A 72,089-nucleotide genomic window follows, 5' to 3' on the forward strand; every position below is an offset into this window, starting at 1 on the left:
ATAAAGCTTATAAAACTAAAATATTTTAGTCATTTCTTCCTCTAAAAAAAATAAAATAATTTAAAGTTTTGCATAGGATTGTCCAAGTTATAAAAGATTTTCTATTGTGAAGATGGATGAATAATTCTTACAAGAAGAAAGATGAACATGTTTCTCCATTTAATGAATGTTACCAAACATTAAGAGATTTTGTTCATATCCTCTTTAATTCTTAACTACTATGGATGTTGATAATCACATAACTACTAGGGAGAGGTTTGTAGGACCACTGTTTTGATTTCAAATTGTGAACTCGTTCGTCTTTTTTTTTTTCTTTTAGTTTTCAATTTCTGATGTGTTTTACATAACTTGACATGGTGATAGAAAAATAACGTAAAGCACCTTTTCAATTATTGCTTTCCTAAATAAACCTAACATAATTTATGCAAAGAGGAATGAAATCCATAAAAAATTACAACAATGTGTCCTAAATTTGTTTGAAAGTCCAAATTCTTGAAATTTCTACATTTTTATGTTGTCTGAGGAGACATAGGCCAAAGTAATGTGTAAGATTTAAGGCGATCCCACAGTCAGTGAAGCCATACAACAAAAAGTTCCCTATCAAGATATCGAACCATTGAAATTTAATAATTAAAGGTCTGAATTTTCTGAATATGAATTTGTTTGTTAATTTGCACATAGATATTAAGGGTATACTATGATACAATAGACTAGTAACACTGATAGTGAATGCAGTGAATTAAGTTTTTAGCCCGTATAAAGTTTCTTTCATCCGCATCTATTTGAGTTACAGATTTATAGTATGGTGAGAGCTGGAAAGTCTATTATCCATGTTGGTTGAATTTCTTCATTGTAATTCAGCTTTTGTTTCATGTTCATTTTCATTTTCATGGTAAATTTACTAAAAGAGTTTAAGAGTTAACTTGAAATATTCTGATATTGCATGAAAAACGAGTAGTAGATGGAATTGTTGGAAGAGCAAAATGGTACTTTAGTATTATACGGACAACCTCATTTGTCTGTGTTAAATTATATTCCCCTTGCAAACATGAAGCATTAAGTTAGGTTCCATAAGTGGGAATCGTATTTGGCAGAATACGATTTGGAGGTAGTCCATATCATACTAAATTACTAGCAAAATCTCTGGTGAGACAGACAGTCATGATCAAAAACACTGATGTTATTGTTCTGTTATTCTGTATACTTTGCATGTGCAGCTAGTAACATAAAAAAAAGGTTGTCGTGCATGATTCTCAGTCGGATAAAGACCACTTCATGGCCATTGTACATCCATGGAAAGTTAGTGTGCCAGTTTACCCAGAAATACAAAAAAAAATCCATGTTTCAAGCTCATTAAATGGAATGGACATTTCCACTACTTTCATTAAAGATCATTTTTAAAATCTACACCATTGACAAATATCCCCTGCAATTCCACACGTCTATGTGCGTTCATTTTTAGGTAAATATAGAGTTTCTAATTTCCGAGCAGTGCGTTGCGTGCAAAACACACCTGCGCCATGTTGTAACGTCGTCGTTCAGCTCGTGCTGTCGTCTGCACTTCACGTTGGCTGCATTTGGTGTTAGGACGTGTCTGTGTTTGCTATGAGATAATGGACTGGAAAAGATACGTAACTACTAGAACAGGAAATGGCCATTACCGCTAAGCAAGCATTGAATCAGTGCTTTACCACAGTTTTCTCTGCTGAGTTAACATTACAAATAAGATTTTTTGTTCCTTTTGCTGAAACAGTTTCCATCTTGTGAGTTACAAGAGCAGAGCAGCCCGAATTTTATAGCTGGTCAGTGTTGTGGATATCACAGTGGAAAATAAAGATTTCACCATTATGCACAAATATGAGTACCAGATGCTCCAATATGATATTTCTCAATGTACCCACGAATGAAAAAAAAACATATGTCACATCAACGTAACAGTTGATACCTCATTTATTTAATGATGGATTTGGTTCATTTTACTTCACTTTCCTTCCACTTTTAGCTAATTGCAACATTAGGATGAGTGGCGATATGATGAAATTGAGGAAGGGACATCCATAGAGACCACCAATGAACAGGCCAGGATTCAAATTTGGGACCCCTGGCATCGTAACATGCCATGAGGTCTGCCACAGAGGTCGGCAGGTACCACTTTTATGCTTTCCAGTTTGTCAATAAATCATTTTGTGTTGCACATGCTGTATTTCAATTATTCTGCTTAATCAGAGTTGGCAAAATTTTTTAAGTAACACATCACAAAATTCATGATTTTGTCACAAGGAAAGAAGGAAGTGTATCAAAACCAAATCTGCATGGAATTGAAACTGTACTATCTGATACCTCATTTATTTAATAAAATATGGGCAAAATGACATGTCACTTCACAGAGTTTGCTTTTTCAAAGAATCCAAGACATTTTTTCACTGCACAAAGGCATCACACTGATTTTCCATGCAACAATCCTGCTCTAGGAACAAGAGCTGGAATATTCCATAATCAGTACATGTATTTTACTCCAAAATAATGTAGGAGAAAAACAAGCAAACTGTTTTATTTGCAAATATATGAATTAGAAACAAATTAGTCAGATATTTCATACAGAAGTCACATGTCACCATGGAATTGTCCATTACTGACATTCAAAATGAGTTATATGTCATTTGAAACACAACATAACAAAATAAAACGTAACTACTATGGTACATCTGTCAGACTGCTATTGGAAGTACAATTCAATGTAGAATTCAATAAGATTTGAAAAATACAGTAAAAGATAAAATCAGTGAAGCTCAGAGATGGTCCATAGTGGTAAAGGATTAACACAAATAATATCGACAGTTAAAAGGTAATGGATATCTATGCCATGAAATAGTTTCATGGCAATACCTTTGTAGGTGGAAATGATTACCTAGCTTTCAGAGGCTTTTATTTAGTAATGTATCAGAAATCAAAGTTTCCTATGGACATCTCAAACACGTTGTTTATTTTGCTAAGCAGCTCACAAATGAGAGGTGTAGCCAGCCCTCTATTAATGTTGGGGGTAAACCAACCAAAACATACTTGAAGCATACTTGAAGATAGGGTAGCAAATGCATTTGGGCTACAAAGAGTAACAAACTATATGCTTCTGCGTTGCACAGCTACAATTTTTTTTGTTTTTCTGATATCTATTAAATTGCTTCTTTGAGCTACATAGCTCATTTGTAACTACTGTTTAAATAAAGAAAAAAAATCAAGTTTTTTACAACTTGAAACAAAACAAATTCACATTGGTGATATATATGAAAAGTACCAGACAACTTAGGCAGAAAACACACACACAAAAAAATCCACAATGTGAGTACCAAAAGATATGAAAATACCCAGTGCAACATGTCTAGTTTACATCAAATTAAATTTTTCTTACAATGCCACTGTCAATCGATAATTTACTTCCTAGGCACATAATACAAAAGAAATTATTTGGAATAAGGATGACTGTATGTATGTTTTGGTTCCTGCAGGACAGCCCTTCTCCCTTTATTTATAGCCAAATACACTCTTCCTTTGAAAATTGTCATGTATAACATTAGCTTGCAGATGTTAGGAAGTGCTTCGGATCCCACTTTAAACTGTAGGTCCAGTCCTGATAAGCTTATCTGTGCACAAAGTTCTCTTAATAAATTAATCAAATCAATGCATCTATAAATATATTAATTAAATGTAGAAATAATGGAAACAGTTACATATAGCGAAAACACATTTCTTCAAATTTACAGGAGAAAAGACGGGAAAGTACTTACGGAATTGAGTTCCTGTAGATTTTTGGAAGCTGGGAATAGTGTTTTTTCCATTCGTGCAATTTATTCGGCCGGTAAATAATGTAATTTTCGACATTCATGTATTTCCGTTGCACGATAGCTCGTGCCACCATTACCGTCGACTACGTGAATCAAATGTTCCGTGCGTTCGATTATGTAATCCCCTGTTAGTGTAGCAACCACACGGTAGTTTACAAGATGACGTGTGAGCGTTTTTTTTTTTTTCATCTGCAGTGACCACTTCCCTTGGACCTTTCTTTCTTGCACCTTTTGCTTTCCAGGTACACCTTTTATCTGTCGTGGAGATGTTTTTGCTGGCATATATAAGTAGTGCTGCACCATGGTGGCACCGAAATGTCCCACGTGGGCATGCACATTCCATTTTCAAAATTTTTCCACTTCCATCGAAGTCCACCTACAGAAAGAAAATGTTTGTCAATAATAAACAATCTCTACAAAGTGAAGGAGTGCAAGTAATATAGACATTTTCACTTAATAGTATTTTCTTTGGCATACTTGCTACATTATTATAGAAATCAATGCATCTTTTACACAGCTATGTATAGGTGCAGATATAAACCTACACAAGTGAATATTTTGCAATCATACAACAATGGGCATGGAAGTATGGTTCAGTGGATGAGAAAAATGATATATTTTCTCAAAATGTTATTTATAGTTTCCTTTTGACCACAAGTCTGTGCAAAAACTGAGTAATTAAAGCACATGGTCGAAGTTCCTTTTGTTTTATTGCAATTTCATCATGTTACGAATGCAATTTTTACATGGTTCGATTTCGATTTACTTCTGTTAACACATACTACAGACTTTTAACGATTACTTAAGATTTTGTTCAATATATGCTTTCGTAGTTAGGTTAGGCAGGCCAGGTTCCATTCTCTTGGCATTAAAATAAAGCTCCTAAATGCATTATACTAAGGTTCAACATTAATTAATTCACAGTAGTCTACGATATTTGCAGTCTCAGGTCAACGGAAAATACATTGTCCATAGGAAGCGTGTATGCTTGCATAAGGTCATTTTTAAGTTGTTTTTTCCAACAAAAGTAACTTTTTTTTTTCTTCGAAATCCAAACAGTGCTAATTACTTTAAGGAAAGTTCAAAGTTTGTGTGACAATGATTGCCAAAATTCTACGGTAATTAGTCTTCTTGCTAGGAGAATTTGAAAAAAAAATATCATAAAACAAGCAAATTATTGCTGTAAAACAGTATGAAATCATGCATTTTGTTAGTTAAAATAAGGGTAAGAATTTACAATATATAGAAAGTCTTCAATTTCGTTAATTTTCGATATACTAACTAATTTTGGCCTCCTAATCACGAATCTGTTGTAAAAAACCGGGGGTCACGTCTGGAAATTGTACATTTTGATGAAAAATTGTTTGTTAGCACCAAAAACCATCCACGGGTAGCCCCACAAACCATTGACGATAGCCCCAAAAACCATCCATGGGTAGCCCCACAAACCATTCTCGTTAGCCCCAAAAAACATCCACGGGTAGCCCCACGAACCATTCACACGAGGTTAGGTTAGGCCTGTTAGGTTAGGTTCCATTAGCACTCATTTCACCCCTAAATTCATCGAAAAAATAGGGATCGTACTAGAATTGAACATCATAAATCATTTTCTTGTAAAACAACGGTGTGGTTGGACACAATGACAGGAGATTACATTTTTGTTCGTAAAACTACGCATATACACCTATATATAAAAAACATTCAATCTGCTTTTTTTCACATTTTCAGACGTGACCCCCGGTTTTTTTCAACAGATTCGTGATTAGGAGATCAAAATTAGTTAGGATACCGAAAATTAACAAAATTGGAGACTTTCTCTATATTGTAAATTCGCTCCAAAATAAGTGTGTAATTTGGAATTTACTACAAAATTTCTAAAATATGCCAATAATATAAGAAATCTGGGGAACATACAATAAGAAACTATACTGTAGAAACATTTTCTTCCAATCTTCAGAATTGAAAAGGAACATAATACACTCACGGAAACTGAGTAGTAGTTACCGAAATACATATAAACTCAAAACAATGGTTAGTATGCAACAATTCAGTCGTAGTCCTAGCAGTTTTCAAGCACTTTGGACAGGATGCCTCTTTCCCGGAAGAACTGTTCTTTTCTGTGGTCTAAATTCACATTAGCGTAAAATGTCTCTAGTGCATTAAGGGTGAACTTTTATCTTTCGCTCGCACACACACACATACATTTACATTATCTACTTACCTTCACTTTGTATGCCTTGTTCTTCATGCTAGCTTGAACTTCGCCTTCCATATGCAAGAATTCAGCATCGTAAGATAACGCTGTAACATGTTTGGATTCAACTGCATTTTCCGCACGTTCCACAAGTTTTGGTTCATCACCAAAGAATTCCACAATGCGATGGAATTTAATTGCCATCTCTTAACACCTTCTAAGCACGCAAACACAAACAACTCTTTGCAATACTGTTTTACTATCACGGCTTCCCTCTCTGATTTTGCCTAGCAACTAAATGTTTAGAAACAAAATGGATGCTTAGCAACGGATGTGACGTCACGACTTAACTCGCCCATAGATGTGCTTCACCTACGTCACAAACAGCTTCATTGTGGCTTCGAGCAGCCATGATTGAGACCAGTTCTTGTATGCATAGGGAATTATAGCCGGCGGGCAGGAGATACAAACACAGACGTTCGTGATTTGAAACAATCGTGCAGTTGGTGCAGGTGTAACGAACGCTACGTGGTGGATATTTCCTTACAAACGACAAATAAAATTGACCGCAAACATGGCGGCTGTGCGGATCTTGACGTCAAATGAAACCCGCCTATTAATATTGTGAGAACAATGTTGTACTTGTATCGCAATTGCATGTTCCCAAAAGTCTATTTACTTTAGATCACCTTAGACATGAGAATATTATAATCTCAGATTATCATGCTGGACATTCCACAGCTTCTTGGTTCGACAGTTAACAACAGAATTATTACTCACATAATATATATTAATAAAGAACAAGAAATTAAATGTTAACCTTTATTTACAAGAATAAATGTTTACTTGGAATATTCTACTCTTTTTAAGTTTTGAAAATAAAATGAAATGAAATTTTCCTTCCTTCCTTCCTTCTTTTCTCTATATCTCTTACTTCTATATTTTTCTTTTTCCGTTCTCTCTCTCCTCTCTCTCTCTTTCTCAACCTCTCTCTCCCTCCCTCCCTCCCTCTCTCTCCCTCCCTCCCTCCCTCTCTCTCTCGTTATCCCTCTCTCTTCCTCTCTCTCTTTCTCCACCTCTCTCTCTCTCTCTCTCTCTCTCGTTATCCCTCTCTCAGCCTGTTTCTTCCCCCCTCTCACTGCTTATTGTAGTCTTCTTTTCTCTCCCTTTAAAAACATATCTTTCTTGTGGTGACGACACGTCAAATTAACCTAGTAATCAATTGCTTCCGTGTTCGATCAGGCATCGCACTTTAAACTGTAGGTCCAGTCGGGAATATAGTGGAACCACAAGCAAAAAAACCTGCGCAGAAGCACATCGCGCCGGCGGGTGCGAGAAAGGGCAGGGGGGAGCAACATTCGCGCTGGCTCACGTCAGCGTTGCCAGGCCTATTGACTTCTCGGGAGAATTCCTTAATAAACTATTGCTATGGAACCTCCAACGGCCAGCTTAAAAACACGTTTCCTGCTCATCTTACTTGAACATGGAGGTGAGATGTGGAGTGGAACTCCACTCAGCCGTGAAAAGTGCTGTTTGAACTGTGAAATTATGTCAAACGCTACTCAATTGTGCTAGGACATTACTTTATTACTTTTACTACATTACTATTTTTAGATGGCTGTATTTTATCCCACCCTAAACTCTATTTCTATTTTAGTTATTTTACGTCGCTTTTGTGCCTCTACGGGTAAGTACGACAATATGGATGAATGAAAAACTGATGAAATGGATAATGTGACACAAACACAGTGAAACGTTCTTGCCTTACGAGGTAGAAACACGTTTGTAGGTGTGTGTGTGTATTTCTAGCAGATGGGGAGGATGGGTGGCACCCTAGCATAAGCGTTGCTATCTTGAATTATTGAGGAAGACACGCTGTCTAATTCACCAAATATATTTCACATACGTAATGCAATTTCTCATTATGGTGCAGGACGCGTGCCCACCCCTATCGATAACTGTACACCGAACACCAGGAGAAGGCAAATTGATTTGTTATTGTTAGCATTCGACTTGAAAGATTGTGGAAAATCGCCGACAACGAAAGGCGGCACGTTAGATTCATCTGTGAACACAACTTTCTACCATTTCCTATCATAAAAATTCCTCGCGATAATAGAGGCATCGCAAACCCCTTGTGCTGAGAAAGGGCAAATTTGAGGGTGTTTTCCACGCACCCTCTAACCGGAAAATGCGGAAGAGATGAAAGATGTTGGTCGGTTCCCTCGGGCGGTTTACTTTCTTTTGTTTGAAACATGTCCACTCCTGAAATGGAGATCTTCAGTATATTTTCGCCAAACACAGGGTGCTGGGTTTAGCACCATTGTTACAAAAAATATCTGTGACGTTTACACCGTAAACAATGCGCGCCACTCCCCTTGCCCCCCCCCCCAGTGCACACGATTATGCCGCCCCTCCGCCCCCAAGAACGTCGTTCATCCGCTACTAATAGATCATCGGATTTTGTAGCAGATCTTCTGGTTTCCCAAGGAACAATCTCCAGAATTTTTCAAATCTGACCTGGCAACACTGCCCCGAACACCGATAACGACAGGGAAGTTGCGCGAACGCTTTGGACGGAAGGGTTTTTTCCTTGTGGTCGAGCTATACCTGCTGTTCAGTGTTCAGTTACCTCCGCATCTGCGAGCCATCAAAAGAAAATTAGGCTTAACACTATTAAAGTTTGCAGATGCTAATATACAACACGCTTCAAACCGACTACTGACAACGCAGCACTTATCACTCAATCCCTGCTCGACATCACGTGACCCCGCTCGAGCGCCGCCCTAGCGGTAAGAAATAACAACATGTCATCACACAACGTGCGAAGAAAATTCTTGTAACATAAATGCAGCTCTTACTTGCTTAATGTTCTTTTTATCACGTATAACACGGGGCCTCTTTTATCTTGGCCACTCTGTAGAACTGAATCGCTTTGTCAAACAGCATCTTTTTGAAACCACTCAGTTCCTTACAAACTCTATTTTTAAACATTATAGGGAGCTTGCTCCCCTTGAAAAACGTAAAATCGTTTGAAGGGGACGAGTGGAAAAAAAGCTTTTTATTAATTTCGAAACCTTTTTTCTTTTTTCAACGGGAAGAGTAAAAACATTGCAAATCAGCTGTGTGAAGGACAGGCGTCAATGCTACAGCACGCACAATTAACTCTCTTGATCGTCCAGTTGTTTCGTCCTTTCCACAGCCCTGCCCCTCTCTGTGCGGGGGAGGGTAGCCGTTCGTCAGCTGTCACTGATCCCAGCAAGTGATAAGACAATCGTGTGCGCTCAAACTTCCAAGGGATACAACGATTAGGGCGAGCATATTACCAGCACCAAAGGGATTTTTTCGCTGTAGCGGGAAATTTTGCAGCAAAAATCCGTGGGAAAATGGGAAAAATAAGCTAATAATAAGCTACTTGACATGATCGAAGATAGTGCTGTATTTATGGTTTCAGACGAATTGAAGGTAAATTTGTGCGGGTTTTATGCAATCGCATTTAGTTCGCTTTTGAGAGTAGACAGTGACGTTCTGTGTCCTCGGCTCTTGAAGTAGCAGATTATGGGTAAAGCATCGCGCATCCTTACCCTGAGAAGGACAAATAGAAAGAGAAAAGAAGATGCAGAAAAGGGAACAGAAGAAGAGAGAGAAGGAAATAAAAATAGAGCGAGAAAGGAACAATGGAGGAAATATGGTTAAATATACAAGATAGGAAGAAAATATATAGTTAGAAAAACAGAAAAACAGAGAGCAGCAAAACGGAGGAAAAGAAAGAAATAGAGAAACAGGAAAAGATACAAATCTAAGCGACAGAAAAGATAAAAGAAAGAGTGGAAGAGACAAAAGGGTAGAGAGAAAGAAATAAAATGCGTAAATGTCTGTTATATCGGAGACACATTAAAATCGGATATTTTGTGTTTCGGATGGTTCGTACTTACCGATTATGTATTACGGAACATAGTTGAAGGTGCCATTGTGTTTTTACACGAAAATAACATCGATTTTTCACATTACGAGTAATTCTTTTGGTTCCTTTCTTCCGTGGCGGAACATACAATATGGCGAGCACAGCTGTGGATCATCGCGCGTCGTGCTTGTGTTTTGTCGATTTGCATTGGGTATGCAGTGTTTCAACCTTCTTAACCGAAAAATACCTACTTTCGTGTTCGTTATGTCATCACAAACCATTGACGGATAGCCCCAAAAATCATTCACGATAGACCCACGAACCATTGACGGATAGCCCCAAAAACCATTCACGATAGCCCCAAAAACCATTCACGGATAGCCCCAAAAACCATTCACGATAGCCCCACGGAACATTTCCGGCAAGGTTAAGTTAGGTTGAGTTAGGTTAGGCACGTTTGGAAACACTGGCGAGACCGCGTGACTTTCGACGCTCGCGCCATCTGCAGGTACATAATGGAAACAACGGCATAATGTTGTCGCTTTGCACAAAATGCAAGTTTATTATATCAAAAGTGCTTATTTCTTGTTGTGCAGCATTCTGCGGTGAGAAAATACCTCCACGAACTTTCAAAATGCTACAGAAACTCATTTCGGTAAGTAGTTTCTTCTGTAAAAATGAAGAAATGTGTCTCCGATATAACAGACATTTACCATAAAATGTACGTAGACAAGTAGAAAAACAGAAAAATGAGCGAGAGAAAGAGTGAATGAAAAGGAAAAACAGAAAAAGAGAAAGACGGGCAAAGTTAGAAAAGCAGGAAAGCCTAATATTTTTACCGTGCATGCTTATCTATCATAGTTAGCCAAAAAGGCGTATTTAAGTATTTTTGTGCACATCACTACACTATATTTTTTTTCAGCATTCAAAGTTAAGCTTAATTGTTTTTTGCTGCCCATGGCTATCATTCATCGTCTGCAAGAGCGACTAGTTTCGGACTTCTCGCGCATCTCACTATGCTCTATTTTTCAGAATTCGTGAATAATACAATTGGCGTACGCAGGTGCGGGGGCTGAAGGGGCTACAGCCCCCTCCGAAATTTTGAGGAAAGGATCATTCCCTGCCAAATCAACCGGGGTCTGAACCTTGACATCTAAGAAATTGATAATTTTTGGTACAGTGGTAGTACCAGTAAAGATGTCGAAAACTGCCAAATTTTGGATTTTTTTCCGCTCTTAGTTTTTAAGTTATTGACTTTCAAAAAAGCAAAAATCCCCAAATTTGATGACATTTTGAAATCTTTAAACAGCTGTAGATCAAAAACTATTTGACCTAGAGAGCTAAAACTGGTGTCATTCTCTTCTGCTTTTAATGATAATTAATTTGAAATGCAACATCAAAGTGGTATTTGAATTTTGTAATTTCCAAAAAACTTGAAAAGAAGTTTTTGTGAAAATTATAAAATAGACTAATATGAAGACTTCAACATCAACCAAGCAGCATATAATTTAGCAAATTTCGCACACATTACAATACAAAAATGTAACTTCCATAGGAACCCATTTCCATCCCATTATGAAATTTTGCATACAAATAGTCAATTGATGTCTTCAAATCATATTTTTTTTTCAAAAAAATTAAAAATGGTGTTTTTGAGTTTTTCACAAAAACTTCTTTTCAAGTTTTCTATGAATTACAAAATTCAAATACCACTCTGAGGTTGCATTTCAAATTAATTCTCATTAAAAGCAGAAGAGAATGAAATAAATATTAGCTCTCTAGGTCAAATAGTTTTTGATCTACAGCTGATTAAAGATTTCAAGATGTCATCAAATTTTGGGATTTTTGCTTTTTTGAAAGTCAATAACTCAAAAACTAAGAGCGGAAAAAATCTGAAATTTGGCAGTTTTTGTCCTCTTGAAAGGTGCAATGTATAATAAAAAAATCGAAAAATCTGAACCATTAAGATTGAAAAATAATTATTAACCGTTGATTTGGCATGGAATGAGCCAAAAGCAACATTTTCAAATAAAAGCAGTGAAGAACTTGGGGAAATGCAGAGTGGTAAATGCAAAACCTCCCTTAAAATTATTCCTGATTGCCACATTTGAAAGTAGAAAGTTCTAAACATACGAAATATCTTGTTTGTGTATATACTGTCCCCTAGAAAGCAGCTATGTGCAGTGGGATCCATGAGTATTACCGTGCAAATTGTCCATCACCATGTTCGTGCACTTTAATTGACCCAGTAAGAGCGCCAACTATTAAAAGGAAACTCAAAACAAGCTGTTGACAAATTCTGCACCAATATATATAAAAATCCATTGCTTAAAAACACACAGGATGTAAGAGAAAAATTAATGAAAATAGTAATGGACAGTTTGTCGAGCAATACTAGTGGATCCCACTGTACTATCGACATGTACAATTCCAGCATCTCCTGAAAAATATCCTGCGTAAGCCAGTGGATAATACTAATACTTCTTACTGTACACGAAGAATTTCAAGTTCTTGGTGCTTCATAGTATAATACGCTGGAAGTACTCTCCAGTGGCGTATTCTGAAAATTTCACCTGCTTTACCATAACAAATCTTATTTATTGTACAGTGTGATTCATAAGTATTACTCGGTAAATTGTCCATGACTATTTTCATTAATCTTTCTCTTACATCCTGTGTGTATTTTAGCGATGGTTTTTTGTGTATGCTTGTGCAGAAGTTGTCAACAGCAGTTTGTCTTGAGTTTTCTTTTAATTCTTAAACCTCTTATTGGGTCAAATAAAGTGCACGAACATGGTGATGGACAATTTGCACGGCAATACTCATGGATCCCACTGTACATATTTATTAAACATCCCGTCCAGATAAATTAGAAATAAAACACCAATGCAGACATGTAAGTAAGACAAACACAGAAGTTCGACGACTTCAAATTTTACGACAATTTTTATATTTTTCCTAAAATTTCCCTTTTACCCTCGTGTAGCACACTACCTCTGCCAAGCGCGGCACAGAAAGCAGAAAGGAACAAGCCTTTTTCTTCTGTCAACGATGTTTGCAGCGGTGGAAGTGACAAGCTACGTGTTTTAAAATAGTCAGTCGCTTCTGCTCCCTGGTCCACCTCGCGTACATCAGGAAACCCGGTCGTCAGAAGGGTGCGATGGCCTGGGCATGGATGTTTGTGAGTGTCCATTCATTAATTTCATCATATCATCACTCATCACCATCTTCGCAAATTAGCCAAAAGTGGCACAAAAGGCGAAGTAAAATAAAGCAAATCAATCAGTAGTTTGCATAATATATAATGAGCAATTAATTACCCATATATGGACTGTTTAAACGGTGACGTCCCTAGCAGCCGATGTCCCGGAAGTATGTTTTAAAAAAAACAACTTCAACCCGCTTTCTGCTATCCTTTTGCGTTGAGAATGTATTGGAAAGGGATAAATTTTGTTACGGTGACAGCAGTTAGAAAGCGAAATAGTGAAGTGTATCGCACATTAGTGTAAAGATTAGATTCTGGTGAATATCCTAGGTACTTTACTAATTACTTACAGATGAAGAGTTACTTAAGAAAAAAACGTAAGAAAATTGGGCATTTTGAAAGGAAATTCATGAAAAATTGAAGCACTCTGAACATTTGTGATTTTAGCCCATATTAAAAAAATGAAGATATATTACATGGTGAAAATTGATCGTAGGTTTTTATCTTATGATACGTCTTCCCTAGCCACTTATCCGTGAGGAATGAGTAAACTATCCACGTATTCTCCTGAATCTAATATTTACATTGATGTACGATACACATCATCTTTCTGATTCCTGACTGCTGTCACTGTAATAAAAGTGCCATCATTTTGAAATGTCGAAGCATAAATGCTTCGCCGCGTGAGAACTTGTTAGGAAACATACATTCGGGACACGGCCTCTGGTGACGTCACGAAGAGCCAGTAGATTAAAGCTAAATGCATAAAAATATAACAAAAAAAGTTGATTTCTGGTAACATGGAGAATGCACTTGTATTCTCAGATAAAACTAATCTATTTATTACACATAGCAAATATTCATAATTACGCATAACTGTGATTTGTGTTATTTTTTCAAGCTAAATCACTCTAAATCCCGCTTTAGACGGAAGCATTTCCTTTAACATTTTTACTAATTATAAATAGTGGGACACAGTTTCTGGCACATGAAAAATATATTTGGTTTCTAATGTAAAATTTTACGCTGAATTCAAACATGCACTCAGAATTTTTCTATCACCCACAGTTTTTGTACAATGGCATTTTTTAATAAGTATTACTTTTTCAGAATATTAGGTAATTTTTCTGCGATAACCAATGTATGTAAAACAATTTTCTAAATATTTCGAACAGAAGGTGGGTAGAAACAATTTAACCTTTACGAATGCACGATGACGCACGCAGGATTTCATTTCGGGCGAGGGCTGGACCACAGAGGAGGGGTGGGTGGGAGGAACCTCGTATTCGATGCGAATTCAATGGAAATGGCATAGCTTGAGCCACGAGATCGTTCATCGGAACTGTCATTTCTGTATCACAAAGATGAAAGGAACCAGTAGTAAATTCAAATATACAGTAAAGTACTCAAATTTACCATCTGCTATGAGGCCAATACCTGTACCACATCCCCTACACAGCTAACTGTAGAATATGAATGAAAACATGAGGCAGCTACCGAAATTCAAATGAAGAGCAAGATCATTCTACAGTGCGTCCATTTCGATCTTCAGCCGAGAGATCGGGAGAAGCGTGGCGGGTGGCGCTGACGGAGATGCCGACATTTGCGGCCTGTAATGCCCGCTTATTTTTACGGACATATCCAGACATTTATATAAATATTGCAAAACGAGCACTAACCTGTATTATAATTCATTATCTGTAATTCATCCAAGTTCTGCCCTTATATACACACAAAAATACGCTTTAGAAACGATGTTAAGAACCACAGATAATAAACATTTTAATCATAGTTTTGACCAGTAACGTCCTGCTTAAGTTTATATCCTTGAAAGAGTTTTGTGTCGATGGGGATCGTTTGGAGGTTTCGAATGTGCAACACTGTATCAAGATTACGCTGCAGACGAAACCGTTAAAAGTGAATGGCTTTCGTGAGCTTCCTTGCAATCCGAAATCTCCGAGCTTGAGTTTTTTGTTCCTTCGCGACTAGACGCAAGAGTGTTATTCTTGGGGCTGATAAGTTCTCGGCCCGACCCAGAAGGACTTTAGCTACAGGCACGAACGTTTCAGGCTAGAGTAAATGGTACTATTATCGTATGGGTGAAACACCTACAAATCATATATTTCGGACTTCTTTACATTGCTAACGTGTTGCGGAACATTTCTTAAGGCGAAATAATGCATTTCTAAGATAATGTTTATTTTCTCTATTTACGAGTACTTACTGTTACTTGTTGCTTCGAATCTGTAACACATTATGGCCGTGATAGCATACTGGTTTAGGGGGCGTTCTGAGAGTGTTTTGTCGATTTATGCAGTGGTGCAACCTCGTTCACCGGAAAATATCTACTTTCGTGGCCCTATTTGAAATTATGCTAATACGTCGCATTTACGTGTAGAACTTGTAAAATAACCTTGCGATTTACCACGTTCATTGTCCATACACAGCAATTCGGAACCATCTTTCTTTCGCAATTCGTTAATGCTCTTCCTTTACGCACAACACTCTTGCAACCTTGAATATTGACGTCAGACGAGGAATGCCTACGTGGTTAGGTTAGGCCTGTTAGGTTAGGTTCCATTAGCATAAATACAAAGAAAAAATAATATTTTCGCTAAGAGACGCGTTACCTTTGTATTGCCTAACATGAAAAAGGTCTCTCCTGTGACGTCAGAACACAATGTTGCTAGAGTGTTGTGCGATAAGTGACACCCATTCGGGTCGGAACCATCTTTCTTTCGAAATTTGTTAATGCTCTTCCTTTACGCACAACCATCTTGCAACCTTGAATATTGACGTCAGACGAGGAATGCATACGTGGTTAGGTTAGGCCTGTTGGGTTAGGTTCCATTAACATAGATACAAAGAAAAATTATTATTTTCGCTAAGAGACGCATTAGCTTGTATTGCCTAACATGAAAAAGATCTTTCCTGTGACGTCAGAACACAATGTTGCTACAGTGTTGTGCGATAAGTGACACCCATTCGGGTCGGAACCATCTTTCTTTCGTAATTCGTTAATTCTCTTCCTTTACGTACAACCATCTTGCAACCTTGAATATTGACGTCAGACGAGGAATGCCTACGTGGTTAGGTTAGGCCTGTTAGGTTAGGTTCCATTAGCATAAATACAAAGAAAAATTGTAAAAACAGCTCTCTCCTGTGACGTCCGAACACAATGTTGCTACAATGTTGTGCGATAAGTGACACCCATTCGGGAAAAATGGCTTGTTCCGAACTCGACAGGTGGTTCTAGTGAAAACACGGCGAGGCTGAAACACTGGCTACGGGGTTGCATCGTCTTAACACACGGAACATTGCACTCTCATGCAAAAAGCAAATGGCGGGAGCAGAAACAGCGTGTCGGACAGAGATTTTCGCAGAAAACAAAACGCATTCACATTAAAATGGATCAAATCTACATTCAGGAACTTCCAAAACGCTCAAGAAAATGATTTCCGTAAGTACTTTCTCCTGTAAATATGAAGGAATCTGTTTTACCCATACGATAATGTTACCGAGTAAATTTCTGTAATTTGGTTTTGCAGAATATTGTAGATGGTATTGTTGATTCACAGTTAACATTTTTTTCGGATGAGGCATGGTTTCACTTGCGTGGTCATGTTTGTTCACAGAACAATAGATACTGGAGCACTGAAAATCTCCAAATAATACACGAAGTTCAGTTACATGATGCAAAAATTGGTGTGTGGCGTGCTGTAAGTGCAAAAAGAAATAGGGCCTATATTTTTTGAAGACGCAATAAATTCAGAGAGGTACCGCACGCAAATACTCGCGCCGTTTTTTCAGTTGTTATCAGATAATTAGAGACAATATGGGTTTTTTCAACAAGATTCGGCCACAGCCCATACCGCCGCTGATTCTTTGGACGCTATAATGGAGGTGTTTGATGACAGAATAATTTCTAGAGGTTTATGGCCTTCACGTTCGCCACATCTTACCTTATGTGACTTTTATTTGTGGGAAACCTTAAAAAATAGAGTCTACCGAAATAATCCTCATAGCATCAACGAACTAAAAGACAATATAAGGGCTGAACTTGGAATAATTACGGAAGTACTTTTGCGTGTGTATCAAAATTTCATCAAACGATGCCAGGAATGTGTGAATGTAGGTGGACATCACTTTGAACAACTCTTATAACACAGGTTAGTGCTCCTTTTGCAATATTTATATAAATGTCTGCATATGTCCATAAAAATATGCGGGCATTACAGGCCGCAAATGTCGGCATTTCCGTCAGCGCCGCCCGCCACGTTTCTCCCGATCTCTCGGCTGAAGATCGAAATGGACGCACGGTACTTTCGAAGCCCCTTCTTGTGAACCACATCTGTTAACACAATGTGAATTACACATCCTTGTTCAGGATTTAAAATTGGGAAAGAGAACAGGCCGAACTTTTTGATTTAAAAGTAATTGCATTGTTAAAGGATTTGCAGCTCGGCTATACTAAATTTTGCTGTTTCTTGTGCGAATGGGACATCAGGGACAAGAATAATCATAGCAACGAGAAAGAAATGGCCACAGCTGAATCACATTCGCCAGGACAGAAAAATGTTGTAGCTATATCCTTTACTAGTCAACTCATATGTGATTCTTCTTTCTCTACACTTCATATCAAGTTAGGGTGGGCTTTTGAAAAACTTTGTTAAGACAATAGACAAAAATAGTGGTTCCATTATTTAAAGAAAAAATTTCCTTGTATAAGTACTCTAGAACCAAAGAAGGAATTTTTTGTGTGCTCCCAAATTAGAGCTTTGATAACGGATAAAAAAATTGAAGGTCTGTCAAGCGAAGTTGAAAGATTAGCATGGAGTTAATTTTAAAACGCTTGCAACAATGTAGGCCTTCAGCCCGTCGCCAAAGCACACGACGCACCAGCTCGGTCCCCTCGAAAGACCAAGACCGGGCGACGCTGCCTACAATTTCTCTTTAGTTTTAAATGCCTCGCCTAATTCTCAGTACCTTCGGGACATGAGAGTCCGCATCCCAGAGTTCGGGTAAGGGTCTGCTTCTAAACTTGAACTTACATAGTGAAATCTAAACTCTATTCTCATGCACGATAACCACTTTGATGCTTGACTTAACCATCATGACCGCACCCGCGTTCCACTGACCAGTGAGAACGCGCATGCGAGTCACCAGGGTAGCAGCACCTTGAGACTGACACACTTGTGGGTCAATAGGGCCCCCACTCCACTGACCAGTGAGGGCGGGACACCCCGTCAAACCAGGAGCTTACCAGTAAACCAAATTGATATATTGTATATACAGGTAATGGACAAAATAATATGAACACCAATGCAATTGCAGAAAACTTGTATTAGTAGAGGGTTGGGCCCCCTCTTGCCTGAATGACAGCTTGTATCCTACGAGGGATAGACAAATAAAGGTCCTGTACAGTGTGAACTGGAATACGTAGTCACTCCTCGCACAAAACAGTCTCAAGTTCCGAAAGTGTCATTGGAGGTGGAAACCGATTACGCACTTTGGCCTCCAAAATACCCCACAAAGGCTCAATGATGTTAAGATCGGGGGACTGTGGACACCAGATGAGATGTTCTACCTCATCACTGTGCTCATCAAACCATGCATCAACGCACCTAGCAGTGTGAATAGGGGCGTTATCATCTTGGAAGATGGGGCATGCATCGGGAAACAAAGTCTGAACCATGGGATGGAGGTGGTCACCCAGGATGGTGCAGTACTTCTCTGCGTTGATTCTCCCACGCAGGACGACAAGTGGGCCAACACCATTCCAAGATATAGCCCCCCAAACCATCACAGACCCCCCACCATGTTTCACGGTAGGCACTAAGCAGTCAATATCAAATGCTTCGACAGGAGTTCTCCACAGATAAACACGTCCTGTGGTCTGAAATAATGTGAAAGACGATTCGTCTGACCATATCACATGTTCCCATTGCTGCTGTGTCCAATTCTTGTGCTCTTGGCACCACCTTCTTCGTGTCACTGCATTACGTGGAGTCACCAACGGTTTGGGGATGGCAACTCTACGATGAATGTTCACAGAATGCAGCTGCCTTTGAATGGTTTTCGTTGATACAGGATCCTGGAGGTGATTGTTCATCTCTGCGGTTATCTGGGACAGTGTTGTCTTGTGCTTTTCGAGTCACTATTCGCTTCAATACACGTCGATCCCTGTTGGATAACTTTGTTTTTCGCCCACTATTCTCCTTTGCAGACGTTGTCTTTCCATGTTGTCTGTAGGCTGTCAGAACAGTTGACACTGTGCTCCGTGCTACACCAACAAGTGTAGCTGTTTTTGTCACAGATGCTCCAGCCAGGCGGGCTCCTATGATCATGCCTCTTTTGAAGTCTGAAAGGTCGGACATACCTGCATTTGACGGATAGCTGACTGCTCGCATGCAACTCTCACACCAGCTTCTGATAGACTGATATGTTTGCTTTCATCGCCACTAGATGGTTGAAATCTCTGCTGAGTGTTGTTCCTTTTCCACGACGGCGTATACAGGCCTTTGCAAACCAAGGTGTTCATATTATTTTGTCCATTACCTGTATATATATATAATCCTATTTTACTTTTCATAGAAACTACACTTTATCAATTACTGAATTTATTTACATCTTAATTCCCAAAGTAACCATCACCAAAAATAACACAACGAAGATTCTTATTTTTTTCATTAATTGAAGATTTTACAGGTCTCCAGCATAGTTGGAGTAAAAAGAAAATTATACAAACTTCTGGTCATGTTAAAATGCAAACAAAATTACTTAACAACTTCAGTTATCTGGTAAGAAGCTTGATACTAAATAACCATAAAGCCAAGAGCACTCTCTTTTCTACTACATATCCTAATCTATTCAAGATTTAATACAACAGTAACCTGGTTTCAACAACTGGGTGATAATTTCACATAAAAGGTCGAAGTTACAATTGTTATCCAAAATTTTACCACAACAAAATATATTAATATGTTATTAGTCATAAACTCTATATTCCTGCTTCTATAATCTTTTCACTCTTACATTATGTTCTTTGGAATTCAAGAGGGACTACCTTAAAAACATTCATAATACAATAACAGGGGAGCCATTCTCTACCCTTTATAAAAGCCACTTCGGTCACATACATTACAAATGTCCACGTGGAATTCTCTTAACATAATAGGGGAACAAATGTCTACCCTTTATAAACGCCGCCGGCTACTCATATCATAAAAGCAGAACAATATACCATCACTTAAAAAGAAAATATTCAAATATTCGGCCTATAACTTAATTTAGCAATCCCAATAATTTCTACAACCACCAACCAATAAATGAAACCATCACTTTATCCCAATGTCGCAAGTATTCAGACTCCGAACGGATATGTATTCTATATTCACAAAGATATTAAAGTACACCTTCTGACCAGAAGCGTGCTCTCGGATTAATGTTACCAAAGATTTCAAATTTATTTAATGAACTTCCTGACCAGGAAAGTTCCGAAAGATTATTTACTTGCACCTCCTGACCAGGAGAGTGTACTCGTTTTTTTTAAAAAGAAAATATATATTAATAGAACCTCCTGACCAGGAGAATTCCGAATGATTAAGAGTATATATATATATAAAAAATAACTCGACGAGAAGATTGTATAACTTAGATGAACCTAGTTTATTTATCCTGATTTAATAATCACACTGACCAGTGCAAACCCCAACTAAATTTATGACAGTTGTTGATTCTTAATTCTTTAGGTTATATATTTATATAAGAATTATATACAAGCACGCAAAATCCCCTTTAGAGACCGTAATGACCAACACTAGTCTCCAAAGGTAGCTTCTGGGAAACATCGGACATTGAGTAAGGGAGAGCTGACCAGCCACTCCGCACACAATGCCCGCATTCTCCCAGCTCTGGACCTTGACGCGCGAGGTGAATACCTTAAAAATCGGAAATGTAATAATGAATCTTTTGCCAGCGAAACGGCTGGTATTTATACTCGCGGGATTGCGCAATTCTATCCCTTGAACAAAAGATTTAGACATACTGAAAGTTATTTTTAGCCTAAACAATTACCCCGTTGAAAAATAGCGTAAGGAGAAACACAATGAAAGCTAAACTTACTTACAAAACCGCGCAGCGCCGAACGAAAAAGAACCCATTGTTGATAAGAAAGAAAAATAATGCAAGCTTCAACTTGCTTTGCGTTCTTTTTCGCTTGGCAGAAACTGCGATACAATTTTAACAAGAAACAAAATATGCATATAAAAAAGATTTGAACTCCTAAAGAATTTATACGAGGGCTGTCAAAAATAAAAATGAAGATCACGAAAATTTACTAAAATTTCTTGATCGTAACACTCTGTGTATAAACGTTTTAGGAAATTGTAAAGCTCCTATCTACCGTGAGATTGTAGGTGAACTGTTACAGTCTTGTGACAATCTTGATATCGAACACGGGGAGCGTTTCCACCAAGATATCTCTGTCATGGAAAGGAGATACCAGGGACAGTGGAGTGCAAGAATGCTTGCTTATTACTGTTGGATGCTGAAGAGGGATGCTCCAGTTGCAAAATACAGAAGGGAATTAACAACGCTCGCATTTTAGTTAAGTTGAATAGTGCCATGTATGTATGTATATGCACAAAAATGTTTCACACTTAACCTGGACATCACAAAAAAGCTATAGGTGATGGAGAAAAACTACTTATATATTTGAATTCACCGTGAAAATTTCTATTAAGATCAGCTATTTTTCCTCGTGTGCCACAAAAAAAGTTCAATTTTGTTCTCCACTGTTGGTCTTTTTAACTGTTACGGCGGCCGGAAGTGAAATGGGGAACGGGGATTGCTCCGCAGATCAACCAGGGGCCCGTCAAGTATCTGAGCGACGCTCGCTGAGCAAGATTTTCGCTCGTTGCAGACAGATCATTTACTTGACACTGTTTGCTCATTGATTAAAATATCAGTGCCTTTGAATAATCTGCGATCAGTGTGGCTGCGTTGAGTTGACAACATTTCGGTGTTTGAAAAAGCTGTTAATTATAGAAATAGAATAGTTGATGTGAACAAAATTGTCGAAATTCTCATTTTCACACCCTTGCACAACTTTCCAAAACTACGGTGTATATTTATATTTAATATTTAGAATAAACAACACTTTCATCTTAATACAATTAAAAAAGCTGGAATATTACATCACCTTTTGTTACTTGAACTTCCTCTCTAATTACGCTATGCTATATCGCAAGCCGTTCATCATAAATATTTCCTCATTGGTCGCCACTCCACTCGCGGCTCGCCATCCTCATACAGTTCTCCTCTTCTTCCCTTTGCCTCACGAGATCGAACCACAAAAACTCTATATTCTGTGGCTCGAACCTGTGGCGAGCAAGGTTCAAGTTCGCTCAGCGAAGTAGAGCAGCGCTCGCATAGAACGCCTATTTGGCCGTCAAGTAGCTGAGCGATCACGTTGCTCGCTGAGCGCTCAGATACTTGACGCGCCCCTGACAACAGCAGTGGAGCCAAGAGACACGACGCGGCGGGAAAAAGTACTACGCGAACCTCGTTCTACTGGCTGCTGCGTTTCTTATCGTGCTGAATTGGTCGCTTCCCCACTTTCCTTGCCAGCACTAGGATAGAGTAGAAAGGTCCTAAGCATAAATACTATGTAAATGTTTAAAAAAAAAACTTACAGTACTTTACAATTCATGTAACATTTCGGTTAGCTTTTGCGATTACAATGTGTAATATATACAGCACGAAAGGCGTGTCGAGTTACACCATCTATGGCGAGTGCACGGTGTCTACAATTGAAACAACTAAAATATTCTTCCAGGTTGTACAGTAAACGTTGTAAAGTATGTATTTAAGCAGCGCCATTGTTTTGTACCTAATAACATTTTATATGAAACGTTATTCCTCTCGGTTGAATAGTTATCGGCTTTTAAAAATGTGAAGTGAGATATTGTTTACATCTCACGCGGCCGCCATTACACTCGTGACCTAGAGGTCGCATCTGATTGGTTATGCTACGAAAAACGCTACGGAAATAGGACCAATCCTATCCTTGAGAAATGCCATAAGATTTCGCACTTTCCACGGTAGCATTTTGGTCATGGCACAAATGTTAAGAAAAATGCTAAGGAAAATGCTTTTGTCTAAAGGGGGCATAATAAGCTTTCAGGTTGAAGCAACACGGGAGTTTCATACTGGAGTGAAAGCAACAACAACACTGGCCCTATATACAAGGCTTGGATAAAAAGTAATGGCAACACTGCTGTCCCGTGAAAGGGGCGAGTCACAGCGCCACAACCGTTTCGTGGTTGATAAAGGAATGTCAGACGAGCAAGTATAGTGAGTGGGAGCGATTGTATGTTATTCAGTCAAAAACAGCAGTGCTCTGAAGCAGAGGACGAGAGTGCAAGCGCCCTAACAATATGTTTAGGCAAGAAGAACAACGTCTCTTAGGCAGGCGGTCAACGCAGCCTACTACTGCATCTTCTTGCAACACCTCTTCGTCTCGCATTAAGAAGGAAGCGACGGCACGTTCTGGCACGGTGTCCCGTCATCCTGCTTGACAATGCAACGTGTCACACTGCGAACACTGTGACGGCTCTCCTGCATAACCGGTAGTGGGAGGTACCGGAACATCCACCGTATTCACCGGTATGAGACCGTGTGATTACGACCTTTTTGACAAAATGAAGGAACCACTGGGCGGGAAGCACTACGACACGCGCGAAGCCAACATAACGTGCTATAGGGCGGTCACTGCGGGACATCGACAGAGATGGACGCGCTGACGGTGTACGACGCCTTCCATACGTGTGGCAGAAGGTCGTAGGGATGGGGGGCGATTACATTGAAGGAATGTAACACGTGCTCCTCTGCCAATACAAAAAGGTATTAACTGCGCATGCGCTACCAGCAGAACGAGGCGACACGATAATAAAGTCCTCCTTACCTTGACCTATTCTTATGAAACAGGTCGGTAGGTATACAAGGGCTTTCCGTGAGTAACTTAATTGATACCTTTCGAAAAAAAAATATACGAGTTATTAATTTCGAGGTGACACGATCCACGATATTGAGAAAACGACCCAGTCCGAGAGACACGGTCAGCTTGTAGTATTACTTTGATAAGGATGGTACTATTTGTTTCTAAAAGTTGGTTTCCAAGTAGCGTGTCGCTTGGGTCTGAAAGCTCTCTCACAGAATTATAAGGCTTTATCGAGAAATTTTGACTTCGGAAACTATACATAATCTCAAGTTTATTTCATTTTCATCTACATAAAGAAATATATCCCCTGATTTCCTCACGTTGATGGGTGGCCACCGGTGTCATACTAAAACTTGTTATGCTTCCCCCAGGAGACTAGAACCTGCACGCGTTCCGTTTGGAGTTCAAAGCTTTCTCCCACGCGCACGCATCGAGTGAATGGAAAACCATAAAACCAATGCTTACTCATGTCCCGAATCGAGATCCAGATATGCGTAACTGGAAACGTGGATCCGGATTGCGGGATACACATTTCCCAAATTGACATTACCCCATCACCTTGTAATCAAGGGGCTCAGAGTTTTATTTTCTGTAGGCCTACATATACGTATTCTAGAGCAGTCTGTATCTTATAACTGTAAATTCCGTCCCATAAAGTTTAGAAATTCAAAATAATAAATAAAACATGTAGTTCGACTTATATTAAATGTTAAATATATAGTCGAGCGACTACTTCGACTAATATTAAGCGAACGACTATTTTTTTCGACTAATTAGCCGACAGTGGAAATTAGGCTGTGTCCAAAAGGTACAAAGTACATACTTGAAGTACAGTCTTGGCGGAAGTGACGTCACCTAGTGCAGTTTGAAAGCCCCAAGCAAACGAGTGTACAAGACCAGAGGACGCAGCACACGAGCGGTGCACACTTGCGATCTGTGCTTGCTTTTCATTTGTTAAAAAAATGGACGTCTGAAGTCAATCAGCTGGTAGTTGTAGTTCTTCCATTGTGTGGAAATGTAAGTAAACAAGTTTTTAAAATACTATGTAATTTTATTTATTGGTTTTATTCATATATGCGCGGTTTCTTTCTTCTATAGTGAGAAGGTGTTTAAAAGTGAGAAAACAATTTCTTTTCCCGCGATCGTAAACCATGTTGCGGAATGTGTGAAAATTAATTTGAAAGAGCAAATTTCTTTCATATTTCTATAATTAATAACGTGCTGTGTTATATAAACTGCACGCCGAGTCATGTGTGTGTTGTTCACGGAAAACAAGAGTGGCACATACAGTCGATGTTTGATAATTTTAGTTTCGAAGCAACTTTTGTTGCATTCCTCACTTGTGTTGGCGCTGCAGTCGAAGTGCAGTTCGAAAGCTTTCCGCTTCCAGGCTTCAAGACCGCACTGCGAGTATGCTCTCGAAGTATGCTCGCTTCAAGTATGGTCTTGCAGCTTTCGGACACAGCCTTAGTCAATAGTGACCATCACTGGTCTACATGTCCCACCCTCGCCGCCTCGCACCACCCCCCTCCCAGTAAGTAGAACGTTCCATCTACGTCAGCAACCTTTTGACATGCACCTGCGCATGCAAAAGATCACTTCCCAAACCCTCCCTCCCGCTCGGCCACCCACCCAACCCGTGCCCGGGTCTTGTTTACCCATTATAGATGCAAGAAACACCTAATGCAAGCCCAGGAATAGTGTCCCACTCCGCTCCACCTCGCTCCACCCGCCCGACCCAAAACTCGTAGATGTTTCATCCTACGTCAGTGGTCTCTTCCCAAGAGAACACTACCCCGCCCACCCTCCGGAATTGGCAACAACCTGTGCAATGAGATCACAGCAGAACACACGAGAAAATTACACGGAAAATGATATCGGGACAGCAACAACGTCACCGTTGTAAATGTGGTCAAGGGGCCCAGTGGACAGAGCATGTCTGGTCTAGTCGCCATCTTGAAGTCCGCCATCTTGGATTCAGCTTATGTTCTTGAAATGGGAAAGGGGTCATGTGATACACGATTTCAGGATAGAATTGACTCAGAAACACGAAATAGAAGTTGTTTTCTATATAACTTCATTCTGAAGACAGTTAGTATTGACCGAAGTAGGATAGGGGGCGAGGGGAGGCAGTTCCCCCCACTCTTGCCGTTTTTGCTCCAGCACTATGCTAAACCTTATCTACAAACGGAAAGTAAACTTGCCCCCCTCCACAAAGTTTTGGAACCCAATTGACTCCACTGGGCGCTTGTGTAATTTATAATCAGAATCTACAATAAAATCATCCACATAGTTTACATAACACCGTGTTTCCAGGTAACAGATCCAACAATATTTTTAAAAATTGTAAACATGGCTGCAGCGTTATTTGTTAAATCTACTATGTATAAATTGTGCTCTTATATCAACAATTCTCTTTGTGTTCTGTGAATGTCGTTTATTGTTATTGTTGCATTTTGTTGCTTCAATAATTGAAATTCATATTGCGGAGAGCAAAGAGAATCACTATGCTGTGGGATAGCTAATTTGTCTACAGTTATCTTTGCAGTCGACTGTACAACACGATTTAATAAGACTGCTACAATGATGAGCAAAAACAACAAGAATTAGTTCAGATCTTACATTTTAGTTTTGTATACCAAGAAGCGAACGGTACAATTTATCACACTTCCTTTGATTTGCTGGGAAACAAAAAAAATTAAAAACTTTTGTCTACTACATATTAATGCATATGCATAAGTGTGCCAAATTAAACTTACATAGTACATCAAAGCGCGAACATTACTTTTTGCCCTTGTGGGTATATTTCAAATGTGCCTTTTTCTTCCCTTGCAATCGGGCAAGTTCCTTATCTTTCAACTCCTTCCTCTTCTCTTCTACTTGCTCATCTGTAATGCCACGCTCTTCTTTGAACCTACTCTGGAGGTCGCAAAAGTAGTTGCAGAAACTATCATTGCACAAATTAACAAGTACACTCTCATTCGCATACTTTGCCTTCTCCTCATCAGTCGAGAGAACTGCTCCAGCCGTAGGCTCATCTGAGTAGAACAGAAACTCGTAAAGTGATAGAAGCATTCCGGTCATATCCAGTGATCCTCCCGATTGCTCCTTGGACTCACCATATTTCACACAAATATTGTGGTCAACTTGAAAACGGCCATTTCGAGTGTGTATTTTCATGTTTGGAGGGTTGGAGTTGGTGGCACTGAATCTAATTGTAACATAGTAGTACCCTTGAGCAAAAGGAGTTTCCGATGGGCCCTCAAACACAATATGACTATTAAAAGCATCTTCCTCATCAGGCTGCACTAGAATATTCTGCAGGGGATGTTGAAGCAACTTCTTGTATTCATCCTTTAACGTCTTCCACGGAGACCCCATGCTTATCCACTTCAAACTGAAAAAAACAACATAAAACATAATTATAACACCATTAAGCCTTGTTTCCACGATTATGAAAAAATAAATATGCTGACCAAGGAAGTAATTTATTTTATTAAAAACATAAACTAAACGTAACGTTTCAACCTTCTAGCAAGGTCTGTATCAAGTACAAAAGACTTTTGTACTTGATACAGAGTCTGAAGAAGACCTTGCTAGAAGGTTGAAACGTTACATTTAGTTTATGTTTTAAATAAAATAAATTACTGCCTTGGTCAGCATATTTATTTTTTCATAAAACATAAACATCTTAAGTAAAAAATATAAGATCTTCTTACAGAAAGGTTATTTTAAGAAAACAGGAGCCTTCAAATCTACAAAATCACAGACACTGTTTGTCATAATGGGGATCCTGCCTATTGACTAACTACCAGATTAAGTTAAGGGCAATGGTCTATCATTTCAAGAAAGGGAATGAAAGGGAAGTGATGGAGCAAATGGGGGGACTTCCAGGCTATAAAAGCAAAAATAAATAGGGACTAGCAGAGAGAGTGGGACGAAAGTGTAAAGGGAAGAAGATTATACCAATCCGTCCCTTGTACTCAGGAAAATGTGCTGTGGAAGGACGATATACCTTCAAAAGGCCTAATGCACCTTCTTACGGCCCTTATGGAAGTTACTTGAAGAAAATAGGCAAGAGGGATGGATAGTGATCTGTGCAAAGCTTGCAGGACAGAGATCGACACACCGGAACATCGAGTGTTTTTTTGCCCTGTCTCAAGTGAGGAGATCATTTCAGCAAGAAAGGATCTACCCAGTGGAAACACCTTCCAGTTATTACGAGGTGATGGTAAAAAGGAATTAAATTACCTTGCCAATTTAGTGTCGGAAACGGAGTTGCGGACTTATCTAACGGAAACGGAGACTCGGCGCACATGAGCAAAATACTTGAGCGGTCTTTGGCTGTGTTGGGTTGCATACATACAGGACATATTTTAAGCGCATTTGGCGCAGGAACGAAGCGCTTTCGAGGAAAAGTTTAGGAGAGAAAGTTACTTGCTTTTATGATATCTACCAGCAGCCAAGCGTTGTTGAAGTTGTTTTGCGACACCATGTATATATATATATATATATATATATATATATATATATATATATATATATATATATATATGTGTGTGTGTGTGTGTGTGTGTGTGTGTGTGTGTGTGTGTGTGTGTGTCTGTGTGTGTGTGTACACACATATATATTTTTTATGTGAGGGTAACATAATTGATTTGTTTTTACTTTTTCATTTCAATTTACTTAATTGTTCTATTTCTCCCAGGGACTTACGTATCTAATTTAGTTTTTTTGACAGTATTTAATTAATTTATTATTATTTAAAAAGACAATTATTATCAATTTAACTATTCTATTTATCTTCTAATCCTCTTCAGTGTCGGCGTCCCGACGCTTCTCCTGGTGCTTCCTCCTCTTCTTCCTCTTGTGGGTCCCGCAGTGGTGTGGGGTGGTTCCCTGGCCAGATTCCGGTCTCTCAATCTTTCACTTCTTCTGAGCACTTGTGGGGGTGGTGGTGGGTGGTGTGGTGCGGTGTGTTGATGAATGGACACTCACAAACATCCATGCCCAGGCCAGGATTCGAACCCGAGCATCGTACCGCAATGTGCTAACCACTCCGCCACGGAGTCCGGCGCCTCAGACAGAAGGTCTTCACAGAAAGGGTAGGGGATTTTTCTTGATTCAAAGGAGCAACGGTGGGAGCAAGAAAGTAAAACTAGAGGAATTTATGCTCTTTTAATCCAAATATACATTTTTAATGGTATTTTAGGATGTTCCCAGAAAATATCTCTCATCTCACTATTTTTTTCTGGTGCTGTCACTCTTAATGAGTACGAAAAATAATTGAATAACGGAAATAACAAGCAAAAAAGGATTTAAACTAGTGAAGTAATAATAATTAGATGTGATATACTTGGGAATCGCATTGACAAATTAGCACTGTGTACGTACAAACAACTAAGTTTTTCATTAACAATGTGTAAAGACATTGCTTTCATAATAATAATTGTCATTTAGTACTTGCATCATTGTATCACATTTTTAAAATTCCTGCAATCCTGAAAACTGAATACTTACTTAAATTCGAGAACGATAATTTACAATGAAACCAAGCTTGAATTACATGAAGAGAAGTACGAAGGACATTGTAAAATAATGTGCACGTTTCACGAAAATAAATGTCACTCTTGTTTCAACTCCTATCTGCAAATCAGCAATACTAACAGAGCCTAATGTGCTGCTAGGTTGCAGCGGCGTATACTCTGGGTCATCTAGGTAATCGCAGATGACCCGGCTGTATTTCTTTCTTTTTTTTTAAAAAAAAATATATACATTTCTTCGCAACATTCTTCCAAACCAATTTCGATGCATACATTTCTTTGCTTCCAGCGCGCCGCGAATGCTTCCAACCTTTTGCCGCTGAATGTCCGGGAACCTTTCTCCAGCCGGTGGAATGACGTTAGGGAATCTCACCCTGACGTCATTCCACCCGCTTCTTTTACAACCCTTGGCGAGAAGGGAAGAGAAAGAAAAGAGGGGGGAGGAAACTCTGCTTCTCAGGCGCGGCGATTCCGTGGCCAGGGTAAGCTCCTTCTGGTGAGAGTCCACCGGTCTCAACCCCTAGAGCTTGCCTTTCCCTCCGCTGGCGACCATTGACCTCCTACAACCCTCCTCCACAATTCTCTCCCGAAGGCTATGTCGTCGCTAAACATAGAAACTGTGTTTTTTATGGCAGGGACATTTCTCAGGAACGGGAATTTTGGGTTCACAAATTGCCTTCTGTAAGGGAAATAGGGAAAACATACCCGGTAAAGTGCGAAAAACAGGAAAATATGAATAACATAGGCAAACCAATTCTACGCTAATTTTCACTATACATTTACTTCTGTCTTGCTGATGTCTGTTACATAGAAATTTATCAAAAGGAAAAAGCTTAAATATTGAAGATGAAGCAAACTAAATTAAAATTCAAAGCTTAAGCAATTAATGCACCTATAAGCTGACTCACCCCCATTCTTGTATTTGCAAAAATAGTGATTGTTTCTTCTCTCTAATCTTCAAAAGCAGCGAGAGTACTTCCTTCACGGAACTGAATATTTTTTAAAGGAAAAGATATAAATAAATTACATATATTTTAGTTTATTTAAGTTACTATTCCATCTTTTTAGATTAATAGTGATGAAGATGAACGACTAAAACATATAAGGAACAAACACATCAGGCACGTAGCCAGGTGGAGGACTCGGGGAGCTGAAATCCCCTCCCCGAAATCATTCATATATCTAATTTAAAAAGTGTATAGTGGTAATTAATTTTACTTCATTTGCAGATTAAACACCTTGCATAATACGTTGTAATTATCTGAGATTTATCTTCAGAACTTCTACCCCCACTTTTTCAACTTTATGTGGCGGCTGCTAATAAGGGATGAGTACCCTCCTCTCCACCCCCACCCCGAAATAAATTTCTGGCTCAGGCTTGCACTGATTCGAACTTTTAAAACCTGTCATCGCAGGAATTTGGAGCTCGGAAAGGGAATTTTTTTATCATTCATAGGGAATTTCATTTTGAGTCCTGGAGTAAGTTGAATTTTGCACTTAAATTAATAATGAGGGTTTCTATTTCACTAGTGCATGTCTTTCATTTTATATTTCACAGTTTTTTTTTTATTTTGCTGTATTGTATTTATAATACTGTCTTGTTTTATTATTTGAAATTCTGCACGTATATTAAACTGCAATAATGAGAATTAATTGATTGAGGTCGCCACAATAAGACAAACATTCCCACAAAATATTTTTAAATCCCATATGGATCCTGATATAAAATGCACGGAAACTTTTGGAGTTTGATGATCAAGGGTCGGAGATTACCCACTCGTTAGAACCAGCATACGCCACTGCTAGGTTGAGCCGTTTATTCTAGGAGTGCATCAATTGGCCGTGAGAAAAACGTTACTTGCACATATCCCATAGGGAGAAGGTGCATTGTAGTTATTGTTCGATATATCATTAACTGAAACCACCGTGGGTGGTGTCAGTATTTGTAGTCTAGGTGTGTGGAGATTAATATGGAGAGATGCGATGTGCATTTAACCGAAAAACATCAATTATAATATTTACTTAGTCTCAAACATAGTAGTTCACATATTATAATTGTATAGAGCTTCTATCACTGTAAAATGATAATTTAATTAATATATTATCATAATTTCCATAGAGGATGCACAAACTTATATGCTTGTTTTCACATCTGTTACGACAAATACCGTATAACGTTTTTCGCCGAACACACGAAAATAGTGCAATATTGAGATTTATAAGCCATGAAAGTGGACAAGAAAGGTTAATTTTATTCAAAGTATCACTTATTTTGTATGAAATTAAAGGGAAAACTAAGAATAATTTGGAATTATTAATGCAAACAATAGTTTCAAGGGTTTTAGATAACATATTGTTTAAACCTATTACATTTTACACTAGAAGTAGGGTTTTATATGTGGTGTCTCCACTTAATTTAGTTTCATTACCATAAGAAAGCTAAATTAATTACAATTTCGTTCTAATTGTCTTATTGATTTTTTCTATATTATCCTAAGCTCTGAAGTATCATACTTCATTTTTGAAACAAACCTTGCTTTGAAGAATCTATTTATGATAATTTTCATAGCCTTTGCATTGTTCCATAATCCTTCAAAGTATAGGTAAATGATGTGCATGGTGTGACACAGGCACGTATCCAGGAATTCCTTTCGGGGGGGGGCTCAACACCATTTTTTAAAGGGGTATAGTAAGAACCTCACAATTGTATGTTTAAGACCAGTGGTGGCAATTGGGTTCCAAAACGGGGAAGGGGGGGGGGGTGCGGAGGGCGTTGCAAGGAAAGTTTACTTTCTCTTAGTAGCCAAGGCTTAACATTAAGAGTCCATAATGTTGAGTGAGGCAAAAAAAATAAAAAATGGGGAGCAACTATCCCTTAAATCGTTGCCACTGTAAGGCTATCATTTTAATCAGAATGTGAAATCGGAACATTTTTTACCACTCGACTCCTCTGTTTCCATGCATTAATAATGTGTGCCGGAACCATCTCAGTATGTGTGTTTGTCCATTTCTTCTCATCAAGTATAAAAACATCTATGGTATCTTTGAGTGTTTTTACGAAGCTGCTACACCTGCACGGGATGGACAATCCACTCGACAACGCGAGATTCAAATTGTGGGTTGCGAACTGGACGCAGACAGCTCTCGAATATTTCTCTCTGATTCGAGCCTGAACACCACTAACGTATCTTCTCCTCCCATTTTTTCAGCTCTTATAATAGCCGAAACCCACCAAATTGTTCCGATTCAGGCTTTAGCACTCATAAGTGTTCAAACATGCCTGTCACAGCTTTCGCTGTCTTGTTATATATCGGCACGAAACAAAGGAAGTCTTCTCGAATACAGGTGGATCACGAAACAATTAATGCACAGTGAAAACCCTTCCGTTCCCAACACATCTAATGCTTCGTCTCCCAGTATGATCAAATGCTTACTCATATATATCCAGTGAGGTGCCCAAGTGAGGGTTGGTGAGGTCATAACCCCATTTGACCCAGTATTCCTTTTTTTTTTTTAAAAAAAAAATGAGGAACGTCAAAGACAGGAAAAAAATAGCAAAATCAGGACTGACCACCAGAAATAGTATGCGTAACCCCTCTCCCTTCCGAAAATCCTGAGCACGCCTCTTTTTATCTCGGACACATTTTTCAAAATTAACTCACCACAAGTTTTTAGCATTCCGTATTGGAGATTGAAGTAAGATGCGTTCTTCCTGCAGGTTTGGATATGATCCTTTAGGTGCTGTCGTCTGCCTGCTTTCACACCTAACTTTAACAAGGCCCTAATTTTCCATCCTTGTGACTTGGATTTTCAAGACTTAGGAAGGTTTCAGACCGAAGGGACACGCGATACATGTCGATTGGAATGGGCCAATCAACAGAAACGTTTCACACCGTAGCGACACAAATGGCCGCACAAACCTAATCTTCAGGCGACACGGTGTGAAATCTCCCTTATTAGGCCACTGTCATTGTCACCTCGAAGTAGTAGCTCTTGTTGACCACAGAAAAAAATTCTCAACCGGTGGGAATGCTCCTCAGTTTTCTTCTCTCTCCTATATTTTCTGTGCTTGTTCACTATACAGGCAACACCTTACGATTTGATATACACAGGACATATACTACGTAGACATTTTAATGAAAAATCGGTTGAAGTCGAGGATGGCTAGGTGGCTCAGTTGGTAGAGCCCTGATTCGGATCCTGGTAGAGCCTGCAATTTCCTCCTAAAATGTCTACATATGCAACATCTTCTTGCTTTCTCTTCTCGACATTCATAAAATTTTCGGCTGTCCTTTTGTATAGTGGTTAAGTGTTTGAGTGTGGGTCGAACCCAGTTGGCTTAAACAAAAGTATTTTTTTAGACCATGAAATCCTCGGACTGCATATACGAAATTTAGTTCTGGCAAAACTAAATCATCACTCAAAACTTTGATTTTCAGTTGATGTATGCAGTTTATTTCTGTTTTAATATCCGGTACTGATGAAATATTCACTTTAGAGAGAGAGAGAGAGAGAGAAAGAGAGAGAGGCCTTGATCTCTTCGGCCCTCGAACCGAGCTAGCACTACTCTGAGGCCCCGGAAGTTCTGCTGTCGTCAATGTCTTCATTTTCGAATCACTATATCTTATATAGCAACCAGAGGACGCTGACTGATCTGATCACCAACCGACTGTATGAATTGTCACACTTACCTCTGAAATCTCATTAACCGATTCTTTGTACAGATCAATCGAAAAATTGAATCGGCGTATTTATATCCTCATTATATTGTAGAACGTTCCGCAGATAAAACGATTCGTTAATATCGCCAGTAATTGACTCCTTCTCTCATTCAAGAACGTACCCTCTCCCGCCTTACAGAGATTAGAAATTACAACGAATCGCCCTACGTGTGGCTCTACCTTTGTTGTGCAGCTTCCAAATGCTGACAAGTCTCTACATAGTCCTCAAGTGCGCTGAGTCAACACCGAAAGCACAAGAACAGTGTACGTGCAATATTACCAACAACAGGGTTATAGAACATTCTCCGTCTTGCCTCGATACTTGTCTATCTCCTTAAATCATCGTCACATTATTCAAAAAGCCAAAAACCTAATTTTATCAAGTGTAAAATAAAAAAAAAATCCTGGGGGGGGCTCGAGCCACATCAACCCCACCTTGGCTACGTGCTATTAATAATAGCAGGGGTATAAAACATTCTCCGTCTTGCCTCGATAATTATCTCTCTCCTTACATTATTTTCACATTATTTAAGAAGCCGAAAACCTAATTTTATCTAACGTAAAGTGAAAAATTTCCTGGGAAGAGGGTCGATCCCCCTGTGCCCCATCTTGGATACGTGCTATTATCAATAACAGGGTTACGGAACATTCTCCGTCTTGCCTCGATAATTATTTCTTTCCTTAAATTATTGTCACATTATTTTATTTCACACCACAAGAAACAAAAAAACTCATTTTATCTAGTGTAAACCTAAAACTCTCGGGGGGGGGCTCGAGCCCCCTAAGCCCCCCCTCTGGATACGTGCCTGGTGTGACACCCACCAAGGGCAAAACATATATATAAAAAAGTATGTAGTATAATATTTTTAAAAAGGAAAAGCATCTAAATGTTGAGTAAAACTTGCTTTGTGAAATTAAAAAAAAATGTTTCAGTAAACACATATATTTCAGAGAGCTTTCTGAAAGACTGCGGAAGGTTCTAAAGTCAAGTCTCAGAAGTGTCATGCCTGTCACAATTACAAAAAAGTTTTTTCTGTAGCTGAAAATTGAGATGGGTGTGAAATATTCTGAAATTAAATAACTTTCACGAGGAAAATGAAATTACATGAATTGATAGAGTTACACATTTGAAGGTGCTAAGAAAATAAATAAAGAATGAATGTAAGTGTATATGAATGTCATACCCGTCACAATGGTATTGCCCTTACATAACATTGTGAAGAAAATAACCACAATATAGAATATAATACAAGACAATAATATATTAAGACAAAGGGGATAATATTATAGACTTCCGTAACTAATTTACATAAATTATTGTTTAAAATATAAAGAAAGGAAACATTTACGGTCATTTTGAAATGATTTGTTTTTGAATATTGGTTAAATAACGGGCTTTCGCGTTAGCCTTTGGTGCGAACTGTCCCGGGTTTGATTCTTGGTGGGAGCCCTGAACATTTCGGTGTTTACCAAGCATCGTGAAGACAATTGGGGAGTTCGAATGCCCGTTCATTGCTTATAAAGAAGAGAGCATCTTACATCAGGAAATGCTCATTGTGTACTCAATTTCGTGTGTTCAGTTTCTGGCATAGTTTCCTATCTCCATAGTGCAACACTAGCGCATAGATTTGGAATTCGTCTCATGGATAAATTCACTTCTTACGGTCGTTTCGTCATCACGAGTAAACAACGGATTGACCCAACCTTATACTTATAATAACCTTGATTAAAACCCAGTCCTTAAAAACACGCAGGATGCAAAGAAAAATTAATTAAAATTGCCATGTACAATTTGCCGAGCAGTACTTGTGCATTCCTTTGTAAACGTATTATTAAACCACAAATACTTCTCCTCATATTTTAAATCTGAATTGCCTCACTTTTAACCTTCTCACTTAACAAACAAGATATCATAATAAAAATAATAATAAAAAAAATGAGTAAGAAGGCAGAGTGGGGCGTAGTCACATTTAACATACACTAATATCACAAATTGCATTTTTGGGCCAAACTCTTCCTTACATACGATCAGTATAATTAAGACTTTAAAGAGCGTGGTATTGGTATAACATAAGATCCTCCTTTCACCGAAGATGTTATATAGGAGCAGGACATGAAAATCAACACTAGCAAAAATTAATGTTAAAATGTTCCTTGTCGTTATTAATAAGACATATTTATCATGTGTTTCAACTGTTTTTAACCGGGGCAAGATTATACATACCTGTCGGCTGAGAATAACATCATGAGACTCGAACCTACTAAATAACTTTCCTTATATTTTACTAATTTGTCAGAACTGTTAGACTAAGTTATACACTATGTGAATTTCAATATATGTGCAGATTTTAACAAAACATAGCTAATTGTAATAGAATGAGACCCTGGTTTTCAAAAGTGAAAGGTACAATGAGTATTATTTAATCACATGCGTCCATTTCGATCTGCAGCCGAGAGATCGGGAGAAACGTGGCGGGCGGCGCTGACGGAGGTGCCGACATTTGCGGCCTGTAATGCCCGCATATTTTTATGGACATATGCAGACATTTATATAAATATTGCAAAACTAGCACTAACCTGTGTTATAAGAGTTGTTCAAAGTGATGTCCACCTACATTCACACATTCCTGGCATCGTTTGATGAAATTTTGATTCACACGCAAAAGTTCTTCTTCCGTAATTCTTCCTAGTTCTGCCCTTATATTGTCTTTTAGTTCGTCGATGCTATGAGGGTTATTTCGGTAGACTCTATTTTTCAAGGTTCCCCACAAATAATAGTCACATACGGTAAGATGTGGCGAACGTGAAGGCCATAAACCTCTTGAAATTATTCTGTCATCAAACACCTCCCTTATAGCGTCCAAAGAATCAGCGGCGGTATGGGCTGTGGCCGAATCTTGTTGAAAATACCCATATTGTCTCTCATTCTCTGATAACAACTGAAAAAACGGCGCGAGTATTTGTGTGCGGTACCTCTCTGAATTTATTGTGTCTTCAAAAAATATAGGCCCTATTATTCTTTTGGCACTTACAGCACACCACACACCAATTTTTGCATCGTGTAACGGAACTTCGTGTATTATTCGGGGATTTTCAGTGCTCCAGTATCTATTGTTCTGTGAACAAACATGACCACGCAAGTGAAACCATGCCTCATCCGAAAAAATTATTAACTGTGGATCAACAATACCATCTACAATATTCTGCAAAACCCAATTACAGAAATTTACTCTACTTACGTTGTCAGGGGGCCGTAATTCTTGCACTATAGAAACTCTGTACGGTTTTAATTTTAGTAGCTTAGTGGCTGATGATTTTGACACGCCCATCTCCTGTGAAACACGGCGTAGAGGTTTGTTTGGAGAACGTTCTAACACTGCACCAATTTCATCGAGTTTTGCTTCGGTTAGAATCCGTCGTTTTTGCTTAGGTGTTTTAAAATTTAACGATCCAGTTTCTCGTAATTTAAGGACAAGACGTCTAACCGTATCTCTATGTGGAGGTGAAACGCCTGAGAATTTCTGTACAAATTGCCTACACACGTCTCGACACGAGTCTGTTTTCACGTAAGTGTCATACATAAAAATTCTTTGTTCTAACGTGAACCTTGCGGCTGGCATTCCAATCGTCTGACTGACACAACACACATACACACTGCAATAACACAAACAAGTAACGGCAAGTAACCAAGAATAACACTCTTACGCACAGTACGAAATTAACACGCTCTTGGTTTACATCTGCCTGCCACTATATTCACAGCTCTGTAGTCGCGAAGGAACAAAATACTTGTGCTAGGAGATTTCGGATTGCAAGGAAGCTCACGAACACCATTAGCTTTTAACGGTTCGTCTGCAGCGTAATCTTGATACAGTGTTGCACATTCGAAACCTCCAAACGATCCCCATCGACACAAAACTCTTTCAAGGATATAAACTTAAGCAGGACGTTACTGGTCAAAACTATGATTAAAATGTTTTACAGAGTATTATCTGTGGCTCTTAATATAATTTCTAAAGCGTATTTATTTGTGTATATAAGGGTGGAACTTGGAAGAATTACAGAAGAACTTTTGCGTGTTATAACACAGGTTAGTGCTCGTTTTGCAAGATGTCCACAAAAATAAGCGGGCATTACAGGCCTCAAATGTCGGCATCTCCGTCAGCGCCGCCCGCCACGTTTCTCCAGATCTCTCGGCTGCAGATCGAAATGGACGCACTGTATAACAAACAAGTCATTTAGAAAAGACTCAAATTGTACAAAACCCTAACTGTATGTGTGGCAATAAAGAAGATAAACATCACATCATATTTTAGTGTGATAGGAGATATTCTACAAGATACTTTTGAACTGTACAATACTACAATTCCTTTCCAGTGTTTGGAATCGTTTATACATGAACCTAACCTTACAGTGGGATATGTATATATTGTTATTTTTTTAGAAAATGTGGAATTTCAGTGTAGCAAATGTGATTTGGATCAATAGTGGAATATGTATGTATAGAAAATCATGTTGACAAAGTAAAAAAGGAAAATGAAATATTATGTGCAGTAAATCACTATGTGGAAAACTTCAAATGGCGGTAATCCCAAATAAATAAAAATTATAAGCTATATACATAACAATGTGTCAGTAACAACTCAAAGTATATAACTTACGAATGCGTGTATGTAAACAGAAATATATATTTTCTTCTGTTTGTACGGAGATAAATTCTGTGTTAATATTGTGCATAGATAATGCAATACGTTCTTTTATAGTATTAAACATAAATCGATAATATTAAAGCACAGACTTTTCTAGAAAAAAAACACACTCGTTATATTCCATGAATGCATAATTCATAGTCTATTCACGTAAGATAGACATTATAGCTTTAAAGTTATCCCTGTATGAAGTCGTAGCACACATAATCAAGGTATAATATGAATATTAACTTACTTGGTTGGCCTGAGGAATTAATTATATCATTGGAAAGCAGGATGTAATTTAGGAGATGAGGCCATCCAGAATATTCAACAAACTTGATTAGATGACGTCACAGAGATTCTAGATTTTTTTAAAGAATAGCATTAACATAGTTTAACATAAATAACATTAGTATTTATGCGTTAATACACATTTGAAAATCCTTAATTGAATAAATATACTCTGGAAAGTTGTGTCCTCGCGTTTACAAAGAAAATCAATGAAAAAATTATTACTTCTCGACTAATTTGACAAGGACAACATTCCGAAAGTTCATCACACGTCGTAGTTTGTCCTTGGGTCTGGTGCGGGGCACACCCAGCTTGCAACAAACGCTAATACTAAATGCTAAGAGCTCAACCTGGTCCTCCTAACCTAACCACTAGCATTATTAGACCGAGGAACTGTAGGTCAGGAATTGTTAGGTTAGGAGAGCCAGGTTTATAGTTCTTAGCAATTAGTTTTAGCGTTGCTGCAAGCTGCGTGTGCCTCGCACCAGAGCCGGTTATTCTTGTTTGGTTGGCGCTTAGCATCGTGTGTAGGCTAGGCAGTAGAATGCTGCGTCGAGGCTTTCTTTGCTCGATCTTCTAATAGTTCGCACGGATGACGCTAGATGGCTTACGAAATCGACTGTTTCTTCGCTCGAACAATCAAACGATCTGTACAGTGAGATCCATGACAATTACCGTGCAAATTGTACATCACCATGTTCATGCACTTTATTTGACCCAATAAGAGCTTCAAGAATTAAAAGAAAACTCAAAACAAGCTGTTGACAATTTCTGCACCAGCATACATAAAAATCCATCGCTTAAAAACACACAGGATGTAAGAGAAAAATTTAGTGAAAATAGTCATGGACAATTTGCACGGCAATACTCATGGATCCCACTGTACATACGCTCGAAGCCCAGTACTTCACGTACAGTGGGATCCATAAGTATTACCAAGCGAATTGCCCATCACCACGTTTACTCCCTTTGTTTTATGCAATGAGAGCTTCAAGAACTGACACAAACAACCAAACAAGCTGCTTACAACCTCTGAACCAGTATACGTACAAATACAGCAGTCCTTAAGAATACGTAGGGTGAAGATAAAAAAAACGAAAATAGTCATGGACAATTTGCTGAGCAATACTTATGGATCCCATTGTACAACCGTAATTTGTCTGTGGTAGTGGTCCTTCAAATATACTTCGTGAAGTGAAAGACGTAGTAAAATTGAAACTAAAGTGAACATAGTCATTACCTCCATCTTAAAATGTAATTTAGCCTATCTACCAATGCATAGCAATATATGAAAATAAATAGATGATTATGGTCTGAAACTACCAGCACGAATTTTACAGATTTATTCTCACATTGAAATGATATTTGATGTTCTATATATTCGAGCGAATCTCGCTCGAGCGTGGGAGATTCGATCGAGTTTGAGCGAGCGAAAGTGGTCCAATGCAGTACTCTACTAGGCAGTCTCCGAAATTGGGTCTCAGTATTTCTATTGTTCCTCTTCATTCTTCTTAATTTCATGTGAAATATGCACACAAGATCACTACCCTACACTTCAGTTCACTCTATTTAGTTCGAATTGTTGAAATTGTGGGTCTCAGGGTATGTCAGAGTCTAAAGGTAAACTTTCGTATATTTAAATTTTGAATTTATTTTTACAGGCATAACTATAGAGGATCCACGTTATATGGGGTGTAGTTGTTAATGAAAGTGTGAATGAAACTCCTGCTCTATGAAGGCTTGTATAAGGAATCGTGATGATTATTGTGGTGGGCATTGATTGATTGATTTGGTGTTTCAAGTCGCACAGTAAGGCTAATCGGGACAGGACCTACAGTTTAAAGTGGGATCCGAACCACTATGTGCTTCCACCGGGTATCGAACCCGGGACCCCTTGATTACAAGGCGACTAAGCGGGCATCGGGGAAAAAATTGTTAGGAGTTTGCGATTCTTCTTCGCATTCACATAGAGGTGACTTTTTTCATGCTTCCCAGGAAAGCCCAAACACATGGGCGCGTCGAGTATCTTAGCCTTCAGTGAACAACGTGACCGCTCAGCTACTTGACAGCCAAATAAGCGTTGCTGGGTGAACGCTGCTCACTTGCTCGGTGAGCAAACTTGAACCTTTCTCGCCACCAATATATCGTTTTTGAGTTTCGATCTCATTGTCATTAGGTAAGGAGTAAGAAGAGGAAAATTGTGTGAAGATGGTGACTAATAATAAAGTATTGTAATTGACGGTTTCCGATATAGCTTAATTACAGAGAAAGTTCAAGTAACAGAAGGTAATACCTATAATTTTCCACTTTTTATAAGACACTGATATTAATATGAAAGTATTGTTTATTCGAAATATACACCGTAGTTTGGGAAAGCTGTGAAAGTGTGCGAGAAAGACAATTTCGAATAACGTTTGGTGAAAAATGTTTGTATTTTATCATTCATAAGCACCCTGTCACTGTTTTGATCGATTGATTTGCTGTTTTAAGTCCACTTCATGCACAGTTATGCTAATCGGGACTGGACCTACAGTTTAAAGTGGGATACGAACCACTATGTGCCTCCTCCGGGTATCGAACCCAGGACCCCTTGGCTACAAGGCGACGACGCTACCACTGGCCATCGGGGAGGCCCAGTCATTGTTTTGAGAATCAATAATTATAATATTAGTTTTGCACTACACTAGAACCTTTGTCTTATGCGCAACTGTACCTTTACGTGGACGATCAAAGGCACTGATATTTTGATCAATGAGGACACACCGTCAAGTAATTGATCTGTCTGCTCAAAGAGCGAAAATCTTGCTCAACGAGCATCGCTCAGATACTAGACGCGCCCCTGGTACTGTAAATCTCGTAGAACCGTAAATCTCGTAGAACGGAAACAGTTGAAAATCAAAAGGCACAACCTGTAGAAATGATGCTTCACGTTTGGGGACCGTCTTAACGTGAATAATAATTGTCCATCGCGGCAAAAAGGTAAGAGACCATTGTGTACGATGTTTTGGGTCTGGAGAGGGAACAAAATTTACATCAATTCTTATACAAATATATATAATATTTGAACTTGATGAATTTTAAGGGGCAGTAAATCCATTTGCACCTATAGCCGGATCCTGTATGGCATACTATTAAAACAACCCCACTTCGAGGACAAACTACAAAAATGGTACATTTACTTCCAATTACTTACAAACATAAGGTTTTGTTTTCAAATATACAGCACTTGTACTATATTACTGTTAACGCAAGTTCTATATTACTCTTGCAATCCTATTGATGATCACTGTGCGAATTAAACTTTTTGCTTTGGGGGGGGAGGGGGGTGCATACTCCAAGGCCGCCCGCAGGATTTTTTCTCAGAAGGGGCATAGTAAGATTTCATATCTTGCTATTATTAATATATTACTACTACTACTACTTTACAAATCAGAAAATTCAAATTTAATTTAAAATACTTTGGCACTGTATACAAGTTCAGACTCCAGTCTGATATCTAGATAGAAACTGGATTCGCCTTACTTGATTTCCATAAACATCTATCACTTTGTTGATGAACAGTTCTTTGTCCTTTTGTACTTTTTAGTAACGCACAGATATCAAACAGTTACCAATTAATCTACTGTCCATCATGGTTTCTCTGATCCACGTTTTTACATTCCGAAGGGTACTGTAAAACTAAAAAGTAATAATTGAAAATGACGGGCTGTGAATTATCGAGGCCAGATCCCGATTTTCGTAATCCCGAATAGCCGAGACATTCCAGAGGATGTTATTTAAAAGACGTTAATTCGTGATATTTTATGCACTGTAAGTGTCTGAAATTCTTGAAATTAACAGATTTTAGTCCAGAAGTGCAAAAACAATCACTTGAAGAGGAAATAGTGTGTACAATTCGAAATTTAAACAGCATCTGGAAATTTCGAAAAAATTTGCCGTCCCGGAATTGGGGAAATTTCTTCAGTCCCAAACGTCAGAATTATCAATATTTCCTTCCCAATCTCATCCCGACCGAACTTTTTTCGTCCTGCACACCCCTAGTTACGGGAGTCAACATGATTATCATGTTTCTGATGAAATCGTTCTTTCGTTATTTTGTTGGACATGGCAGTTGATTGCTGTAACTGACAACCTGTAAAACGCAGAAAACAATATTCTTTGAAAACAAAAATTCCTGCAATTTCACAATTCGAATTATATGAACTTTTTTCCGGATATCTCGGGGGGAGGGGCAAGTGTCTCCGCTTTACTGGCGCCGTTGGCCCACTCATTGACGTATTTCTGATTTTATTTTGGGGAGTAGATTTTTTGAGTGTTCAAATTTGTATATATGTTACCAATAATTTTGATTGATTGATTGATTTAGTTTATTTTACTTCGCGTTTTGTGCCTCTTAGCTAATTTGCGAAGATGGGGATGGGTGATGAAATGATGAAATTGATGAATGGACATTCACAAACAACCAAGCCCGACCGGGATTCAAACCCGGGACCCTTGGCGTCGCAGCGCGATGAGTCTTAAAATATTTGCGATGCGACAAAACGTACCACTTGATGGTTTTGCTGATTTCGATCACACTTTATCCACGCTTTGGTCTGGACTGTGGTTTAAGCTGTCGTCCTCATTTTTTCTTTGGTTTTATCTTTTAGTTTTTTTTTCGTTTTTCGTTTTAGTTATGTCAGTTCTAAGCTAACCTAACCTAACCTAACCTAACCTAGCCTAGCCTAGCCTAACCTAACCTTTGTCGTGTAGGTTGCCTAGAGTATCGTTGTAAATCTTGTGTCTTCCTCTCGAACCCTTTTCATCGCCTCTTGCATACGCTTCTTCACATCTAACTGAGCACCATTCGGGACTCCACAAACGTGATCACTCGACGGGCCACTAACAACTTTATTCTCTTTTGATTTTAAGTTCAAACGTTTTCCTTGAAGTGGTACGTTTTGTGACGGAGTAAATATCTTGAAGGTAGGTGTTTATCTGAGTGGTACGTATCGTCGCAAAACCCAGGTGGAACGTTTTGTCGCTGGTACGTTCTGTCGGGACACCATCGAACTATAATGGAGCCGTCGTACCAACCGGTGTCCATTCACAGTGCAGAACGGTTATTTTGACAAAATCCTGTTTCCGTGCTGGCTGCTTTGGGGAGGGGAAATTTTAATGTTGTCTCATCTTGCCCAAGCAGTAGGCCTAATTGGTTTGACCGCGAGTTCCTTCGTAGGTAAACAGAAGGCCACTGATACAAATGCGGTCTCCGCGCCGGATGGAAGGGCGGCGGCGGGACTGTAGTAACACCGAGAACTTATCCAAATTTCCATTTCAAGGTTCAGACTTAATGTCCACTTAACCAACTACACATTTCTTGTGATCACTTCGGCGAGGTTGGTCAATTGTAGAATGGACCTCATCGACTCCACAAGGCTGCATACTTTTTGGCAGGGACGGCGCTACAGGGGAGCTAGGCATGGCCGTAGACAGGACATTTTTTCGGGGGGGGGGGTTCATTCATAATTGTTCCCATGGGGGTCGCGAGTAATTTGAATAATAGTAATAACAATAATTATACAATAATAATTAAAATTTCATAATAAAACAATTTTATTCCATAATAATAATAGGCCTAATTATAATTATTATTATTATTATTATATCCTTGATGGGACTTACTCAATCCAGTAGATGAGTGAATATCCAGCACGTTTTTTTTACGTTTCATACAGTGTGTACTGAAATCCATAATTATCATACTTGTTATTAAATTTTAGATACCTTCAAGAAAAACTTTAAAAATTAGATGGAAATTTTAGTCACGACGTTTTTTTGTTATTTGACCTTAAAACTTATTTTTTTGGAATTTTGAAAAGTGTGTAACCAGTTATTCTTTTTAAAAACTTAGCCTGGTGCATGGATTGTCTCAATCGCAAACGTAATACGCTACGAAATTGGAGATCCTAGGTTTGAACTCCTATCAAGAGGATTTTCAACTTTACCGAACAGGGAATTTCAAAGTTGGAAAGGGAATTTTCAGTCTACATTTCTTGTGACGCAGGAACAACACTGGAAAGAGGACAGCAGAAGTGAAAATGGAGGGGTCGCGGGCCGGGAATAAATCCTGTTTTACTCAAGTTTCAGAATTCCAAATGTATGAAAATTCTAGCTTCATCGTTTCAACATTGTCTCCTTGTATTTTGTGATGCTTCGAAAAAAAATTTTGAAAATTAGTTACAGATTTTGGTTTCTGAACTTCCATTAATCCAATACGTCAGAAGTTTTGGGGCGGGGGGGTTAAACCCTAGAAACTCCCCCCTCTAAATACGGCCATGGAGCTAGGGGTGGCTGAAGCCCCCCAAAACCGGTCTCATCCTCCCTGTAGCCCCCCTAGATTCTTGTAGTATGGTAGATGCATTTATACTGAAAACTTCAAAAGTAGTTTTCATCTTCCAACATAAAACTTCCATTGGGGCAAGTTCAATGTTCAAATACATTTTCTAGATTGGTTAGATCGCAAGGTTACTGTATTACGATGTGTTGTAAAATGAAAGGGAAGGGGGCAGCTGCAGACATGCGTGGATAACAGTGGCCAATGATCATTGATACTAAGTAATTTACCAGTCACGAGTCCCCAAACTTGCTACGAAATCTGCCTGGCTGGTGGACGTATTCAGTGACTGTGATATTGTTCTTTGATTGTTGGCATATACAGTTAATTGTATACAATTATTAGCCTTTATTAATCGTATCACTATATTTCGGAATATGTCTAACAGGTGTGACAAAGCAGGACGACATTGAAAATCTAAAGGACCGTCATGCATCTTTTCTGTTTATTAGTTCCTCATTCGAATACCGACGGTGGCCGCGGTGGGTCAGTCGGTAACGCGTCTGACTACCATGCTAAAGGTCCCGGGTTCGATCCCCGGCCGGTTCAAATCCGGGACTTTTCTAACGATGGAAGCGGCCCCGGCGCCCACCCAGCGTCGAATAACATGGGTACCTGGGGGAAACCCTGGGGGGTAAAGGCGGTCAGGGGCGTGATGCTGATCACATCACCCCCACTCACGACCGGATCAAGAAAGTGTGGGGCGTTACCCCCACACCACCTATACGCCTTCATGGCGTGGTGCTAAGCACAGGGGAACACACACACTTTTTTTTTCGAATACCGACAACGGCATGAATGTTAGCGATGTTCTCACATTGGTTTCCTTTCATCTATCCTTAACGCTGGAAATATTCAAGGGAGAAATACGATGTTAAAGAATTAAAGACAATCTTAAATGATAAGAATTGGAAATATCAAAATAGGGCTCCCAGCCCCGATAAAACTGCTGCCTTGATATAAAGGGGTCCCGGGTTTGATCCCCAGTGGAGGTAACATTTCATTAAGTGGTTCGGATTCCTCTATAGCTCTCGTCAAGATTAGCCTCTGTGCATATAGTCAACCTTAATTCAAATTCCAGGCTTCCCCGATGGCGCAGTGGTAGCGTTGTCGCCTTGTAATCAAGGAGTCCCGGGTTCGATACCCGGTGGAGGCACAAGTGGTTCGGAACCCACTTTAAACTGTAGGTCCAGTCCCGATTAGCCTTACTGTGCATAAAGTGGACTTAAAACAACAAATCAAATCAAATTCAAATTCCAGTCAACTAATCATTGCAAAACGATGCGAAACTCAGCACCCTTGGGCAATTTTATTACTCGCAGTCCTAGTCTTACATGTTAAATAATTATCATTTGTGAGGTTAGAAAATAATTTCTGCAGGATTCCGTGCAGAAGAATCAATCTTTAAAGCACATCTAAAACTATTGATCCAATTCTCATCAGCATTTATGCATAATTCATTCTGAAATTAAATTATAATCTTCAGCAATTATTTTCACTGATCAAAATGCCCAGCGCAAGAGTTGCAATTATTCAAAGGTAAAGGTAAAGTGTTCCCCTGTGCATAGCACCACGCCATGAAGGCGTATAGGTGGTGCGGGGGTAACGCCCCACACTTTCTTGATCCGGTCGTGAGTGGGGGTGATGTGATCAGCATCACGCCCCTGACCGCCTTTACCCCCCAGGGTTTCCCCCAGGTACCCATGTTATTCGACGCTGGGTAGGCGCCGGGGCCGCTTCCACCGTTAGAAAAGTTCCCGGATTTGAACCGGCCGGGGATCGAACCCGGGACCTTGAGCATGGTAGTCAGACGCGTTACCGACTGAGCCACCGCGGCCACTAGTGCATATAGTTGCAATTATTCATATTAGTTAATTTTATGTAAATGTATTTGCCTCCTAATGGAGGCGAATTTGTAGTGAAAATATGTTTGTTCCTTGAGAGTGACGCCTCCTAAGTGGACGGTATTTCTCGCATCCTGTGACAAGCACAATAGTTACAATGTTGTGTTATGTTGAGTTATGATGAGTTTGTAATGTGAATTTAGGAACGTACGTGTTGTGTTATGTTGAGTTATGATGAGTTTGTAATGTGAATTTATGAACGTACGTGTTGTGTTATGTTGAGTTATGATGAGTTTGTAATGTGAATTTATGGTATGAAGCTGAACCAGAATGGGTAATGGACGATGACGGTGTTTTTGTTTCAAACAGAAGAGTTATTGTGTTACCAGGTCAAATTTGTGATTTAACCATTAACTGTATTATTGATTGAGGGAGTCATGCAAATTTAATGGATTATGCAACTTGGTTAAAATTGAAAACTATTATTCCTACTGCTAGATTAGATTCAGTGGATAATGTTAAATTCTTTTCTTTTGCTGGTGACAAAAGATTTAGAGTTATTGGTTCTAAGAATATTAGTTTAATAATAGCTTCAGAGCACTTTCATATAGAGTTATATGTTATTAAGCAGTTACATGCCGAAGTATTATTAGGATTGCCATTTCTTTGGCGCTTCGGAGCAATAATTGATTTCAAGAAGCAAAATATCACATTATCAAGTGATAAGGGAGTTCAATCTAATTATGTTTTAGAAACGACTGACACATTCCCTTCATGTTCTCTTCAAAGTAACTTTGTAACATTTGCTAAGAATTCTGAGGAAGAAGAGGATGAAAACTACTTAGCATCAGAAACCGATCTTAAAGCTTCTTTAGCGGTTAATAGTTTCTTGATTGCTACTGATGAAATGTATGATTTATTTTTTAAGTTATTGTTAAGTTTCAGAACATTGTTTTCTGATAAACCAAGGCAAGCTAAAGTAGAGCCTTACGAGATTAAATTAAATACAACAGAAACAATTGTGGCTCCCATATATCCTATACCTATAGCTCGAAGAGATGATTTGGAGAAGGAACTCACTAAATGGAAGTCTTGGGGAGTCATTCAAGAATCGGCTTCACCTTATTTAAATCCGCTACATATAGTACCAAAAGCTGGTGGACAGTGGCGGCCAGTTGTTGATTTTCGTCGTTTAAATAAACATGTGATATCTCCTCTAGTTCGTGTGGAACCGATTAATGAACTACTTCAGAGATTCCAAGGAGCTACAGTGTTTTCAACCTTAGATTTATCATCGGGTTATTTCCAAATTCCACTTACAGAGTGCTCTTACAAGTATGCGGCATTTTCATACAGAGGCCGACAGTACGTTTTTAAATTCTTGCCGTTTGGCATAACGTCAGCAGTATCTGTTTTTGTGGGAAGAATGAATCAGACTTTTAATCCATCTACAAGTTCGTTCCTAATCTGTTACATAGATGATCTTCTTATATTTTCACCTGGTTTGTCTTCTCATTATGAGGAATTGAAATATGTGCTAGAGACACTTCATAACGTAAATATGTCTGTAAAATTGTCTAAGTGCAGGTTCATTAGGACTGAAATTAAATTTCTAGGACATATAATATCTGGCACCGAAATAAAAGTAGATCCAGAGAGCAATAAGGCAATCTCCGAATTTCCAGTTCCAAAATGTAAGAAAGATGTTCGTCGTTTTCTGGGTTTGGCTAACTGGAGGAGAAAATTTGTGCGAAATTTTGCAACTGCTGCAGCTCCTTTGTATCAATTACTGAAAGGAAACTCAAACTGGTGCTGGACGGAAGATCATCAGCAGTCCTTTAATAACCTAAAGAAATTAAACTTATCATCTTCATCATTAGGACAACCTGATTTTAATAAGGAATTCTGTATTAATGTTGATGGTTCTAAGATCGGCGTAGGAGCAGTACTTTGGCAACCGGATGAAGATGGAAATGTAAATGTCATTCAGTATGTCAGTCGCACTTTGAAGGGAGTTGAAACCACGTACAGTACACATGAAATAGAATACCTTGCTATTCTTTATGCCGTGGAAAAGTTTACAGTGTATATTACTGGAAGACATTTTACAATCTATAGTGACCACAAATCGTTGTGCTGGCTTGAATCAGTAAGGACACTGAACCCTAGGTTGAACCGATGGGCACTTAAGCTACAATCATGCAACTTTACAATCGAACATGTATCTGGTTCTAAAAATCCAGTTGCTGATACGTTAAGTCGTTATCCTATTAGTAAATCACCAGTGACTACGATTAAAGAAATGTACATAAATCATGTAATCTCTGATATAGAACCCAATTTCTGGCGAAGTGCACAAGAGAAAGATCCGCTTTGTTCGTCATTAAGAAGAAAATTGGAGTCTCAAGAAGTAAATCTGATAATTAAAAGGAAGTATTCAGTTCATGATGGCATACTATTTTTCAAACCTTATGTAGATGATGATTGGAAGATAATAGTTCCTAGTGCTTTAATTGGAGATGTTTTGTATAAACAGCATGATTTAAAGGGACATTTCGGTTATTTTAAAATTTATGATTTTTGTAAAAGGTTTTATTATTGGCCTAAAATGCGTAACAGTATTAAGGACTATTTAAGAAACTGTCTTTCATGTGCAAGGGATAAGCAATGCACCTTTAAAATTTCAAAGGAAGAATTACATGTGTATTCAACCAAACCTCACTACTTACTTTCAGCCGACTTAATTGGTCCATTACCTTTGTCTAAAGGTTTCCAACATATATATATTAGTCATTGTAGATGTAATGAGTAAATTTGTGATGGTTTATTGTCTTCGACGTGCAACCTCAAAGGAAATAATTAACAAATTTGGAATTTACTTTAATCATTACCCAAAGTGTAAGGTAATTCTCACCGACAATGTTTCGCAATTTAAGTCAACTGAATTTGAAAGTTATTTGGATTCTGTGAGTGTTAAACATGTGTTAACTTCACCATATGCACCTTTTGCCAATCCTGTCGAACGTTACAATAAAGAGCTGGTGAGACTATTGAGAATGTTTTGCTAGTATAACCATAAACTTTGGTTTAATTATGTGAATATTGTCGTTCATCTATTGAATAATTCAAAATCGGAAACAACCGGTTTCACACCATCTGAACTTTTTATGCATGTTGATTATCACGATGAAATAATAGACATAATAAGTTGGCCAGATGACTTGAAACATTTACCCTGGAAGACAAAGTGTATAATGGCTGAAGCAAATACAAAACAGAAAACCCAAAAGATTAAAAGGGATTTTAATGAACCTAAGCATCCGATAAAATCTGGTGACCTGGTTCTTGTTAGAAACCATCTTAAAAGCAAAGCTATTAGTGATAGCATTCACAAATTTTTCAGCTTGTATGTTGGTCCTTATCAAGTCAAGGAAGTTAAGAATAACCAAGCACATTTAATATCATTGTCGACTCCAGCAAAGGAACAAGAGCAGAACTTAACAAATCTTAAACTTTTTAATTGTACAGAAGAAAAGAGAACAGAGCTATTGAAAGCAAAAAAATGTGTAACCCAAATGATTTTTGTGTATAATGTTGTGTTTATTTTCTGTGTTCTCAATTAAATATTTGTGTATATTTATGAAAGTCATAAATTTTGCTTCTCTGTATAAAGAGAATATGACAAAGAAAATTGCCTGAATTATGTATGAATGGCATGCTTGAACGCAAATATTTGTATTGCGTTAGTGTTTATAGAAAGCAGTTTGTAATATGCCCCTTTTATTGTAAATTTTCTTCTTGTTCGACAATTGAATGTATATTGAATAATTGTCTCACGCAGAAAATGTTTCCTAAGAGAGGGGATTATATTGTGACAAGCACAATAGTTACAATGTTGTGTTATGTTGAGTTATGATAAGTTTGTGTGAATTTATGAACGTACGTGTTCAAAATGAAACAAATGACTATCGAATATAGTAAACAGTTCGTAAAAAGTTATGTACCATATCTAAGTTTCGAATACAAGAAATATTAATATTTGAATCTAGTTTTATGTTGATAAAAATGTGTAGGTTTCAATCCTCCTCATTTTTAGGTATAAGTTCTGAATTCCAGTCGTTGAACAAGAAAATGTAACATAATTTTATCATGTCGGTAAGGATGGAAAATATTGGATTGATCTTGCCCATGATAAAGACAGATGGAAGGATTGTGATGCTGCAGCCATAAACCCTCGGGTTAAAGAAAGCTAGAGAGTTATTTAGTTATGTAGTTAGTTGGCAGAGAAAACGCTATCACTAATACACTTTTGCCTACTTTATTAAGTTAGTGCCGCTTTTCTGAAGCACGAAAAGCCACAATCTATCGCCGCTTCCTACTGTTGTGATTAAGTGTGCCAGTTTAGAGTTTTGGCACACTATGAGGCAGAAAAGAACTCAAAATAAAGACCTATCAGCAGGTGCTTGCAATAGTTGAAACACTGACAATTGCCTTTTACGAACTTTATAAGCTTTGTGTTATTCAAATGTTCCCTTCCAGCCTTTAACGGCTGCTTGCGGTAATGCAAGTGTTACGTCTGTAATCGAATTGGTAACAAGAGGTTGAGTGCTCTATCTATTTTGTCCTTTGGGAAAGAGATTGCAAAATCTTTGGATTTATACAAGGTTGTAGATGCTCATTAAAACAGACATAGGCTATACTATCGTAGTTTCTTGCTGTGGTTCATTTTCTCATTTTAGCAAAAAAGTAGCTACTCAAACCCAGGGGGTGCTCGTTGCTATGTGAAGTACGTATGCATTACGTCATCTGGGAGGATCGGGTTTGACGGTGCTTGTTGCTATGTGCAGTAAGTTTGGTGCGGGGTACATTTAGCTACTAACACGTCGCAAAAATCGGAACAAGCAGGTTGTTGATTTTGTAGCGTTCGATTTATTTTTATTGTATTTTTGTACTTCTAGACTGCAATCATGTCTAATTGTGCTGTAGCAAGCTATGAAAACTATAACCAGAAAACTAAAGGAACTGACATAGAATATCATAGATTTCCAGTCGATAATTGCGTAAGTAAACAGTGGATTCATGCTTGTAGACGAAATGTAAAAAATGCAAGTGTGCGGTGCCAATTATTGTGAAGAAGACTATATATGTGCGAGATCTAAAAGCAGAATTTCTGTATTTTCCACCAAAGAACGTGCTGAAGCCAACTGCAGTGCCATCGCTAAAATTACATCCAATTACTTTAGTACCAAATAATCGAGGAAATGGTGTAGTTCTCCTAAACACTTATCTTCACAATATGCTTCGCTTGTAGGACGTGCTGATAAGGTTTGCAGAGCTGTACGCTACGAAAGACACGCAATAAGAAAACGTGCCCTAAACAGGCTAAAGACTATGCTGCCAAAAAAGTGAAAAATATATAGACGTTGGTATATACACAAACTGCAAGCAATGTTTCGTTGTTGGAAAACATATTCGATCTATTACAAAGGAGAAATACACATCTGCATAATGAAGCAAATAAATTAAAGTTTACAAACAACCTCTTTCAACCGCTTTAACCAAATAAAAAAGTTCAAAATCTAGAACGTAACCTAACCGACAGTACTACAAGAGAAGTCATCAATATCTTGAAAATGTGTTCAACTAGTGCGAAGTACGTAGTGAGCCTAACTGATATGTTAGGTACATTTTATGTAAGTCGGATTTATAATTATTAACAATTTCATTTAACACAGACCGATGTTGATTGTGATTTGTATGTTCACATTATTGTGAAAAACGTTGTCGGAAATGGGCATTTCGAAGATCGTGTACTAACATTCACGCTATTCGAAATGAAATTCACTTAGTACATCTTCAATTCGAGTTACATAGCGTTGTATACACGATGGTAAATATTGCATAAGTGAATATTACACCCATCATTAAAATGTTTGCAACTTTGTTCAATTTTGGTATTTCACAAATATATTGTGAATAATTTTGTACCCTTGTACTCAATATAAACCAATGGATGTTACATTATTTCTTTGTAGTACATTTCTGTCAAAAAGAGCAAGATCTAAGATTAGTGTAATGCAAGTTACTTCGTTAATGTACAAATGTGTGTCGCATATCAGCCTTGGAGTATATTTTCCGGTTATACAACTCAGACACACATGGGAATGGAAATGGAAAATCTGCGGACAAAGTCCTTTAACGAATAATGATTCGTACAGTTGCACGTTCAATCATTGTGAGTTCATGTAACTTTTCTCCTTTATTGTTTAATTAAACTAAGATATTTTCATCGATATTCTCATAGCGTTTCATTAACCGTGTGATCAAAAATCTATTTCTATAGGCTTGAATTAGTAGGTTAAGACATTTAAGTTTGATGTTCCTAGTACTCATCAAGTATTTCGAGTAGGTTAACTTAGTTAAATTAGTACTTGTACACTTTGACTCATCTTCTGCACGCGTTTGTATGTAAAGTTCTTAATACGAAAAAATACTTTTTAGAACTATGACAACGATAACTTGCAGCCAAATTTGAACCAGAGAAATTAAAAATATCTGCAAATTACAAACTGGAATTGCGTTTTCAAAGTCTGAAACTACTATCTTACAAAGTATTTCATCATTCTTCCTCCACATAAAACTTTTCAAAAATTTTTTGCATGTGGAACTTTGATCCGTACGTAAATTATTGTACAGTAAATAAATATATGAAGAAGGTTTGGAATTCTTTCGAATTTAGAGTAAGTATCAAATGCAGAGTAAAATTTTATCTAGATTGTATATTGCTTCTTTCACTTGATAACTTCAAAAATAAAGTTACATTATGGTGAATGGTAAAGATTGGATTTTAAGTATATCAGTATAATTTTAATACTTTCTGATGTTATGTAAAATTTGAAATGTTCCTGGAAATGATTGCAACGTTCTGAATGAATAAGAAGGAACTATTTAGTCAGAAAACTAAATATTAGGCATTTGTACTGCGTTGTGTTAAAATGTTGTAAATAGATTATACCGGACTACTATCGGATTAGAAATTACGGATATTCAAGTTTGGACTCCAATTAAAAGTTAATCAGTAGAACCACATAAAAACGAGTTACATCAAAATTCAGCTTATTCAATTCTGTGTCAATCTATAGTTACCAATTTATTTTTTATTATGCCTTCTATTTTTATTATCGTGAGAACAAGATAGGATTATTTTTTAGTTTGGCAAACTATCGCTCTCTTTGAGATTCTATAAATAAAGAACGGGTGTTTTTTTTATTTATAGATTATATATTATATAATTTATTTATTTATTATCAAAACTCTAATATCCATAATTTATAATCCGATAGTACTCCTGTGACGTTCTGTGAGCCCGTAGTACCTCGGAGGCCTCTGTCGATCTCCTTGGCGTAGTGCTTATCACATCGCGCTTCGACGCCAGGGGTCCCGGATTCGAATCCAATCGGGCAAGATATTGATTTGTCCTTAATGGGAAAATTGAGAATTTAGTAAATGTGATAGTATATGTGAAAACAAATATTGATTGATTGATTTGCTTCTTGTGCCACTTTTGGCTAATTTGCGAAGATAGGGATGAGTGATGAAATGATGAATGAACACTCACAAACATCCATGCCCAAGCCAGGATTCGAACCCAAATCTCTGGCGTTGAAGTGCGATGTGCTAACCCCTACGCCAAGGAGGCCGGCTTGTGGAAACAAAGAAAGAGATCCTCTTATGGGTTTTCCTTTCATATTTAAAAAAAAGACAGAAAAGCAAAAATAAACCAAATCTGTCAATCAATTCTTACTTTGTAACTCTTTCACTATGCAATTCTTCTTTATCATGCAAGTTTCTTATTAAAATCATAATACGATTTATGAAATGATGAAATCTGAAATTCTAATTAGAACACGGACAACCTTCTTTGTAATATATCGATTATGTTTCAGAAAAATGAATTTTTACAATACTTTTGCATGTGCAATTTTCCCCTCTTTTAAAAGTAGCATGTTTTAATTATGTTACTAATCATTAAAGGAATACCTCAATACCATCCCGAAGTATGATAATTAATATTTACCCCTCAAAGTAATGAAACACTTTCCCTCTCTGAAACTCGCATAGAAATGATAGCGGCCGTTTGCTTCTGCCAAGCCCCGAACGAACATAACCGAAGGGGCACCGAGCATAACCGATCCTCCCACACGACGTCACGCGTTCGTGCATGATCGGCAATTTTCGGATGGCGCTACCTTATAGTATATTAAGTTACCTTGACTCAAACCTCTGCCGCGGTAGCTCAGTCCTTAGGGCGTCTGACTACCATGCGAGAGACCCGGGATCGTTCCCGGCGGGGGAGAACCGGGATTTTTTCCACCTGTTCAAGCTCCGGCGCCCACCCAGCTCCACACTCCCTATACGCCTTCATGGCGTGGTGCATAGCACAGGGGAACACTTTACTTTTTTTTAGTAGCTACTCAAATTCCTTACATAGAAACAGTGTTACGAGATTCAGCGAGTTAATAATTGTAGTTTTTATGGCGTATTTTGTATTGTTCATATGGATATTAAGTCTGTGATATTATTCCACTCAATAATGGCTTAGGAAAAGAAAACAATATAATTATTGCATTTTATTTGACATAAAAGATTCGTGCCTGGAACAAAATGCAGTGATTTATCTTTGGATCTGACTGTAATATGTGTCACTGGTAAAATTATACCGTAATAAAGTATTAAGCAAATACCTTTTAGCCAGTATAAGTTAGCCCTCCCAAGAATTTGACTCCGAAATCTTTAGCCGCCGCACTTATTACAAGCTGGCGCCGTCACTGCTTTTCGGTATGGAAATCTTTGATGAATAGACAATTAATGGACACGAATGATTTTTCAATTGTGTTTGTTACAGTTAAGAATAGACTTGTATACTTTCAATTCCAATTTCTTTGAGGGGGATAAAAATAATTTTCTTTTGCCGGGGATAAAATGTTTTGTGGGGATAAAATCCCCGGCATGCTTCGTATACTGTTGATGATAAATAAACTGCATACATTTTGTAACATACCTACAATTCAGAATAAAATTTTTTGTTCGAAAAATATTCAATGGACTACGAAGAGGGGAATTTTCTACAAAAAGGCAAGTTCTTTCAAGTTTAAATTGAGGAAATGTACAGTTAATGTTATGGAAATCACCAGCTTTAATGTTGCAGCCGGGGGGGGGGGGGAAGCATTTTTTTTCATACTTACACAAGGGGAAGAAGACTTCCAGCTGACTTGAATGGCGTTAAACCTCTTTCAATGAAACCGGTTGGTAGTGTTGCTATAACCTAGAAAGAAAAGTGTCCACTTAGCGGGCAACTTCTCCACAATGTTCATTTCACAGTTTACTGCCTAAAGAGGGAAAATCTATTGACGTTCCCCAGCGTTGATACTGAAATAACGCATCGCAATAATTATACGACGTAAGTCAGAGAATTAAGAAAATGGGAACATTGCACGAATGATGGTTCTAAATTTTGATACTTTGCAACACTTAGTGACAGAAAAAAATCTATTGAATCTCGGTGCCTAGTTTGTGAAAGAAGGGAAGCAGATTGCCCAGATCAGCACCCGCATCAGTCTGTGGCTGCGATCACGTGGCTAAAAGCACATCACGTGGTTGGTGCGGGTCCACGTCATTCCATATGAAGAAGGCACCCGTATGACTTCTGCTTAGAATCTAGAGCACTTATCGAATGGGGCAGGCACGCGACACCCCCTCTAATCCTCAGTCAACATCCCCCTGCCCCATTCATGCGCCCCTTTCATTAATTGCACATAAATTTTAAAGGATTTAAGAACTTGTAAAGTCTATTATGAACCGGGTTATTTCCTTGCCTTGCACCTTCGGTACGTGATGCACAGTTTAAATGGTCTCATTATGTGAGTCTTTTGTTGATGATACACCAGAATTGTACCACACAGAATGGCATGGAAGGCATAATGCCCGAAGGGTGTATTTACGTTCAATAAATCAGATTAAAGTACACTATTTCTGTTCATTAATCGTATTGTTTGGTTTTTGTCAATACCTTGCACGCTCTGGTTGAATGATCGTAAATAATAATGTGTGCAAGGGAGTTGTCGAAGTTTCAAAACTAAGAAATGGGAAAGATTTTCAAGGGTCTCCCTTTTTGGACAATACTAGAGCAACCTTGCGTTCTGACGTCACCGGAAATGCTTTTATTGCTAGGCTAAATGTCTAAGTTGTTAGGTTAGACTAGCTAGGTTTAGTTCTCTTAGCACAAATAATACATTTTCAATGCATTTATGCTAATAGAATCAAAGCTAACAGACCTAACAACGTAGGCATTCCTCATCTGACGTCAGAACGGAAGGTTGCTCTAGTGTTGTGCGATAAGGGAGACCCGATTTTCAGGGTCTGTTTCTAGCTTGAAGTTTGAACTGTTTTCTTTCTCAAATGTATACCTCTCACAGGGCAGGGGGTCGTGGGGGTGGCAGTTGCCCCTTCCCCCACTTTTTGTTACTTTACCCGCGCAATATGGCTTCTTAATGCTAAGCATTGTCTACCAAAATAAAGTAAACTGTTCTTGACACCAAGTTTTGACACACAAATGATACATACTGCTTCTCCAGAATAATGTTATGTCTAACTCCCAAACTTTTTCTAGTTCTTGTTCTATGATACTTTTCATGGAAGAAAAATTTACAGGAATTTCTGGAGCGAGTGTTAATATTGTCGGGGTATTTACAAATCCTTCTCTTACCCTTACGAAGCTCTCGACACATCTTTATTTGTTCAGAATCGATGCACAATTAATGTCAGGCTCCGTGGGAGTTGCATGTTCAGAAAAGGTTCCCATTATATATTTTACGAGATCATCATTCATCCTCATCATCGCGCGATTAACCAAAGATGTAGAAAAGTGACGTAAGATGGCCGAAATACGTAGAAAGAAACAAGGAAAGCAATTGAAATGTATACTGCCCGAAACAAATAATACGGTTCATTTCACTAATTTTGCATATTTGTTGTACCAAGAGGTTAACCGTGAGGGTGGAGGTGAACAGATGAAGGACGAACCACTATTTTTAAAGGTACTATCCCAGCATTCGCCTGTAATGAATGAGGACAACTACAGGATAACCACTCATGTGCATGGTTTGCGAATTAAAATGAAATGAAGAATTTCATATATTTTTACGAAAAGTATGATAATTTGATGCGGTGTACTTGGAGACAGAAAGGATAGAGCGTCGAGAACAATGTCATGCTGGAAATTATGGAAGGGAGTGGCATGTGCTACTTATTTCCCTGGTTAATTTTCATTTCTGATTTATCTGTGACAACGAAAAACTCCAGGACGAGCAAAGTCTGGATAACCTAACCCGGAATTTCTGGACCGAGCGAAGGAAAACAAGTGTCTGTGCAAGTAGCTGCTCGAAAGGGCTCGAAAGCGCGACCTGCTTCTCTCCGCCAACTCGCTTTCTCCCCTTCTCTACCGAAGTTGGTGGCCTTCCTTTACAGATTCCTGGGACAGAGTTCCAAATAGTTTCTGCGCATAAAGTGGACTACAGAGCATCCTCAGAACGATGCCATAACATTACCTTTCATCTTGATATATCTATTTAGATTACTATTTTTACATAAACCATAAAACTTAAGTGATATTGAATTTAGAAATAGATTGATTGACTGATTTGGTTTATTTTATTTCGCTTTTCTGCCACTTCTTGGCCAATCGCATAGATGAAGATGGCTGATGATATGATGAAATTAATGAAGGGACACTCACAAACAACACCCATGCTGTAATTCGAACCCGGGACCATTGGCGTCGTAGCAGGCTATGCTAACCACTCCGCCACGGAGGCAGGCTTCGGAAATCGAAGAACTATACCCTGTCTCAGCTAACTGTAGAGCAGGGCCGCGCATTCGGCAGAGGAGCAAGAGAAAAATCGAGTGGTGAAAGCGCAGCGTTGCCAAACGTACGGTCCTGACCGTACATGTACGGATGTACGGTCCAGACCTTAGTCCGTACGCTAAATGCACGGCTTGTCAAAATTTGCTGTTGCAGTTTTATCCCTAATATTTCCCTAAGAAATTCCTAAACCAATCGTACGGTCCTGGAGATAAAAATACGGTCCGTTTTCCGTGTGCGTTCGGTATTATCCTTTTCAAAAGTTTACAGCGCTTACAGGGAAATCGGGTAACTCCAGTCACACATTATACAATCCCGTTTCGCTGTTCATTGGTGGAACCGTCTCGCGTCACTACTTGCGCAGAGACTTGTTCTCGTTCGCCTGGTCTACAGTTGCTGATACGGAGTTTAGTAATGTACAGTAAATTCATGGGACCACATATGTATAAAACTGCTAATTATTGTCAATAATGTTTGCAAGAACAAATTGCTGCCTCCGTGGCAAAGTGGTCAGCGTCATGGGTGTCTTGTGGGGGGTCGAACGGGTCGGTGGATCCCCCCCCCTGCATAAGATAATGACTTTATGCCATATAACATTCCCCCATGGATAAAATTTATCAGAGGGGGAAATCCCCCATCCCTCCCTACAAATACCACCCTGGGTACGGCATAGGTGTGGTGTAGTGGTATCGTCGTCGCCTTGGAATCAAGTGGTCCCGAGTTTGATACCCGGTTGAGGCACATAGTGGTTCGGATTCCACTTTAAACTGTAGGTCCAGTCCTGATTAGCCTTTCTGTACATAAAGTGGGCTTAAAACAACAAATCAAACAAGCAAGGCATGGGTAGGTGTTTTTTTAGATTATCCCTTCATCTGTTTCACCAGATCGCCACTAATCCTCTCGTCGACATTAACTCAAGGGATAGAAAGGTACGTATAATATTCGAAATAGAGAAGAACAATTTGCACTTTTTGCAATATACCTATCATTAAAAGGAAGCACCAACTTGTTCTTGTTTATCTACATCATATTTTCGTCTTTATTCAAGTAACTTGGGGAAAAAAATCAATACTTAACAGCGGGATAAAATGCAGCCTTCTCATCCTTTTAAAAAAGCAACAGGTTGCGAGTAGCAGCTGCCTTTTCTGATCCGTGAGAAAGTTTTGGCACGGCATCATCGTCTTTTTAGCCAGTCTGTTACTTGTTAATATGATGAGCACTCGACAGAGGTCTCCCACATCGCCATCATGATAAGAATCTGCATCGCCTGGTTCGTTAGGCCTACCTCGGCTGACGTAGTAGCGTTGCGTCATCAATTATCTTCAGTCAAACTTCAGAGGGGTTGGCGCGTGGCTCGATGCTGGCTAGCGTATGCTTCAGGAACGAGGGAAGGGCCAACCACGATAGCAAAAAGCCTCTTCGGGAAGTTATTCAATACACTGTGAAAAGATAAGTGTCAGCAATTATCAGAACTTGACACGGACACGAGTGGTTATTCTGTGGCCTGCTAGAAATAATAGAGAGAAAAGAAAGGGAAATTTTCAAGGGCAATTTTTCAGCTTAGGGTTGGGGGAGAGGTCGAGGACGTTTTGTTCAGCGTGCAAAGGGGGCGGGGGGGAGAAGTAGGGGGGAAAAGGGGCAGACTTCGTGGGCTCTCTGGTGGTCGTTCCAAGTTTAACAAAGCGTGCCGGGAACATTTTCCGCGATTGCTGTTAATCCTTTCACAATCTTCGAAATCAATTTAATGGGTCCTCGATGTAAATTGAATGTCTCTTGCAAGGGAATGCTTGAAGCCATGAATACTTTTACACTGCAAAGTAATTTCATGTAATTCAAAACAGATAACATACCCAGGAACTGAAATATTAACGGGGTGAGAGGGCTGCTAGATCCTTTAGAGCCAAGCATTCTTGCAAACAAATGTAAATTTTCATCCCTACTAGGCATAATTTTGTCCCCCATAACAATACTAAAAAAAGACAGTCTTAACACGACTATTTCGCAAGTGTAAACTTGTTCATGAAGTAAGTAATGTTTCGTCCTTTCAAACGCACAAGGACAGTAACTGATATCACATCGAACTTTCGTGATTTGATTTTGATTTTTGTTAGCGTCGCTCTTATACCACTTTTGGCTAATCGGAAAGATGAGGATGAGTAATGATAGCAAGGCGGCCCGGAGGATTTTTCTCGGGGGGCAGTCATGGACGTCCGCAGGATTTTTTTCCAGGGAGGGGCAAGGAAGGTATTTTTATCAAAGGGGGCAAACAAGGCACATTTTCCACAAAATTAGTGTTGTTCCCTAAAAAAAACATTGCTTAATTTTGAATTTATGGTGTTCATGCAATAATTAACATATATTATTGTAGCTAGAATGAAATTATATGTGTGAGATACAAAATTTTTGGTTGACTTTAGTTTTCCAGGGGGGCGACGGCCCCCCTTGCCCCCCTTCCGGACGCCCATGGGGGCAGTAGTGTTTCGAGTTGGGAAAACGTGGAGTGATACTTCTCCCCAGTTAAGAGAATTCCCATAAATCATCCCCAGCAGTAAGATAATTTGTACTGTTTCACGGCACCCCTCGCTCATGTTTTCACGCTAACTTTCACCATTTGAATTCTGTATGAAGCCTTTCCAGATATCTCGAGGGGGGAGGGCAAGCGCCCCCCGCCCCCCCTGCGACGCCCTTGAATGATAGGTTGAAATGGATAAATAGACATAAATAACACCCATGTCAACTCCGGGAATCGAACCCGAAACCCCTGACGTCGAACCGCGCTGCGCTAGCCACTCCGCCATGGAGTTCCGAAGTTCGGCACGGCACGGCACGGACTATTGCTGACAGAATTCTGAACTAAATTGTGAGAATGAGAGATAGGAAGAAAAATGAATGAAAAGGGAACGGAGAGGAAGGTAAACAGAGAGAGAGAGAAACAGAAACAGAGAGAAGGCAAGACATAAAAGGAGGTCGTTAGAGAGAAAGAGGGTGAAGAGGAAAGTGACAGCAAACGAGAGGGAAAACAGAAAAAGAAAATACCAAGGTAATGAGGGTGTAGCACGAAAGGAAGGCAGTAGACAAGGGTGCCCGAGGGGAGGAGGTGCACTTAGATATCTGGAAAGACTTCATAAAATTCAAATTTTGAAATTGTGGCTTAAAAACATGGACGAGGGGTGACGTGAAAGACAGCAAATTAAATACCAATGCAAATTATCCTAGTGCTGGGATGCTTTGTGAGAATTCTCTTAACTGGGCGAAAGCAACCTTTTCCCCACTTTAAGTACTGCTGCACCCTCCCTCCCTGAGAAAAAACCCTGCGGGTGGCCTTGACAGTAGATACAGGAAAGGAGAAAAGATTTACAAATAAATAGCAGGAATGAAGAATAAGGAACAAATCTATACAGATATTGTTCAAGCAGGCACGTATCTAGAAATATATTTCGGGGGGGGGGGGTCCAAACCAAATGTCTCAAAATAATAATAATAAAAAGAAGAATAATGTTTAAATTAAAATAATTATAATTATATTAATTAAAAGATTCAAATTAATTAATATATTTTTATTACATTAATAGGTTAAAATATGGTATAAGGATAGTAATATAACAGGCAAGTATTGTACGTATAGTTATGGTCGGCAACATTTGTAAAAAAGAAATAAAGCATTGGCATGGAAATTGATGTCAAGTAGATAAAGAATTTAATATTTATTGAATATCAAAAAAGGGTGTAAGATCCAGTTGACGAAAAGTAAAGTTCCTGTAATATTTTATGCATATTTTTATGAGTAGTAATTAAAATCATTCAAAGTTGTATGATCCCAATATAATCCTGTATTCCAATAAGAAATAAATAACCCCCGATTGAACAACAAGTATATTTTCATTATTTAGTTGTATTTATATTATTATTTCATTATTTAATTTTAGTACTGAGTAAGTCTTTCGGGAGGGTCCGGATTCCCTGGAACCCCCCCTAAATACGTGCTTGTTCAAGGGTGAGTCAGGTGTTCCCTCCACTGACCCTCCTTGCTGTCGCCCTTGGGAATGTACTACTATTTATTGTATGGATAATTAATAATACAATGTTTCCAACCTTCATGTCGAAGTGGTTTCGGAAACCGTCACGAATCTGGGAGTTCCAGGTTTCAATCTTGATTAAAGTATTAATTATGTTCGTTTATTCTATTTAATCAATTCACTACTCATTTCAATTGTTGTTGCAATCAACTTGGATAGGCAGGGAAGCAATGTAAACGAAACCTTATAATGCTAAATTGCACTTAAAAAATTGCCGACAGATGGTGCTATAAGTTTATTATTCAAAGAGGAATGATACACATTTGTATTGCTTTACATGATGTGCATATGTTCCACTGTTTATTTTAGGTTTAATTCGCTGAGTTACTCCTTACTTAAGAATTCCTATGATCGTCTATGGCTAATATTACTGTTGTTCTGAGATGGAATATGTATCTGTAAGATATTTTCTTTTGGAGCATAAAAATAGACATGCTAGAAACAACGTTGAATAAAAATTAATGGGTTTAATGTCCGTATGGCTCCGCGACGACACTATTAATTTTGTTTGAAAAAGGAAATGTCATGGACTACAACTTCAAATTGTGAGCAAATTTGAAATACTGTATGCGGATTGTTGCTCGACAAATGACATTTTGACAACTTCTAATTAAATCTTCACATCTTGTTGCTCATAAATCTTGGGGGTACATCTAACCATGGTATGGTGCACTGTGGCGAATATACCCAGGGGCAGTGCACGTACCTATTTAGGGGGTGGATAGTCAGCTGATAGTCATCAATTTGGTAAACATGCGAGGTGTAAAAGGTAGAATTACATCGCAGTACAAGTGATAGTATAAAATATCTCATTATCTTTCAGCTGAGTTGCTTAACATAGCATTTTTTTCTATCTGTATGTGGATGTGGTTTAGTTGGTACGAGTAAAACATCTTGTTATTAAGTTCCTTAGGTATGAATTCTTTCGATGAATGGTTCCATAAATATGAACTTGAACAAACCGTACCTGTACCATGGCCAAAGCTTTTTGCTCAGGAGTGAATGAAGTTTTATCAGATAAGCTTCTTTTCGGTGATCGTGGCAAATAAGAATTTTGCCATGTTTCTGTAAGCATTTCACTTGCTTATTTCGTCACCTGAAAATTTTATCTCATAGGCTACTCGGGTAGACGAGAATAGACTCAGAATATTTCAAAGCAGCTAAGGTCGGAATTTATCCGGCTGTGTCCCTGCATAAAGCGGCTCTAATCACATCACCTCCAAGATGGTTGACATCGAAAATATGTGTGGCCCACATACCCTGAATGTACCTTCATGACACGGTGCTATATGTACAGGGAACTTTAACTATATACCTTTCCCTGTATATATTCTATTCGTTTCTGTGCCCCTGAGTAAGTAAGTTTATTTTTTACATACACATATACGAACCCTCTACTATGTCAATGGCTGAGGGCCCCTAAAGGCTTACTTATTTCCGCCCCCACCCCCCGCACTGCGGGGTTTTCCGGCTTTTAGATCCGGCACTGGTAGTAGTCCTCACAGCTAGGGCTACGAAGTTGATGAAAATCATATTTTTTTCGGGCCCTTGAAGACAATGTTAAACCTAATAGTATTCCTTCAGTTAGAACCAGAAAACATTGTTTTTATTTTGCATTTTCCGGCCATTTTTAGGCTTTTATGTCACTTTTCAGTATTTTTTGCCGTTTATGTTGCATTTTTAAAAATTATTTTTAATTTTCTTTTTTTTCCCCTTTCCTGCTATTTTGTGAATCTTAAATTAATTCGCTACCACAACTTACATATTTAGATTTCCTAAGATGTTATTTTTAGAAAGTACGGTCTTAGGATAATCGAAAATATGATAAATGCAAAACAACAGCATTATTTTTACCTGAATTATTGGCAATGGATTACATATATTCTTTTATAATTCCCGTGCACTTTGCACACACACACGGGAATTGTTAACATATTTTTCACTTACCGAAAGAAATGAAGTTTTGCATTTATACCGTGCAAACACCCTTCCAAGGATGCAAGGGGAAACGTAACATTTCTAGCGTCGTTGACAGTCATGGAAAGCTTCACTTAAATAAACAATTGCCGCACGCGGCCCCTAAATATCCCACGCCCTCCAGAAGTAGGCATTTGAGAAGGCTTACGACATCATTTCAAGTTGAAACAGTTTCTGACAAGTGAGGGATGAGTTTCCTCTGTTTTTCGCTCCCGCCATTTTGATGACTGCCTGCTTGTCGCGTGATTAATCGCCTCGTCTTCGCGACTTGCATACGTAATTAGCGCTCCTGGCGGTGAGAAAGTGAAACGTGAGTAGCATGACTGCTTCTATGCAACCCTTGACCTTCGACTCATTAAACACGCGACAATGCGCGCTGACCTCCATTAGCTGTTATAAACCAGTTCCCATCTTTTGTACAGCGCGCGCCGTCAGCAAAGATTTATTGGTAGCTTTGCTACACGGAAGCCAGTCCACTTTTCTCGTAGTCAATTGTACCCTTCTCTCTCCCTCTTTTTTTAAAAAAATAATCTTCTCTCTACATATTGTAAAGTAAGGTTGCGATATCTCGATTTAATGACGTCACTTGAACCACCAATGTACATATCACACAAATATTTCCAAACACAAATGAAATTGTCCGATGGTTTCACCTGCATTCAGTGTGCGAATTAACGGGGAGATGGCGCCCCCCCCCCACAAATAATTTTATCCCTGGCAAAAGACAATTATTTTTATCCTTGCCAGGGATGTTTTTATCACCTCTCAAAGACAGTGGAATTGAAAGCATATAGTATACCATTTTTTGACTGTGTAACAAACAGATCGAAAAATAATTTGTGTCCATTAATGATCCAGTTATGAAAATTTTCCTTATTGAAGAGTATGTAGCCTTGCGAATTTTAAAAAAAAAACATCATTTTCCAACTGAGCACCTCACCGAGCCAACAGCAGGTTGTTTTCCACTAAAGTTTTCATGGCATAGTTCTGACATTTTACATGTATTCAAGTTCGCAAGAAACTTGTATGTAGGTTGATAATAGAAATTTGGGCATGTTTTTCGGTGTTACGAGTTCGATACCTGATTTTTTGTATGAGTTTTGGTCTTCGTAGGTAGAATGTAAATATATGTACCAAGTGTTTATAAATTACTTGTAATAATTTAATGGCCTAGGTTAGAATCAATGTTTTGAGGTACTTACTAGTAGAACCGCCAGGCAATAACTGACTGGTAACATATACAAACTTGCATACTCTCCCCCCAAAAAACTACCTCCCGAAATGTAATTATTCACAAATACGCCACTGAGTGGGCATCCCCTCCCCCCCAAGCAAAAAATAATAATCACATCTACGCTGCACTCATTGGGTACCCGAACTAACCTTGCCCACACTAGCGCTCAGGTTTCGCTCCGGTCAAGGTACGATCATCGTCAGTCTGGAGCTGGATGTTTGTCAGTATACACATTTTTTTTCTGGTAACAAAGCGCCTACCGGTTGTTCTAACTCCAATGTTTAAGAGTTTTTCAACGACGACTTGACTGCTATAGCATTGACGTTAGAAGAAAATTACAAAATAAGAAATAGAATTACGAAAATGAAAACGGCTTTGAGTCCATCCAATTAATGCAAGCCTCAAAACGGAAGGCGAGTTTTATATCTGCACCTCGCCTACTGGACAACGACAGAAAGTTTTTCAATATTTTTTTTTTATGTCACTTGCAACTTTTGAAAGCATATCGAAAAGAAAATTGAACCTGTAATAAAGAAAAACACAAAATTCCCTGTTGCCATTTCTCCTAGGGAAAAGCTCTTAGTATGTCTAAGGTAAGAAAAAATTAATTAGGCCATATAATGCTTGTTTATTACTATCTTTGAAACATACAAAGTAATAAAACGAAAATTTACAAATAACTTGAAAGTGTTAAAGGATTCACTTTTGATTTGCAAAGTTATCCCAAATGCACACATAAGGTATAAAACAACGAATAATATAATGCATGATTTTCGTATTTATACACTTGCACGAGGTTAGCTTCGCTCACACTCCTATCAAATAGTCTTCTCAATTGATCGTGATCGTACCGTGAGCTGAGCGGACCTTGACCTCAGCTCTAGATGTGAATGCTTCTATTTAAGAATCATTCAATAATATTTGACCGCGACGTTACCCTGTGGAGGTACATAGTGGTTCGGATCCCACTTTAAACTGTAGGTCCAGTCCTGATTAGCCTTACTGTGCATAAAGTGGACTTAAAAACACCAAATCAATAAACAATTGACCGCGACGTGACCTGAGCACAGTGATGTGCCGTAGACTATAAGTTTACGTCTACATGCGTTGTCTGCACGTAATCTACGCGTAGATTACATTGGGTTGTAGTTTACATAGACTATGTAGACAATTTAAAGTGCATTGAAATTAATTTTCAAGGGTTTCATGAAAGGAAAGTGACATTTTCAACTATATTGGTTCGTAACAAACTAAAAAGAATCCTATTTACAACAAAATTTATCTTTTCTTCTATTATCAACTATGGAAGAAGATAAATAGTATGCAAAAAACGACAACAGATGGCAGTCGTGAGGCAAGAGTGGTCTTTCCCCCATAAAACACTATAATATTTTATATGTTAAGTTTTTTCCCTAGGTGAGAAATTGTTCGAATTTGGAAGAAAGAGTATGAAAAGTTCTCCTCCCACATCAGCAACTGATACGCAGTATAATATTCTTTTTATTCCACGACGCCCTTTGCTAAGTTACCACCTTCCGCCATGTTGTTTACACAGATTACGTCATCTACGTGTATAAAATTGTCTACGTGTAGAATGTAGACTATCGTTGTTTATGCTTAGACGCACATCACTGCCTGAGCATTCCTTGAGCGTAGAAGTAAATCAAGTCTAACACCTTGGACTTGTCTGTGTGGCTTGGGGGTCTCCCTTATCGCACAACGATGGGACAACTTACGTTCTGACGTCACCGGTGAATGCTTTCGTTGTTAGACTAAATGTCTAAGTTGTCAGGTTAGGCTTATTAGGTTTAGTTCTCATTTACAGTGCATTTATGCTAAGAGAACCTAACAGGCCTAACCTAACAACGTAGACATTCCTAGGGTTACCAGATCGCTGTAAGGGAATTGTAGGACATGCTGTCCCAAAATGTAGGACACAAAACATTCTCGATAAATAATACATATTTCTATAGAACACGTTAGAGAGTAGTTGAAAAATGACACTTTTCAGTTTTTAAAAATGGATTCTTAATGAATTTTTAAATGCAAAATTTGAAAACTTGCAATCACACTAATCAATGCACTTCTTACTACATGATTTAAGTGGTACTCCTTGGAGTAGACAATTTTTATCAAAATCTCAGGTTTAGTCAAACTATATTTATGTTAGAGTGGACTGGACAGTCAATTTGAAATTATGGACCAGTACCAAACGAACATTTTACAGACTTTATGAAAAAATAATTTCTCTCGGTAGTCTGTTGTGCTGATGGTAATGAAAGTACTCTCCCAACATTTGAATTATGACCTGTAATGGCAAACAAATATTCAGCAATTACCGTAATTTAAAATGGTTTGTGAAGTTCCACTTGGGTAGTTTTTAGTTCAATAACAGGGTGTCTACCAAAATAACACATCCAGAATTCTTGACTTTTTCTGGACTTTTTCTAGATCTTTTTTCCGTTTTTCTTAACGTTTATTTATTGGAGCCCTACTTAGGTAAAGTTTGAAATTAGTAATTAAGAAAATAAATATTTATTTAATGAAAACCCCTACCAAAGGACCAGTTAAGATAAAAACTGAAGCTGAATTTAAGAAGAGAATTAGATCTCCTTTCTCGTATTAATGCATCCTGAACTGTGTTTGGCAGACAAGCGAGGCTTTGGCGTCTGGACTCACAGCCAGTATATCCCTATATGTTTATGACTGTCCCTTCATCCTTCTTATGTTACCACCATTCATCTTCATCTTCGCGATTAGCCAAAAGGACAGAAAAAAGTGAAGTAAAATAAACTAAATCAACCAATCAGTCATTATGATAGCAAAAATTCTTGACCACAAGAATAATTTATTGCCTTTTTATTGACTTCTTGACTTTTTCTTGACTACCATGACTTTCTTGACTGGCAGACACTCTGAATATCTTTGTTCTCTATACCTCTGCTTTACACACAAATTATATTGAATATTGAATAAGAATTAGCAACACCTTGTTCCATCAGTATAAACCCGAAGTGACGTTATCAGAAAGTGGTCCCAAAACTTTGTTCATTAAGTGCTTCCGTTTACCCCGTTTGTTTAATAGCAGGACAAACTTTTTTCTTTTTCTTCAATGACTGAATGAAAATAAATTTCCCCATTGAGTTTGGAAGCGCAGTCCATAGACTTGTAACTTGCATGATTTTCTTTTGTTACCTACTTTCCTAATTAATATTATGTAACGCTCAAAATGTAGGACATTTATGACATTTTTCAAATTCCTCCCGGACGCCGGACGTAAGGTTAAGATGTAGGACATGTCCGTTAAAATCCGGACGTCTGGTAACCCAAGACATTCCTCACCTGACGTCCGAAAGGTTGTCCTAGCTTTGTGCGATAAGGGAGACCTGTGATGCTTGTAGGGAAGGAAAATGTAAGGCAATGTTACCAGCTCACGTAGCGTGAAATTCGCTAACTCCTTCTGAGATGTTACCAGGTCAAATGTATGTACAAATAAGCATCTATGTACAGTGGGATCCAGAAGTATTACCAAGTAAATTGTCCATCACTACGTTTACTCCCTTTGTTTTATGGAATGAGAGCTTCAAGAACTGACACAAAACACCAACAATCTGCTTACAACCTCTGAACCAGTATACGTAAAAATACAGTTCTTAAAAATACGTAGGATGAAGATAAAAACCAACGAAAATAGTCATGGAGAATTTTCTCAGCAATACTTATGGATCCCACTGTACAGTGGGATCCAAGAGTATTACCGTGCAAATTGTCCATGACTATTTTCATTAATAGTCTTACATCCTAAGTGTCTTTAAGCGATGGATTTTTATGTATGCCGGTGCAGAAGTTGTCAACAGCTTGTTTTGAGTTTTATTTGAATTCTTGAAGCTCTTATTGGATCAAATAAAATGCACGAACATGGCGATGGACAATTTGCACGGTAATAATCATGGATCCCACTGTACATATGCATATGTTTTCCTATGGGATAGCGTGTTTAATTTACTTCTCGTCCCTTCTCTACTCACCCCCAGATAAGTTAAGTGTGATCTGAACAATACAACGTGTCCTGATCGGAAATTGAAACCTCGGATCGTTTGACTGCATCCAAGATCATAAGAAACGTCGTTCTGCACCGTTGTTTCACAATATCCTTGAAGTTAGAAGTTTACCAAATGTAGCGATATATTGTTATTGATTTAAATCCGTATTCCTAGTTGTAACTAGGAAACTGCAAAAATCTTATCCACTTACAATTGACCGTAACATTTCAATCCTCTATTATGGCCAATTTTGTCACGTGAGCTTGTTAACGTATATGTGCCTCCACTGGCTATCAAACAGTTGCGCAACCACGGGGGGGGGGGGCATTGCCCCCCCCCACCCAACCTTTGACGGAAGTCAATTCTAGGAGGGCAAACATTGACGGTCAAGGGCACCTGCAAAGGGGGGGGGGGGGCACAGAGGAGAATTGCCCTCATCGATTTCAAATTTTATGCATATAAAAGTACATTTCGTAAAATTTTCTTGATCGCTTCGCTCGCAAAGCCTGCTGTTCTCAATTTCGTCAAGTTCAGAGCCGTAGCTAGGTGGCGGCGCGAGTCAGCCATGGGTGCAGATGGTGTTGTCCACGGGACGAGACGGGACAGGCTTTTAAAAATTCGAGACGAGACGAGATTGACCATGTGTCATGAGACAAACGAAATTTTCGAGACGAGACAGGCCAAAGTCTCGTCTCGTGGGCAACACTAGTGCAAAATGATCTAAATGAAAAGATGTTGTGAAAGAGAGAATGCCTTGGCGCCCTATTATTTGCGCCCTATTTGGGGCAAATAGGGGGAAGTAAACAGGTGCTCCTCTGTGCACCTGCAGGAGGTGCACAGAGGAGCAATTGCCCTCTTCGATTACAAATCTTATGCATATTAAAATACATTTCGCAAAATTTTCTTGCTCGCTTCGCTCATAAAGCCTGTTTATCTCGGTATCGTCAGGTTCAGAACCGTAGCTACGGGGCGGTGGGAGTCGGCCATGTATACCGAGAGATCTTAATGAAAATAGTTGAAAAAGAGAGAATGCCATGGCATCCAGTGAAATTATTTGTGCCCTTTTAAATCAATAGTGTTTTCAATTGCAAAAATTGGATCTAAAAATTTTCTTGCTCGCTTCACTCGCTATGTGATTGTTTTCTGTAATGTGATGTATCTAAATAATATGTGTTGTATATATGTATTGAATAAACTTTGAATACGTACACATTTAATGTTAGCATGTT

At 38.5% G+C, this 72,089-nt stretch overlaps 1 protein-coding gene across 2 annotated transcripts; it reads right to left on the bottom strand.

The window, feature by feature from the left end:
• Positions 1-26,797: 26,797 nt before the first annotated feature.
• Positions 26,798-39,464, bottom strand: LOC145994393 (ubiquitin-conjugating enzyme E2 J2-like). 2 transcript variants are annotated; one of them, XM_083130512.1, is made up of 3 exons: positions 39,353-39,429; positions 30,596-30,676; positions 26,798-27,541 (listed from the first exon to the last, which is right to left on the bottom strand). In XM_083130512.1, exon 3 carries the CDS (start codon positions 27,523-27,525, stop codon positions 26,926-26,928), a length of 600 nt encoding a protein of 199 aa, XP_082986638.1. In that variant the 5' UTR covers positions 27,526-27,541; positions 30,596-30,676; positions 39,353-39,429; the 3' UTR covers positions 26,798-26,925. The 2 variants fall into 2 exon arrangements, with proteins under 2 accessions (XP_082986638.1, XP_082986637.1); XM_083130511.1 differs by lacking the exon at positions 30,596-30,676 and having other exon boundaries at positions 39,353-39,464.
• Positions 39,465-72,089: the final 32,625 nt, after the last annotated feature.

The sequence above is a fragment of the Lepisma saccharinum genome, chromosome 10 (assembly GCF_977018435.1).
Source record: "Lepisma saccharinum chromosome 10, izLepSacc3.1, whole genome shotgun sequence".
Lineage (NCBI taxonomy): Eukaryota > Metazoa > Arthropoda > Insecta > Zygentoma > Lepismatidae > Lepisma > Lepisma saccharinum.

Excerpts from the sequence above, each read along its gene's own strand:
- LOC145994393 (XM_083130511.1), bottom strand. The coding sequence starts at position 27,525 with ATGGGGTCTCCGTGGAAGACGTTAAAGGATGAATACAAGAAGTTGCTT.